Below are 72,089 nucleotides of genomic sequence, written 5' to 3'. Positions count from 1 at the left end.
AATATTCTAAGACATTTTTTTTTTACCTAAAAACAAGATTCTTTACTTGCGATAGATACAGAGAATTACATGTCAATATTTCAAGTACAAGATATCGTAAGTAATTATAAATTATTCTGATACATCTACCTGGGCCAGTTAGTCTCTTTCAGCAACAGGCAAGACAAAGAAATTGAGCGCCGTGTCGAAAATGCCTGGAAGAGCTACTGGTCCATGAAAGAACTAATGAAGGGTAACCTTCCATTGTCACTGAAGCGAAAACTCGTCGACACGTGTATCCTGCCCGTCCTGACTTACGGTGCTCAAACGTGGTCACTTACAGAGAGTCAGAAGTCCAAATTGAAGGTTTGCCAACGGGATATTGAGCGTAGTATTCTAGGTGTGAAGAGGACCGATCGTATCCGGAACACCACGCTGCGTTCAAAAACCCGCATTGCCGACGTCGGCGAGAGGACTGCCAGGCTCAAATGGGACTGAGCTGGTCACGTCTGCCGTATGCATCCTGACAAATGGGCTAGTGTAGCCACCAAGTGGATGCCACAAATAGAGCGCGGACGCGGCAGGCCCAGAAGAAGATGGAGGGATGACCTAGACACCTTCCTCACCAACTGGCCGGAAGAGGCACTAAACCGGGAGTCATGGAGGTTAAGGGGAGAGGCCTTTGCCCAGCAGTGGGACACCATTATAGGCTAGTTAAAAAAAAATAAAAAAAATTCTGATACGAATGCTTTTCTAGTTATGATAAGGTTCAATTTAGTACCTATGGCAAAAATGATAGGATAGGATAGGATATGATTACACAGATTTTGAAAATCGGGAAAGCTTAAGACTTTGGGAACCAATACCTTAATAAAATTTAATTGCTTGTCGCTGTCGCTGTCGTTGCACTCACTATCGACATCTACTATTTATCACTATAAAAATTCGCAGCTCCAGTTTATCGATAATCGGCCATCCCTATCTCCATGTCATCATCGTAAAAGCGAACTCATTATTCCCAGTTTAACGGTGATTGCCGCGATATTAGTTCATTTTATCCGAGCCTGTATGACTACGGTGAGTATTAAATACGCTACTCGCTAGCGAGAACGTCGTAGAAATGTACCTGTGTAATTTTTGGCTCTAGTATCTAACCTTAAGGGGATGTTGTGCACTCCTCAATACCTACCTATACTCCAAACGCTAGTTCAAGTCCAAAAAAACCGGCCAAGTGCGAGTCGGACTCGCCCACCGAGGGTTCCGTACAAACTTTCTTTCAAACTACCTAGTAAAAATAAGCGCGTTACAAAACACGGAGAAACTAAAAAGCAAAAAATAATAAACCTTTGAATTCAGATTTCTTATCGTATTGCAATAATCTAAACATCCAAATTATAAACAAATCAATTATTTTTGCAGTCGGTACCAGACCTGTTCGTCGCCTTGCTATTGCCTGTTTGCCCCACCCAACCATACGCAGGCTGGCACCGACTCCAAAAATAATTGATTTGTTTATAATTTGGATGTTTAGATTATTGCAATACGATAAGAAATCTGAATTCAAAGGTTTATTATTTTTTGCTTTTTAGTTTCTCCGTGTTTTGTAACGCGCTTATTTTTGAAGGCGGTTTTATTTTTTGTTAAAAAAGTTTATTTATTTGTTGATTTTTAGTGGTTCCTATTGATATTATATGTATCAGTCCGAATACATGTACACTAGTGAAAGAATTATCCTTTAACTCCTAACCATTGAGGAGTTGACCTTCCATCATCAGCTCAGCCACATAAAATTATTACCATCAGGCGTAAATACTGGTTTACCTTTGAAAAATACACTGAAAACATTACATGTGCCTATAACATTTGAAGAGTTCCCTCGATTTCTCCAGGATCCCATCATCAGACCCTGACTTGGTGCCAATGGGACCATCTCGGGGTTATACCAGTTCGATCAAAAAAAAAATTTTGAAAATCGGTCCACAATTATCGGAGATATCGAGGAACATACATACAAAAAAATAAAAAAAAAATAAAACATTCAGTCGAATTGAGAACCTCCTCCTTTTTTGAAGTCGGTTAAAAATAATCTCATATTTTCATATAACTCTAATGACTTGACTAGAAGACAAAAGTATAGGCACTAATGAGTATTATAGTGTATAGCGCCATCTCCCGGTCAATTTGCTAACTAATTTGCGCGACCTGTTTTTCAGGGATAATTCTTTATAATGTTAACCGATTTAAACAGTTTTTACTTTATTGGACAGAAGATGGTTTACGTAACACCTCGTATTAATTTGAAGTACGATATACATCCGCAAAGGTGGGTAAATTGAAAGTAAAAATCTGAAAAGTTTTTTGTGAATAAAAAAAAAATTATTCAAAATACAAACACGATTATATTTTCCTGTAATATATATAGCATAAAACCAATGTTTACTAAAGTTTTCATAATTTTTTGTTGGTAAACTTCGGAGATAAGGGGGGGGAACGGTATTTTTTTTTACATTTTCCTTCAAAATTCTTTTTTTTTCCACAACAAAAAAATTATAAAAAATAGCTTATTTACGTTCCATTTGAGCTCTTTCCAACGATACCCCACTTGACCTAGTAACTTGAAATTTACAGTTTGCCCCCCTTTCATTTTGGCCATTTTCTACAATTAAAATGAATATATTTAAAAAAATTATACTTTCTATTTGTAGAGGTTTACAATGTTCACAACTATTTCAAATTTCAAGTTGATAGCATTAGTAGTCCTCGAGATATTTAGGAATGTGACAGACGGACAGACAGACGGACAGAGTCGCACCATAAGGGTTCCTGTTGTACCTTTTTGGTACGGAACCCTAAAAACTACGACAGATACGTCAATGTCACTTAGCTGTCAAAGCTGTCAATGTCACTTATGTCACTGTCAAAATACTATTCAGAATTCGTCAACCTTTTAAATAAATACATTCTTTATAGCATATAAGAAACCCAAAATACAAAATTATTCGTATTGTCAGCAGTTCTCGAAAAGTTTGTACAAAAATTAAGGGAAAAGTTAAATTTGTTTTTATTAGTTCCTATTTCGTTACTAAGATTTTGTTGATGAATTGAGATTTTATTAAGTTTTATTTCGTCATTAAGGTTGTATCTATATTTTCTTAATTATAACAATTATCCTGTATATATCTTACGAAAGTCGAATTATATTACTAAATGTCGGTAACAAAATAGGATCAATTAAAATTTGCTGACGTGGCATTGTACAAAGTTGACGGGAATTGCTGTTATGATCAAATTCGCGACTGGTGATGCAGATGATGTTGGTGATGCGTGGTTGATATTTTTTTTCCCCGTGTTGTGTGTGTGTTTTTTTTGTTTGAAAACTTATCAGTATAATAAGTGGCAACGTCGGCCACAAATTATGAATCTTGGTCATTGGTATTTAGATTAGGGGTATTTGTGACAATGCCTAACTCCTTCATGCACGTTTCCAATAATTAACTTACTTACACCTAAGATAATGAACAAATAAATCACAAATTTATGCACTAAATGCAATTTCTGCACATGTGTATTAAATTAGTCACACGATATCTCAACAGGAAACAAAAATTTTACAAAAAAACAAATACTCAACAAGACAGAAATCACCACGGAGCACAATAAAATATTCAAGAATGAATGAAATTGATTAACCATGGCATGGTGTCATGGCCGCCTCCGAAAAAAATTGCGGCCATGACAACCATAAAACGCGATGTACACAATTTCGTTCATAAGTCAAGTACAGTATGAGTACCAGTATATTAAAAAAATATATCACAATGTCTGAGGTTTTATTTACCGTAAAATAATGTACCAAACGTTACTAATTTATTAAGTGATACAAGCGCAAACCAACTTTGCAACCAAAAATCATAGAAAATATTTTTTTATATTCGGACGTCTTAGTATTTATGTAAATAAGTAAATACTTTTAATTATTTAAATCAAAGGTTTTAAATTATCAATAAATAAATTGTCTTTGCGTGTGCTTTTATAAAAAAAGATTATACTATTCTACAAACATTTTCTTGCAGTGGCAACATCGTAGTAGATTTTTTGGACTTGAATTAGCATTTGGAGATAGGTACATTCGAGTAACGTGGTAATAAAATTCATAGTAGCTATACCTACATAGTAGCTATACATATGACGACCGGTCTGGCGCAGTCGGTAGTGACCCTGCCTGCTACGCCGCGGTCCCGGGTTCGAATCCCGGTAAGGGCATTTATTTGTATTATGAGCACAGATATTTGTTCCTGAGTCATGGATGTTTTCTATGTATATAAGTATTTATATATTATATATATCGTTGTCTGAGTACCCACAACACAAGCCTTCTTGAGCTTACCGTGGGCCTCAGTCAATCTGTGTAAGAATGTCCTATAATCGCGAAGCGTCTGGTTGAGGTAACTGGTGACCGAAGAGCTGGCGACTTCCTCGCACAACGTATCAGCATTGCGATACAGCGAGGAAATGTCGCCAGTATCCTTGGTACAATGCCTCAAGGGCCTATTTTAGACATTAGCTAGCTTTTAAGTTTAGTCTTAGTTTCTTATATAATTATGTAAATATGTTCATGTAAATAAAGAGAATTATTTTATTATTTATTTATATATACAAAATCATTGCTAAATGTACATGCCGTATTAAAATGACATACAAAATGTGTTGGTTCCACTAACTGAGTAAGCGCGCGTAATATATAATTATATCATAATATATATTAGTGCCGAATTTTTGATTCAAAATATATTATGGCTTGTACGCTGCTACCATGTGTGGCTACCATGAATTTTGATACGTTGCGAATGTTCTGGTTCAGTTCTACTCTTAAAAAAAAAATATTTCTTACTGAACTGAAATAGTAGAAGGATTACGAACGAAAGGCTGTTTGAAGCCCGACGCCGAAGGCCGCCCATAGTATACAGCATAAGTTTTTCATCACACTCGCGAAGTAATAACCAAATTTTAAACTAAATGTATTGAAACACCTACGCTGACATTTTGAACATTCGTCCGACATCTTGTAATTCCACCCAGGTATTCACTTTACCGCCCTAGGGTGGTAAAATAGCTCATTAAGTATCAGTATACAGGCATGTAATAACACCGTTTACGAGCGAGTGTGATGAACATACTTTTCCGTGACGCTATCGACCACCCTATTCTAAAACGTCGAAAAGTCGCGGTAAAGGCTCAGGCCCTAATAGCTGACTCTTGCCAAGAAATCATTCAGCCTTAAGCCATATTGCCTGAAGTGGCCAGATTTCTGCGGCTTAGCCAACTTTCAAATTTTGCCAATAATAATCTAAAGTTATATTAGATGGAATTTGGCGGTATTTTCCTCGAAGTGTGAAGATTGTATGCTTCCTTTTTGGCATGTTCTGCAGTTTTACGGGTTTTTAAAGTTTATTTGCTTTAGAAACGAACAGACGATACGAGTATTATCGGTTTTGATATTGACTGAAAGGGCTTTCATGAGGTTCAGAGTTATCCACTTAGGTCACAGATGTCATACACATATACCATAGATCAAGCAAACGTATCTACTTAGCGTGTCAAATGAACTCAGTAAAATCCACTGAGTTTTTGTAAGTTGAAGTCAACAAAAACATTATAAAAATGCTCTGTTACGTGATATTTAATTGCAACAACACAAAAATTATAAACACTCAAGGGCCTGAGACATATTAAAAATAACAGGCAAGTAATAACTTCAGTACAAAATCTGACACGCTCGGCTGCCATACACATAGATGAACTTGTTTCTTCTATCTACATCTAATTCTGTGGCTTAGGATCCGATCCAGACAGAGTACAACACAGCTACAACACGTATAAGAACTGCCGACCTGGGTTCGAATTTCGGTAAGGGGTTTCGGTAAGAGTTTATTTGTGTGATGAACACAGATATTTGTTACTGAGCCATGGATGTTTTCTATGTTTAATAAGTAGGTATATATATATATATGTATGTACTTATAATAATGTACATCGTCGCCTAGCACCCATGTAGGTACAAGCTTGTTTCAGTTTGGGAAGAGATTGATCTATGAAATGTATTCCCCGACATTTATTTATTTTCAAATTGCATTTGGGTTGCAATCCATCGATGTTAGACATTATTATAAAGACAGTAATATAATAATAAATCGCTTTCGACATTATTCTAATGTACTTTAGTACCTTTTTCAACACTTACGAATCAGATGAATGTACCTATATAACTTATAATCCTAGGCAAGACCAAACTTGAGGTTAAAGGTCATCAGACAGACGGAATGACATTTGGAAAAATGCCGATGAGATTTGTCTGAACAATAATAAAAGTAAAAGGCTTTTTGTCTCGTCTAAATATTATTAAGATGTTGTTTATTTTCACACGAAAATATAGAAATGTTGGTTGCATTACTTTTGTGTAATACTAGCCCCCGATTGCGAGTTTGCTGGCTTAGTAGGTCCTTAAGAAGTAAATCCCACCAAAAACATTCTGTAAAAAACTAGCCAAGTCTCGATGGGGCTCTAATGTTGGGCTCTTGTGTTTTCTAATCAGAGTAACCAGGTACACAGATCTTCGATTGTCCTAGTTTTTATAGTTTTCCTTTTATGTGGCAAATAAACTCTAACTCTGTACCAAATTTCAGCTCTCTTAATTTATGGGAAGTACTAGTTCTATTCTGATGATCATGAGTGAGTGAGTGAGTGTCACAAATGCGAAACTTTGCTTTCGCTTAACTTCGGACCTGAATGACCTACAGACTTGAAATTTTGGATTTTAAGTATGTGATTATAACTTACTGGATAACGAAAATTTCTGCAATCTGGTCTTATTCAGAGGTTCTCAAATAGGGGCCTGAAAATGCGGTGGAATGGTTCCAGTAAAGGATGGTACGGCAGTGTTTGCTTCGCGCTCGACTTGGCGGAGGCACTGCCGTGCCCCCCGATAGAAACTATAGACTATCAGACAAAAACATACCTACATATTATACATTGTAAAGCATGTCCAACAATCTTCAATTGTATATTTTCCTTATAATTAACATTAACGGACGGGCTATATCGTATTCGCTACATCGTATGGATCAATTATGGTTTTTATTTATTTTTATACTATTATTACATGTTAATTGCACAGGGGGGTATAAACTTAGATTAGTTCTAGTTGAATGGTTATTATCAATAGCTAATGAAACTTGGAGCCGAAATAGATTCCAGGTATCGTCACAGTATAAGGATATATCAGTAGTTAATCTCCGGCAGCGGCGGCGCGGTCGTTACTACTGCGCAAGGTCACGCAGGGTTGTACATGTACAACGTTACTATAATCGACTTCGTACAATGTAAGTTGTTGTAAATCTAATAGGTACTATTAACTGTAAGTAGGTTTTAGTATAACAATACCACGTCATGACACCACATTAGTCAGTATTGAAGACACAAAAAATCATTATAAATATATTACTCTCATACGCGCAATAGTAGATTGTGTAACAATAATTGCAAAAGCGTTAATTTAAGTGTTCATTTTATATGTTTTCTCTAGAATACACCCAATCCATCACAATAAAAAAAAGATTCGTTTGAACTAGAAACGTAGGTACCTACTGTCCTACTCGTATTAGTAACTGTGTATGGCGCTATGCTAGTACCAACGCTCTTTCTACCTTTTTTATCTAATAAAGATTCAAGTACGTATTTGTTTCTTAAATACTGACGAAATCATATTTACATAAAATGTTTGAATAGATGTTTGCACAATATTTAAGTAGGTACCAAACTTTCGAGCTAGATAGATCGCAGCATCTACCTAAATGTCGTTACAGATAAATCCTTATTGATTTTAATGTGTCATTCTAGCTTTAAATCTCACTTTTACGCCATTTACGTAAGCAATAATGTACCTAACACTGCAAATATATAACAACCACTTACTTTTCTGGGTGTCTAGGAATTCTAAAGAATGACATTTCCGCATTTTGAGAACTTTCCATACACCCATAAACACTACAGTAACGAAAATATGTCTTCGGTGCTGACGTCATTTTCTCCCGAACTCAACACGTCAACACAGCGCGCAAACGCGGCCCCGACTGTCCAGCCCAATAATCACCAGTTTCGCATGTTTTCGCCGCATGCGAGGGGAGGGAGGGGGACACACCGCGCGGCGTGAAGTTTGTAAGAAGAGTTATTACTGGTTTTATACTGTGGTATCGTCAACTAATCAGTACCTGATATGTATTTACCTAGGTATATTTCAACCATCAGTATGAGCCCTCACATTAAAACTTTCTGTCTTAAACAGATTGCTGTGAGTACTAAGTTTTATTAGCAATTTACGAATATAATTACCTAAAGAACTAGTTAGGAACAAACTGCAGAAGTTGAAATTGGCTGGCGCGCGCCACAGTTCGCGGTTTTATGTGGCATCAACGTGTAATGACTTTAAACGGTTTTGCTTGTAACGTATGAAGTTTTGTGGGGAGATAATTGTACTCATGTGACAGGTGATTATTAGCCTTTTACACGAAATGGCCGTTTCAAATGGTATTAAGACCCTAAGGCCCTTACCTTGACAGATACAGCTGATAGCCTCATTTCAATTCCCGTAAGAATGGAAAAGATAAGTACATAAATATCTGAATAAATTTAAAAGTGGAAAATGTCTGCCTTGGGTGAGACTAGAACTCATGGCCTCTGGATCGATACTCCAGCGCTCTGCCAACTGAGCCACCAAGACTTCAACCAAGCCAGCGAAATTTTCCACTACTAAGGTCATAAATATCTGGTTCTACATGTATCCACTGAACATGCCTACCATATATAACCGGTGGACACTCTACTTAATAATGCAAACATTGTAAAACGTGGCAAAAATGAACCTGGCAATGTAACTACATTGGCCCCCCAGTCAAGATTTGCCCCGCTGTACCTTATATCATTTTGACGTCATTATGAGCAATTTCTTAGCCCCGTTGTTCGCTTTATTTCAAATACGTAACTTAATTATGTATGTAAAACTGACATTGTAGTTTAACACTGACAGTTTGTCACATTCTGACCAAAATGGACCGCTACAAAACGTCAGATGGGGAACTTGCTTTTTCTTTCCTACCTACCTACCTACTTAATTCTCAGTCGAAATAATCCAAAAGTTTATTTTTTAACCAGTAGGTAGGTGTTATTTCTACCAAAAATGTTCTTTACATCTTGTAAGACATAAATCATATTCTGAGTCCGGTTCAGCCTACCCTAGGTTGACCCTGCCCGTGGCCCAGAACAACTTAGAGGTCTTCCATAACTCATAAATCAATCTGTGCCCACTGCCCACCTTACAAGAAATGTCATTTATCACGTTAAGTGGTCGTCGTTCGTCAAAACTGGTGACAAGTGATGTCTGATATGCTGTTTGTGACTGAAACCAATCATACATTATTGAATGAAAATGAAATGAAAGCATTTATTTCGGACACACATCCATATTATGTTAGTAGAAAGTATAGCTACAATTATTAAGGGCAAACTCTTTCCTTGCAAAATATCAAAAAATTTATCCAAGTATGTTTGTACCATACCATATTGTTCAACTAAATTACTAAACAGTAAAACTAGCGATAGTAACATAAGAGTTTACAATGTTTTTTTTGCCCCCATGATAGCATGCCATATACCTACCGGATTTGCGCATGTACATGATATGAATGTGTATACCTATAGTTGCTATGAAGCCCGCAATTCCCATATTAACTGTATGTTGACTCCAATCTACTCAAAATAAATGAAAGAGAAAATATAGTATTATATAACAGGTAACTTACATAATGTCGGGTGGAACAGAAGTCAAAAACTGTAAAAAAAATCGTCATGTAATAATTGAATGAAGCCGTTTGAAGCTGACTGAACATTTAGACACCTATTTCATTTGGTGACGGGATAAGGATTTTGCCACCCCCTTTTCTCCCGCGGGTGACGTATAAAAGTCGACTATGCACTATGGTGTATCTGTTCAATTAGTGTAGTGTGCGTTAAGCTAGTACGAGAAACTTGTTTAATATCTCGATTTCGCGATTTCTTTCAACCCCTTATTTGCTAAGAGTAATTACTAAAACTTTAACAGTGTCATGTGCTCTGCCTACCCAATTTGAGAAAACATTAATTTATGTATGTATTCATTGATTAACAGAAACTAAATGTAATTACCTAAAACCAACTAAAACGGATTTGCTATTCAGCCCCAAACACTATTAGGACAGTGGAATGGCCCATCCTTGGTTAATATGCATTGAGTGACACCTAGAATCTATCTAATAAGACCTAATAGTCTTTAGCACTGACTATCTTGGGGGTAATTGGCTAAATAGGGGTTCGGAGTGGCAGACCAAATCTGTTCAGTACCCTTACCATGGGTTTGACTACTACTAGATATATTCGATAGGAAATGCGTAATTGAGAGACCAGGGTATATAGCCGAATGGCACAAACGCTTACGAAACGAAACGCTCGTAGATATCTTGCATATTGTCGCGACAAAGCCAGACTACCTTTCGCGTCGTTTCGATTTCGGTACGCGTCGCAGAAATGCCATTCGGCTACGCACCCAGGGTGGCTAGCCGAATGGCACAATCGCTCACGAAACGCTCACGAAACGAAGCGCTAGTAGATATCTATCTCTATCGCGCTTGCGTATTGGCGCGACAGAGCCAGCGGCGTATCGCTTTCGTTTGGCGTCGGAGAAATGTCATTCGGCTACGGGGCCTGGATTGTCTAGAATAGTTTTTATAAAGTCTACCGATTTCGACAGTTTTTACTTTATTTGAAAGATAATGTTTTACTTAAAATCTCGTTTTAATTTGCGTCTGAAAAGTTTTTTGTCAATTAAAAAAAAGTTTACAAGATACAGAGACGATTTTATTTTATCTCCCTCCTGATTCCAGCTTTCAAATATGTCTGTCAATGTGGCACGTGATCAGGGTACAGTCACAGTATAATAAAGAGTACTATCGTACAGTATGGCCACTCCCGCTCCCCTCTGAAAGTGCCGCCCACCCCCTCTCGGTTACCTCACAGTTACCGCCTGTCAAAAACGCGAACAGTCGACCTGTCATATGTCACTCATACAAGCATAGTACGCGTTCACCTACACGAGCTTAGACTGTGTGCTAGGAACGGTCCTCTTTCATATATTTGATCGCCAGTGTCCGAGGTGTGGTACAGTCAAGTTCAGTCAAAATATAAGATGCGGAAATATTGCCAAAAATATGTATCAACAACCTTAACGTGCAAGCAATAAAGGCGTGTATACATACATACTTTTGGCCCTTTGTCGGCATCTATATTTATAATAACAGTACAAGCATCGCCAAGCCCCGTAGCCGAATGGCATTTCTCCGACGCGAAACGAAAACGAAACGCCGCGAATTAGTCTGGCTCTGTCGCGCCAATCCAGAGCAATAAAGATAGATAGACTCTATACATTTCCTTTCTTAAGTTAATTGTTTTCGATAATATTCTAGTATGTTGTAGAACATTCTAGGTACTTCTAATGTGAGGGTATATAAAGCCGCCCTCGTGATTGGTTTAGTTAGATTACGCAAGAGCGATAAAGATAGATATCTACCAGCGTTTCGTTTCGTGAGCGTTTCGTGAGCGTTTGTGCCATTCGGCTACGCACCCAGGGGAGAAACTTTGGTGCCGGTGACAGGCGTATGACGTAAAGTTTCGGGAAACTTTGTTTGACATATTTTAGTTGAGGTTTTGTTGATGACACCTGGGGGCCTAGGCAAGATGTCAATTTTGTGAAGAAGACGAAACGAAACGCTAGGATAAATCCATATTAATATAGGAATAGGAAAGTGTGTGTGTCTGTTTGTTTGTCCGTCTTTCACGACAAAACGGAGCAACGAATTGACGTGATTTTTTAAGTGGAGATAGTTAAAGGGATGGAGAGTGACATTGGCTACTTTTTGTCTCTTTCTAACGCGAGCGAAGACGCGGGCAAAAGCTAGTGTAGATATATGTAAATAATGAATGGAAATTACATGTAGACAATAGAAAAGATAATAATTGAATTATTAATTCAAAAATACTGAGAAATCGGTATTACGTGTATTTTATTTACCTATGAACTCATCATATTTTAAATTCAGAAACAGAAAAATTATTGAAATAGTTCAAAAAATTTTCACATCAACATATTTTTGAATGAACCGAAAAACCATCTTTTTTTCAAACTAAAATAAAGGTACTTAAACCAACCAAAAACAGACGATAAATAGGTTCAGAGAATATGCAAAAACTACAAATCGGCCATACAATAAATAACGAACATTCACTGCGACCCTGGGAATAGGGATGATCGCAGCACCGTAAAAAGTAGATATGTCCACCCCATACAAAAAAATGCGACCGCCTAAAAGCACGGCAAATGTAGATGGCGTTACTACAAATTTCTTGTTGCCTTGAGATCACTGTTAGATGGCGTTAAGTGTCACTTTTGAGACATAAATCTTTAAAAGAATATAATGAATTTTAGGACTCGTAACGCCATGCATGTACTAGATTGAAAGTTAGTTAATATTTCGCCACCCTTTCTATCGCTTAAATAGCTCAGTTATAGTAGCGTAAGACGATGGACGCGGCCCTGACGTCGTGGGTTCGATCCTCGGTAGTGAAAATCTTTTTTTTCTTTTTTTTTTAAATATTTTATACCCTTTTCAATCATCTCCTTTTAAATAGTGATTTTTTTAAATATTAGATTCACAACCCATTTCATTGAAATTTTGTTAGACACATGTAATGCAATAAGTTTAAAAATTGTCTTTCAGTATTAGTATTGATGGAAGGTAACCTAAGGTTCAACATCGTACCCATCGTACCTACTAACAGCAATACTCTGTCTTAACTAACCATAGACGTTATGCTCTTGTAATAAGGATTACAAATGTACAGTGACAGTTGTCCAGTTGCATGTACCACATTGAAAGTTAGTCTAGATATATTAATATCGACAATTACAAACCGTCAGCAGATGTTGCTTTATAATATAATTAATAAATAAAGATTTTTTTTTGAGTGTAGGTGGATATTGTCGATTTTGGTTTCGCTCAAGAACCTTTGCGAATACGTTACAGACTAAGGTGTAAATTATCTACGCATTTTGTTATGAAAAACGATACAATATACGGCTTAAACAAAACGCGGAATATAAATACATAACAAAAATTGCCTTGTGTTGCTTAATTCCGTGATTCAATATATGTATGTATTTACAAAAGCTTTGCCGCCATCCACGTCTTACTCAGCTTTAACATAAGACTGAAAATCACTTAAACATTAGTCTTTAGAGTCAAAATCTTTTTACTATTTTTACAATGAATGAATGACAAGTCTAGCTAGGAGGTTTTCCACGAACACCAGAGTTTGCGCTATGTGGCTATATATGTCACTCTATATGCCTGGATAGGAGTAAAGAGAAAGATGTCCGTAATGTGTTAACCCAGGTGACAGCAGTAAGCCCTCAGTACTAGTACTGTCACTGGCTGTCATGGCCAACCTACTGCGTTTCGATACTGGTAAAATATCGAAGTATCATTCATTATGTTCTTTTTGTATCTAGGTTATTAATTATATACGAATATCAAAATATCAAAATGATGATAATTGATAAATATCAAGATGATTTTTAGTTTAAAGCAAGAAGATAAAAATATTTTCAGAAATATGTACCTACTCTTTTTATATAACAAAACGCATCCATCAGTCAAGCGCCGTGTATAGCCATCATCTTCTATTTCTGAATTGATTTTTAATAATAATTTACTAAGGTCTAAATCAGTTTACGACCAAACTAGAGTTATGCGACGTTGCAGTCAGCAGTCTGGCAACGTTGCATTTTGAAGTAACAAAACATTTAATATTCATTCAATTTGTCGTGAAAAGTCTTCATGACTTACTACTCATATTATACCTATAAGTTACCTAATTTCGTCACTCTGATTAAGTAGAAGTTTGGTGTGGCGGTCAAAGATACTGCTTTTTAGCTGCGATAACTTGAGCAGCAGACGAGTTTCGAATCTCACCGGGGAGACGAGACCTTGCTTTTTTGTGAATCTTTTTTTATTTTTTTATTTAATACTTTGTGTTTGATTTATTTTTATTCATTATATTTGATGGGAAAATAAGTACTAATATTTCATATCTCAGGTTTGACATGTTTTTACACCCCGAACTACCAATATTCCATGTTTTATCAATCTGGACCAACACTTAGTATGGTAATGAAAAAACTTTTCAAAGAATTTGGTGAATAAAATTGGCCTATTAATATAATTATTGTTTTATTCCCCAATAATATACAATATCTATCATTTTGACAACTTTAGTCTCATTCTGATCATAGTGCCGTCTGACTCTGTCGTGCTGAAATTATGTAGTTGTTTGTGGTAAAACATTTTTATACTACTAAAAATGAAATAATCAGAAAGTAATACTTCCGTCTTAGTGCGTTATCACATTATCCGATCCGGTATCAGATGTAGGACCGATATCGATATCCAATATATTTAAGCCGCTATCTTTGATTTTTGCCTTTAAAATTCTTCCTTCATCCGATATCGCGGATAGGATAATGTGAAAACGCACTTAGAGTTGTAATATTTTACCTAGCATATTTTGGTTTTACTGGAATGTACGTTCAAGATAATTCAGAATTATCGTTAAAACTTATGCAAAAAAAATCAAAAACCATAAAATTAAAATAAAACAGAAAAAAAACTGTTATCTTCACTTTGTGTCTCTCCGCCGGGATTCGAACCCGTGATCTCTGGATTGAAAACCAAACCAACTTCAACCGTGACCATAACGTGTCTTGACAATTGGCACGAAATTCGCCATCATCTAGCTTTCACTAATGTGTCAGGCGTTTCGATGTTCCTGCTGAAAAGTAAATACTTAAGTTAGTAAGTTGCACCTGTCAAATGATTGAAGAGAAAAACGTGAGACGGATGTATGGGATGACAAGTCTGTACTGTATTGGCAAGGTGCAGGGTGCAAAGCGGGTGGAGGCCTGGAGGGGGTAACTAAAAGGATGACAGCGCTCACCAGCGCTCACTATGGCCAAAATTGACATTCCTGTCACTGACTTACGTTGTCAAATCCATATTGCAGTAAACATTTTCGAGATGAATTTAATATGGGCCTAGTAAAATTTGTTATGGTGAATTGTAATAACACCAAGAAAAATAGCGACTAAATTCTAGCTATTTCCAAGACTGTGGTGGAAACGAAACCACCGTTTAAGTGGATAATTGCCGTAAGAAGAAAAGTGTCATCTAACCTCTGATTATTTAAAGTGCATAATCATTTGATACAAGTATTGAATTTACGGTGAATTTATAATGCAAACTTTATTGGAGGTAGAAAAGCCGATGTGGAAGCCAATCCCAGTTACGAGTATGTTCCAAAATCATTTGAGTTGTTCCCTCATGTCTGCTCCTGTGTACACATCGAAACGGATTGACAAAAATGCGTAAACATCGAAGTTTCAATGGGATGAAGGAGCACGAAAACAAGAAAAGCAGAAGCAGGCCATCCACTAAAGGCTTATCACATTTTAAATAAATTTCCTGAGAACTTATTTCATCGCATTGATGACTATATATTTGTTGTGATATGGTAAACCTCTAATATTTTCAAGTAAATGAAACAAGTTTTTGTAATGTATATTATAATTAAAAGTTATTATAGCTAGTTTCTTTTTATTTTACTATAAACCCTGTACCCTGTCCCTGAATGATATATTGGGTTGGTAAGAAAGTAATGAGCGAATCATAACCAATATTGTAATTTTTATTTAATTTATTATTTTAATCATTTATCAAAAATATAACGGCCTTCGTTATCTACTATTTGTCTCCATCGTTCTGGTAAAGAATGAATAGCATAGGCGAAGAAGTTCTTAGGTTTAGATTGAAAAAACTCAGCTATGTACTGTCGTAGATGGGCTTGATCATCGAACTTTTTTTCATTCAAGGCATTGCTTAGCCATCTGAACAATGCGTAATCCGTAGGTGCCAAGTCTGGAGAGTACGGTGGATGAGGTATCACTTTCCAACCTAGCTCCAATAGCTTTAGCCGAGTCACTTTTGCAATGTGTGGGCGAGCATTGTGGTGTAAGAAAAAAACTTTAGCATGCTGTGGACGATTCTGACAGATTTTTTGGTTTAAATTTTCAAGCTGATTACAGTATACTGATGCGGTAACAGTCATTCCACTTGGTAGGAGTTCCCAGTGAATAATACCATGAATATCCCACCAAACGGACAGCATAACTTTTTTCGGGTGAGGCTCTGTTTTTGGTGCCTCTATTCCTTTTTCGTTTGGAGCTAGTCACTGACGTTTGCGTGTGTGATTTATATATAAGACCCATTTTTCATCTCCAGTGATAAGAGGTCCAACCAGTTGAATGTGCGGCGAAAAGACAGAAGTTGTATACAGATATCGGCACGGCGGTTTAGTTGATCTCTATCAAGTTCGTGCGGTATCCAAACACTGTATTTGTAGTTTTTTCCCAACTCGTGTAAATGTGTTTCTATGGTGACATGAGAGCAGCCTAACTCGGTAGCAAGAGTACGACTCGTTAGCCTCGGATCTCCTTCAATTAAGGTTTTTAATTTGGCTACATCAATCTTCACCGGTCGACCAGACTTAGGTTGATCTGATAATGAAAAGTCGCCACTACGAAACCGCTGGAACCATCGTTTCGCCGTGGCCTCAGACACAACTTCAAGAGCAACACGCTGACATATATTACGCACTGCTTCGGCGGCTGAATGGCCAGACTGAAATTCATATAGTAAACAATGCCTTACATGCACTTTTAATTCGTCCATTTTCTTCCTTATATTAGCTCGGCGACAGCTAGTGGATGACTGACGAGAAACTGTGCGACTAGCCCTTTATATACTTTCGACCATAGAAGATTCTAGAACTCGCTCAAAAATTTTATGTGGAATTCAATCGATCGCTCATTACTTTCTTACCAACCCAATAGTACCTACAGTTAGCCTATGAAAATATCAACAATTTCAAAAACCAATGATTTATTTATACTTTATTGCACATAAGTTCAAATGGTGGAATAATGTCTTCAATCTCTAGAAAATTCCCAGCTAGAACCAATTTCTTGCCTTTATTCATTGACCGATATCGCATATATTATGTTTAAGTCGCCATCTTTGATTTTCGCCTTTGAAATCCTTCCTACATCCGATATCGCGGATCGGGTATAATGTGAAAACGCACTTAAGGTTGTAATATTTTGCCTATTCTGGAATGTACGTTCAAAATAATTAAGAATTATCGTGAAAACTTACGCAAAAAAAATCTAAACAAATAAAAAACCATAAAATAATAATAAAACCCAAAAAACTGGATATCTTTACGTGTCTCCACCGAGGCTTGAACCAGTGACCTCTGGATTGAAAAGCGAACGAACTTCTGATGAGACCATAACGTGCCAATATGACAATTTGCCCGAAATTCGGTATCATCTAGCTTTCGCTACATGTCAGGCATTTCGATGTTCCTGCATAAAAATAAATAGTCAGTTCCACCTGTCAAATTATTGAAGAGAAAAACCTGAGACGGATGTATCGGATGACAAGGCTTGCAAATTTATTAAATATAGATATGTGCCAAATGGGACTGTGAGCGACATCTATCCATTTCCGCTGCAAACAATAGTTTCGTTTTGACAGTCGCATTTTGTGGTACGGGGTGGCATAGTCTGTATATATGTAGTTTGTGGTAAAAATGAGCGATTACGATACCACAGATTACATATCTTAGTAGGCGTTTAGACGGGATCAAATTGACAATTTGATCGGAAACTAAATTGACCGTATGGTGAGGGGTTAAGAATTTCAACACTTTTCCTACCGTGGGGTTCCATTGTGGTGTGGGCGATGGGCTGGTGACCTGTCAGTGTCACTTAAGACCCCTTAAGATTTCCCTATCAGGGATAAGTTCGCCTTTGTACTTCCTCCTTCTTCTTTCTTTTATATTTGATGTCTTGTATATTTTATGTTGATGGTACAATAAAGAGTTTACTTACTTAATTGCCAAGAGTGGCACTGAAACTGGATCAGTTTGACGTGCTCTACCTACCCCATTTATGAAAACAGGTGTGATGTTATGAGTGTAATTCACTTTAATGCATGCAGTGTACATTACCTACCAATTAAGTAACTACGCAGAGTATGTTTTTTGATATGATCAGAACACGAGCTTGGAGAATTAGTGTTATGAAAAAGATCTGAAAGTTTTTTGTAACATCATCCATCGTCCGTTTCTTTTGGTCTTTCCGTCAGTAAAATTACAGAATTCATATTTTACATTCTTAAAAATTATGTGCCAAATAAAGTACAAAAAAACCTAAACCACACACAGCAGCGGCTGATCCCTACCAGCCGATTCCCACAGGCTTGCCTAAAATTGATTACTAGCACCTTATGTAAAAGTAGGCTTCTTTTTGCTCAGTGTTGCCTAGCAGAAATTTTCACCAGCCGCCACTGATATTTACTGCCTTAAAGTCATAATAGGTATTGGGTTGGCACAAAAGTAATGACACACTCTACAAAACTCTATACATTTCCTTTCTTAAGTTAATTGTTTTCGATAATATTCTAGTATGTTGTAGAACATTCTAGGTACTTCTAATGTGAGGGTATATAAAGCCGCCCTCGTGATTGGTTTAGTTAGATGGAAATAAAATGGACGAGCGACAAGTTCGAACACTTTACTTATACGAGTACTTGTTAGGCCACAGTGCGCGGGCTGCGGCTGACAATATCAACACTGCATTGGGCGCTGGAAGTACAAGCCATGCCACGGTGTCCAGATGGTTTGACCGTTTTAAATCAGGAGACAGGAGCCTTGAAAGTCAGTCACGCTCAGGGCGACCACCTGCATTCAATGATGACGATTTACGCCGCGAACTACAGTCGAATCCTGATGCTACTACTCGTGAATTAGCGGAAGCACTTAACTGCAGTCACCACGCTGGGGAATACCATCTGCATGAGCTTGGGTATCGAAAAGTTTTGGCTCGATGGGTACCGCACATCCTTACCGACGCCAGTCGTGCAGTCCGTGTCAACACTTTTGCTGCGACCCCGACGTAAAGAGTTTTTGACTGATCTGGTTACGGGAGATGAATCATGGATTTATTATGATAACGATACACGTCGTGCTTTTTGGCTGCCTCGAGAAGAAACGCCACCAACTCAACCGAAGCTGAGTCAAAAGAACCGCTTAAAAGTTTTGCTTTGTTGTTTCTGGGACTCGCAAGGCATGCTGTTTCATGAACTAAATATTACACAATGAAACTGTAAACGCTAACAAATATTCAACACAGCTTACCGAACTATCTTCTGCTATCAAGAAAAAACGACGAAGACGAGCCACTGTAATTTTACTACATGATAACGCTCGACCTCATGTCGCATCTACCGTTCGCCAACAGCTGCAGAACTTGGGCTGGGAGACGATACCCCACCCACCTTATTCTCCAGACCTCTCACCATCAGACTTTCATTTGTTTAGAACCCTGAAACGACATTTGCGGGGTAAACAATTCAATGATTTCCATGATGTACAGGTGGAGTTGAACAACTTTTTCGAGACACAGCCAACAGAGTTCTGGGCGAAAGGCATCCAAACTTTGCCGGATCGTTGGCAAGAAGTCATAGATGCTAATGGTGATTACATCATCGACTAAGCTTTTTGTATTGTAATAATAATAAAAAATATGGTCGCCCTGGATCGGAGGGTCCGCTCACTGCTTACCACACACCGTATGTTACACCCGCGCTCGTCTGTTATGAGATTGTACATCCCACGGAAGTGCGGAGGTCGAGGCTTCCTAAACGCCAAAGATCTTCACAACCGTGAGGTGTACAATCTCAGGAATTACTTCCTTAACAACGAGTGTGGGATGCATCGTGATGTGGTGGCAGTGGACGGAAACCTCACGCCGCTCTCCTTGGCGAAACAGAACTGGCGCAAACCTGTGGTACTAAGTACTGCGGACCGCAAGGCGGTATGGGAGAGCAAGCAGCTACACGGGCGGTTCTACAAGGCCCTCACGGGACCCGATGTAGATCTGCTCGCATCGGTGAACTGGTTACGATTCGGGGACCTCTTCGGAGAAACCGAGGGTTTTGCCTGTGCAATTGCGGACGAAGTTATGATGACGAACAACTACCGGAAATATATCCTGAAGGACGGTACGGTCGACATTTGTCGGGCATGCCGCCGTCCCGGAGAGTCACTCAGGCATATCATTTCCGGTTGTTCTCATCTAGCTAACGGCGAGTACTTGCACAGACATAATCTCGTAGCCAGGATCATTCACCAGCAACTTGCTCTTCAATACGGCCTTGTGGACCGCGAAGTACCGTACTAGGGTCATTCTACGAGACAGCGATTTTTGTCTTATTCCTCTGTCCTTTTTTATTTTTGAAATTTGACCAATAAGGACATACTCTTGTGAAAATAGATTTATTTTTAGACATAACTATGGTTTTGGCCCATATTTTTGTGAACTCATTCATAAAATAAATTCATTTTAACTTTTTGGTCCAGAGGAATAAGAAATTTAGGCCCAGAGGAATAAGATAAGTCAGGATAGGTTAACAAAAATGTTAAAAAACCGTATATTTATAAATTATATATTGTACTTTTGTTCACAAAACTATCAAAAAAGTATTCTGGAATATTTTTATATTTATTTTTATTAATAACATTCAGACTGTAAATTCACTAGGTGCTAAAAAGATCTAAATTTAAAACTTATTGTTCTTAAATTTACTCACTGTACTTACAATGAGTGATTATTATTATTCAACGTTTGTCCATTTACTTTATAGTTTCAGAAATAATCGCTCCGAAAGTCAAAAAAATTGTGTCCCCTCCCCTCTAACTTTAGAACCAGCTATTCAAAAATTTTGAAAAAAATGTCAAAGATACATCTTTCATAATACATTGAACAAAAATTGTTTTGAACATTATCGATCCAAGCGTTTATGAGTTTTTGTCAGAAAACATGTTAAAAAATTACACCACGATAATACGGTATAATTTAACGGTTGATTTTTATTTTTATTTTATTTTATTTTTATTTTATTTTTTTATTTTATAATGGCACGGAACCCTCCATTATGCGTGGTCAGACACGCACTTGTTTTAATACCTTTTCTGTTTTTTTAGACTGTGTGCAAAACCTTTATTAATTTTCTATAATAGACCCTACATTAATAAATTTAAGCTATAGATTTGTCAACATTTAGTGTAACAGAAACACGAACAGACATACCTACGATTTAAAGTTCCGTTTTTTTTATTAAGGTACTTTAAAATATAGGAAATCACTTGATAACTACTCTTCTTTTTGAAAGTCAGTTAAGAAAAACAAGAAAATTTAGAAAATTCTTATTCCATTGTCCAAAATCCATAGGAATAAGGGACAGAGGAATAAGAAATTATCGAAAAAAAACCACTGATTTATAATGTGTATATACAACGCGGCTGTCGTTAAAGCAAAAAAGTACATTTTTAAAAGTTACACAAATCCCAAAAAATCGAACAGAGTAATAAGAATGCTACCTGAACCACGGACAGAGGAATAAGATATTTACCTTCGTAATTCCGGAGCCACGTGCAACAGCCGACACTTCCACCTCGTACCACGTTCCGAGCGCGACTGATTATTCCCCGCGGGGGGAAGTTTGTCTACAATCTTCAATACGTTTACGATACAGGCGAATAAAACCCGCACCAGAGAAATAAGAATTTTGTCGCGGACATCTCTTATTTCCTAAATTTTAAATACAAAATTATAGATAAAAAAATACTTGTTAAATTTTAGTAATGTAATAACTAATAATGTATCCATGTACTCAATCAAAATATTCGTTAAGTTGACTGAATTGAAGTTATCATCACATGTTTAGAGAAAAATGGAGAACGGACACGACAGAGTAGTAAGAATAACGGATATATTTTTTTAATATAAAAAATTACAATGACCTTATACTAAAGCTAATCGATGTCCCAGTTGACTAGAGATATAAAGTATCTCTGAAAAAAAAAACAGGATTTTAAACTAAAGTTTTCAGTGAAATAAGCCTCCGGACATTGAAAATTAGGGTCTCGGAGAATCACCCACTACAAGTACTTACCTGCGCCAGTTCTCAAAAATGGTCGTGCCACGCTCTATTGGGATCGATCTATTATCACTGACAGGACTATTGTAGCCAATAAGCCTGACATTGTGATAATAGATCGACTGCAACGCCGGGCCGTGCTCGTTGACATCACCATCCCCCATGATGAGAATCTCGTGAAAGCCGAGAAGGACAAGTCCAGTAAGTACCTAGACTTGGCTCACGAGATAACCGCCATGTGGGATGTTGATTCAACGATCATTGTTCCGATAGTCGTTTCAGCGAACGGTCTCATAGCGAAGAGTCTCGACCACCATCTTAAGAGACTCTCGCTAGGTGGATGGATCAAGGGCCAGATGCAGAAGGCGGTGATCTTGGACACGGCGCGGATAGTCCGACGGTTCCTCTCTCTGCAGCCCTAACCACCGGCACCTTGGGCCCTGCCCCGCTGCTGGCAGCACCCTAGGTTAGGTTTTTTATAATGTGTTTATATGTTTTATATTGTTTTGTAAGTGTTATTTTTATTTTACTTTTATACTCATATTGTACAAAACCTAACTTAAGAAGGAAGATAAATAAAGGAAATAAAAAATATAAAACGTAAACCAAGTGTCTCATTACTTTTGTGCCAACCCAATATAATTATGTCATTATTATGAATGTATGCTCGATCTAATCCGCAAGATCTGGGCGTCGAAAACCAAACGCACCTGAACCTTCATAACGAGTATGATGCTACCACCACCGCCCAAGGGACCAGGGTATGTAACCAATTGCACAAACACTTATGATATATATTACGTCACAGTGTAAGGGGGGGGGGGGGTCATACTAAATGTGACAATCCCTGTTAAAGGGATACAAAAAAGCGTGACATAGGGGGGGAGGGGTCCAAAAACCTGAAATTTGGTGTGACGTAATATGTGGATGATCCCTAATATCGTTATCGTAGCTAGCTATCTCTATCGCTCTTCCATATTGGCGCGACAGAGACAGACTGCCTTTCGATCGGAGCCTAGCGACAACGATTGTCATTTCGGCTGGGCCGGCAGTCAAGATTGAGGCCTTTTTATCACTGGTCCGCACAGATATCCTCACTCAAGCGATTTCTAAGCCAAATTTCGGCTATCTCTTTCATTCTCACTGACTACGGCATTGCTAAAGAGGGATATAAAAGGATTTTAGGGAAAATTCGCCTTTGAACCAGAAATCATATTTATGGCAGTCGTTAAAATGATATGTGATATTTGAATGTACTATAATAGCGGGGTTTAGGCGTGATATGACGCTTATGTACGGTCATTTAAATTCGCGTTTGGTCATATGCTGAGTTATCTGTGTTGCTCATGTATCGTTCAGCATGAAGCAAACCACGATTGTAGTCTTGGATAGAGGCAATATTGGGAGGCAATCTCAGGTTTGTTGTGTTTGTTTAACTAGGACATATTGGGAGTCGAACTTAGGGATAACTACAGAGCCTCTTATATGAATACGTACGTTTTAGAATACGTCACGGTATACCTATGTTGTTGGTTCCAGTATGTTACAGATTGGCGGCACTCTTCACTTTCTAAATACGTATTTTTTCGAGTCATTTACTCAATTAGCAACGTATTTTCAAACGTCAAAAACTCACGGTAGTGGCTCAGGATTTATAGAAAGAAATAACAGCTGACGACGTAAAATATTAAAATTTCTACGTCATTCCCTTCAACACTTTCTCTTTCAGCAAAATCCGGCATTTCCAAGTTCATTGTTAAGTATTTCGTAACTTATTAGAGCCAAGAAACTCACAACTTTCCACTTAGAGTTACTTAGGGCATTTAGCAAAGGTAACTCTTGTATAGCGTGAAGAATCACCATTATGTCACTGAAACTTGGCGATAAAACACCTCATATTTTATTTTAAAAGCTGACTGAAAAAAGAACCTTTTAAAAAATCATAAATAACTCTGTCTGTACAAAATATCTTCACCAAACCGACCGAAGGATTCAAGTTATAAAAGAGAAGATAAAACGTTTTTATTGTGCGAGTAAATCTGGCCAAAATGCGTGCTAAGATCGTAATTTCTTTTTTAATCTGTTTTGTGGCATTTTGCGACGCGCTTCCGGAGTCTGAAGGCGTCGAGGCGAGAGGGAAGAAAAAGAAAATCGCGCTTTTTAGTAAGTACTTGTTTATTATTATTTCTAGCGATTAGGTTTTTTCGGGTAAAGTATTATGTTAACTGACAGCAAACTGCTTTTCAAGAATGTGAACAAAAACTAATTTAGCTGTATAAAACTAGACACATAACACTATTTCCAGCAAGCGTACGAGTATAGTATAACAATACCCGTAACTGGTTTCATTCATTGACGGGTCCCATTTGCATCCGCGAAGCAATTTACATCCGAACTATAATAGCCACATGGAACGCTCATTTGGCTGTTCAATATTCAAACTCGTAAGAACTAACTCACGAGAATAAACATATTCATTCATTCATTCGCTGAGGAGTCCTATTTGCATCCGCGGAGCAATTTACAACGGAACTGTTAAGCCATATGGAACGCTCAACTAATGACTGTTCAATGTTTAGGTTCATGAGAACTAACTCATTCGTTCATCCATTCATTCGATGTCGGGTCCCATTTGCATCCGCGGAGCAATCAATAACAGTCAAATAGAACGTTCGCTAAACTCGCTTTTACGCGTAATTTGAAATTCATAATTGAGAACTAATTAATAAAAAATCGTTAATCTATTCATTCATTTGCTGACAAGTCCCGTTTTGCAGCTGGTCAATATTTATAAGAAGAATCTTTGACATTCATGCATAAGTATCTTATTTGCATCAGCAGAACAATTTACAACGAGGCCATATGGACTTATTACTAACAGCTGTTCAGTATTTGATTATCTGTATATTATTTGTTTTTCTTTACATCTACTGCAGCGTCAAAATACCCTGTTCTTTATTCGCTTGTAATATAATAAAATAAAAAAATCAAATTTTATTACGAATCAAAAATAAACGAAGAGTTTCATGAAATAAATGTAAAAATAGGTACTTTCTAATTATTTACAGTTTATTTACACCACATCATATTTCACAATATTTTACACATGGATTACAAATATCCCGAAAAGAAAGTGGGGAATGCATTTCAATGTCGTCCTCTCTCCTCTTAAGCGGTAAAAGCATACGGTACGCAAGCCGCATAAAAGGTTTTTAATATTAAAGTTCCTATCTCCATGCTTGTTCCTAATGACGTGCTTACTGGGAAAATGGGAAAGAGACAGACTTTAGGGTAGCAATACGCAAATTGTAAAACTTAAGAAAACATTTTACGTAAAACAAATTGAATTCCGTTAATTGAGTTATTAAAAAAATAAAGATAATTACTGAACACGTGTGTGACAACCTTTACCAATTGTGCCGTCAATCACTTGACACTAACTTGAATGTTATTCTTAAGGGTCTCTCACACTGATAAATTCATTTATTATGTATGAAAATGATGAATTTTTTTTGCGAATTTAACTAAAAGTGATATACAGGGTGGTTCCTGATAATGAATGAATTTAACGGAAAACAAAAAAAACACGGTGTATAACGGTATCGAGTGCACGGAGTGTAGCCGTCGCGAGCACTCAAATCATTCATGTCATGCCTGAAGAGTTACTAAACAGTGACCACACGTTGATAGCGTTAACATCATTCATTGTATGGAGATAGTGATGAAACGATTTAGATATAGTTTTTTTTTTGTTTGAAAGCTGAATTACTCGGGAGCTTTCTTAGCAATGTTTCATGAAAATCAGTCCCCTATGTCGGAAGTTTTTTCAAAATTTTTATTTTGAGACTAGGTCAGTTAATCGTCAAGCTAAGTTGTTCACTTTTCAAAATAGAAATACTTCAGCGGTAAAATTAAATCAAAATAATTTATTCAGCAAATAGGCCACAGGGGCAAAAGTGCCCCTAAAAAATTGCCAAAAGTGTAAAAGTACACGTCATATTGTACATATTTACAATAGATTTAAAATTGAATTGAAATTACTTAATACTAATTCTAAGTTCTAACTAAAGTATAACTTTACTTACGCCGTGGCTTGCGTGGGCGACGGTCGCGCGATGATCGCGCGACGGCGATGTGACGCATACGAAATCAAACCTTATTGATATGGAAGTATGAGACGCGACGGAGACGGTCGCGCGACCGTCGCCCACGCAAGACACGGCGTTACTAATCAAACTACATCACTATTACGCGCACATTTGCAAGGCTATTTTCAGCTTTCCTCCCTTAAAATAGTTCTAATGGCGTTTTTTCCAAGTACCTAACTTTATACCTTTGTATTGTCTTCGGTTACCGCGATAGATACTCATGTAATAAAACTATGGAAACGGATTATATCGCGGATTATTTATTATACGCGATATTATCCATTTCAATAGTTTTATTTCATTTATACCTTTGATTAAAATAGATAAATAATAAACTTCATTTATCATATTCACAGTATACTTCGCCGACCTGGTCCTAAAGAAGTTCTTCATTCTCAAGCTGATCTACGCCTTCGTGTTCTGGCTGGTCATCCACAAAGCCGGCTACTTCCTCACCTGGTTCATCAGCTACCTCAAGGAGGCGAAGAAGGACCACCACGACCATGTCCACTATGGGCCCCATCATTTTGACGATGGCCCCAGTTATGGGCCCAGCTACGGACCCAGTTATGGGCCTTATAAGAGGAAGAATTATTAGCTATAATGTTAGTTGGTTATAATTAACGTAAAAGCTACTGTAAAAGGCTGAATAACGTAAAAGCTACTGGAAAATCTAGGTTTTACCGGTAAAACCTTAGGCGACGACGAGCGAAGCGAGCAGGAGTGTGTCAGGTTGACTGTGAGCAAACCAGAAACGAGTTTTTTTATATTAACTATATATGTTACAGTAACATTGTTACTGTAAAAGCCCGAATCGCGCATCATATAAGTGGCACAACTTTTTCGTAGAACTTCCCCAAAACTTTTGGCTCATACAACATTTACCGACCGCCGTGGTAAGACTGAGGTTAGATTTTACCGATTTGGTCCTAAATAAGTTCTTCATCCTCAAGCTGATCTACGCCTTCGTGTTCTGGCTGGTCATCCACAAAGCCGGCTACTTCCTCACCTGGTTCGTCAGCTACCTCAAGGAAGCGAAGAAGGACCACCACGACCATGTCCACTATGGGCCTCATCATTTTGACGACGGCCCCAGTTATGGGCCCAGCTACGGACCCAGTTATGGGCCTTATAAGAGGAAGAATTATTAGCTATAATGTTAGTTAGTTATAATTAATGTAAGTCCATCGGAATAAGTGAAAGCGCATGTATGAATTTCATATTATTTTACCCTACAATTGAATAAGGCGTGGGCTAAACCGAACGAACTTTTCGAATTTTAAGGACTACGATATGTCCTTTATAAATGATTATAATTAATAAGTAAGAATTACTATTTATTTATTTATTGGGCCGATAGATTAAAGTTAAACAGTGTTTTGGTCATCATGTTTTATTTTCTGTTATACTACATGTTACCTACTTACCTTACCTATTTCATAAATTTTGACTTGGTACACTTATAAGAGAGAGGACAAGAAATTTTATTTATGAACGACAAAATGAATAAAGAAGTGAGCTTGTCTAAATCATTTTGCCTTACTCCAGATAGAACCGTTCCGATAGAAAGCTATGTGCCGGTTTTAGGATAATGCAGAGAGCACCACTAATGGACAGTCTGTGAGTCCTATTACCGGTTCTGTAGCTGGAAACAAGCTTTAAAACGGGATAATTTTGGAGGTTAAAAATTTCAGATTGTTCCGTTTTTTGCTCTTTACATATAAGTTCACTAAGTTCTAGGTGAGCTTATCGAGAATGAAAAATGTATTTATAAATGAATACGATACGAAATAAATGGATTAAAAAAGCATTTCTAATTAAGAAGCGGTTCCATATGGTTTGAGGCCTTTAGCTGAGCATTTCTTTTTTTTCGCCACTTTTATGAAATATGATATTTTTGAAAAAAAATGGTATTTCTACTCAGAAACACTAGCTTTTTCAATCCTAGTAGTTAAAAAAATTGTCCCATACGATTTTTTCTTATTTTGTTACCATTTTCCGTACATGTTGTGTGGGGTAACAAAAGAGGAAAGTAACAAAAATGTATGGAAATTCTGGGACACTTTTTGTCTCCCAGTGAGATTGAAAGTACTCGTGATTCTGAGTACGAATTAACCTAAAATTCCCTAAAAAAATGGCAAAAAAAAAGAAATGCTCAGCTATTAAAATCGCCACAACATTAAGTCCTTTTGTGTGCGCTACCACACTTTTAATGATTAAAATTTTACCGCATAATTATTTAATTTTCGACAACCCTAAATAATTATAGTCGAAAGGAATAGTGTCATACATTAGAAACGGACAACACGACCCTGAACCGCTGTCAAGCTCCGGTATTGCAGGAAGTGTCTATTCTGTACGTAAGTCCTAATTTTGTGGCTACACCAATAAGGAGCATTCAGGAAAGGTCACACCATAAATCGAATGTAACACAAATCGTCCTAAACCTACCTCGCTTTAACAAGAGCTATTGTTTTACGACACGAGTTATTCCATAATAATGGTTCGATAGATTTATTATCCGGTGATAAATTGTTATAACTTCGCCGAAATATAATCTATTATAAGGAAATAAAGGGAAATAAATGTTCCTTGACAAATGATTTCTCATAATTAATTGTAGCACTCTGATATTTTATTGTACTTCCGGTCCTTATCTGAAATTGAAGAGAGTAATGTAAAAGACAAGTAGCATCAGTGCTCATACTCATACTCATACTCATACTCTATTATTTATTAATATTGTTACATATTACACGTCACAATTGATTTAGGAACATAGTTATTATATGGTATGGCTCGATACGCTAATGCCCATTAGATGACACAATTCTGTAATATACATATATAATGACTTAAGACTGCAACTGTCACCTACTGGGTAACTGTCGAACACTGGTACTTGTACATTAATAAGATCGAACAGGTTCGTCGGGAAAAAACGTGCGAAAAACTAAAAGGCGGATTTCTCTGCTCCCTACAACATATTTTTCAGTACAGATGGTGTTTTTTTTACGCACTAGTGCGAGAAGTGGTTCATTATATGCCAGGTCGAAACTTTGAAGGCTCATCTGTACTGAAAAACGTCGTACGATACACGTGCAAAAAGGAAATTCGTAACTCGTGTCGATTTAAAACACTCCCTTCGGTCGTGTTTTAATTTATCGCCACTCGTTTCGAATTTCCTTTCTTACGCACTTGTATCGAAATGTACTATTTCACCACACCAACTGGTAAAATCCTCTTGATTTTTCAAAAACTGTGTGAAAGTTGCATTTTATCCTTAAGAGAGTAAAGAATTTTCCTACAAATTTTAAGTTCATGCCCAAAGAGGCTGGTAAAATTTACTTTTAAATGATGATTTCGAATCATAAATGTTAAATATATTGAAGGACGGTCGTGACCGCTTTCCATCAGGCGGACCGTATGCTTGTTTGTCACCGACGTAGTATAAAAAAAGGATTGTAATTACTTTGATGTTTTACTGTTAAAATTATAAGTTTTATAGGCAAAAGACAGCGGGAAGCGAAATATACTATGTAGTGATAACAACAACACAAAGTTTATAAATTGATACTGTCAGGAAATCGGCAAGGCTTTCACTGATTGGACAGACTGAGATTTCGGATTGGACGATCAAATATTTAATATTGCAAGCTAAGCCCGGCTTTCAGCCTAGCCAAAGTGACAATCGTTGACGCTACGTGCATGGTAATCGAATCGCAGTCTGGCTCTGTCGCGCCAACAGAAGTGCGATAGGGAGAGCTAGCTGCGAAGCGTAAGCAATTGTGACATTGTTCTGGTACCCAGTAGGCCTAGCACATGATGGCCGCGGGAGTATGTCGCCGCGAGATAGATGACACGTCTTTGTCTAACTGTATTAATTACATAAGGACAGGTAGTCTATCTCGCGGCGACATACTCCCGCGGCCGTCATGTGCTAGGCCTACAGGACAGTTTGGAATTAATAAAACCGCCTTCAAAAATAAGCGCGTTACAAAACACGGAGAAACTAAAAAGCAAAAAATAATAAACCTTTGAATTCAGATTTCTTATCGGATTGCAATAATCTAAACATACAAATTATAAACAAATCAATTATTTTTGTACCTGATCGATTGAAAAAAAAATTTTGAAAATCGGTCCACGATTCTCGGAGATATCGAATAACATACATACAAAAAAAAAGCATTCAGTCGAATTGAGAACCTCCTCCTTTTTTTGAAGTCGGTTAAAAAGACAATTTTTTGAACAATTTATTTTCATCATACAATGAAAATGTGTTGAGAAAAATGACGTTTCCACTGTGTAAATGATTCATATCCAATGGACACATCGCCTGTTCGGAAAGGGGACTTTTCTTGTCCGCTAAGAAGGAGTTGTATGTGTAATGTGACTCTTTTCACCCTGCGAGAAGGTATCAAAATGACATTTTTCTGTTCTAGGACACAATTTTTACTCTTATTTACATACATTCAACTTATTTATTTTTTAATTATATTTTGACCCTGGATCATTTTCCTATCCCTAACTACGCTCAGAATTATATTTTATAATCCCTCGCTGCGCTCCGGATTCAAGTAGAAACCTTTGCTTTGCTCAGGATTGAATACACACTCTCGCCGTAAATATATCATTTTGCTTCCTTGTTATACAATCTACTATTGTATCAATCAAACACAGTTGCAATGTACAAAGAGCAATTTACTAGTTAAAAATAAACCCTGATCCACCCGGACCGGTAATCCGGTTTAACGTACATCCGTAAATACGGACGCCCTCGATTATAAACCGTTTACGCGTCTCATAAAATGACAAAGATTTAGATGGAAACAGAAAGGACAGTTCACTGTAAGAAGCAATACAAGCCTATTCGAAAACAGAAGAGTCGTGGAATGTATTGGGCCCTATACATTGCCTGGTTGTTATTTTTCCGCACAAACTAACAATAGTTATTTGTTATACAAGGGCGCAAAGTTGTATTTTAACGCCGAGTGTGGAATTGAAAAACGAGCAAGTAAAAGAATATCTATATACGTAGTTGAACCACGAGCGAAGCGAGCGAACGAATAGTTGAAAATATAATCCTGAACTTGGTGAGTTTTTCAACACACGAGAAGTAATAGTACATTACGATACAAGTGCATAAAAAACGAGTGGCGGTAAATTGACACGAGTTACGAATTTCCTTTTCGCACGTGTATCGTACGACGTTTTTCAGTACAGATGAGCTTCCGAAGTTTCGACCTGGCATATAATGAACCACTTCTCGCACTAGTGCGTAAAAAAAATACCATCTGTACTGAAATAGTACATTACGATACAAGTGCGTAAAAAAGGAAGTTCGAAACGAGTGGCGATAAATTAAAACACGACCGAAGGGAGTGTTTTAAATCGACACGAGTTACGAATTTCCTTTTCGCACGTGTATCGTACGACGTTTTTCAGTACAGATGAGCCTCCGAAGTTTCGACCTGGCATATAATGAACCACTTCTCGCACTAGTGCGTAAAAAAAATACCATCTGTACTGAAATAGTACATTTCGATACAAGTGCGAAAAAGAGGAAGTTCGAAACGAGTGGCGATAAATTAAAACACGACCGAAGGGATTGTTTTAAATCGACACGAGTTACGAATTCCCTTTTCGCACGTGTATCGAACGACGTTTTTCAGTACAGATGGACCTCCGAAGTTTCGACCTGCCATATAATGAACCACTTCTCGCACTAGTGCGTAAAAAAAACACCATCTGTACTGAAAAATATATTATGTAGTGATGTGCCTACTGACTACCTAATTAAGCAACGTCACAGTCGCTTACGATAATATCGTTATCGTAGCTAGCTCTCTTTATCGCTCTTCCGTATCTTAGGCGCGACACAGCCAGTTGCCATTCAAGAGCCACTTAGCGTCGACGATAGTCACTTCGGCTGGGCCGGGTAATGTGGCACAACAAGCACAAATATTTCCACGTGCAAACAATGTTGCACGTGCAACGCCTAGGCGAAGTGACAATAGTTAAGACGATACGGTAGGGGTCAATTCTCCATACAAACGCTCTCGACTATTTCCTCCCTGGTTTTTAAAGATAGAGCAATTTTCAACACAGATTGTTATTATTTTTATCTGTGTCGGACCGTTTTGATTTTTTTGATATTCTGCTTTTTAAAGATTCTAGAGCCAATAAAAAAATTCCAAAAACGGCCTTTTTCATTGTGGCGCAAAAAAAAGTGTGATACTCAAGATTAGTAACAATTAACCAAAAAAGCTAAACGGTCCGACATAGATTATTTCATTGTTATTCAGATTCTCAAATTTCGTTCCGATTGACAAATTTTAATTGGCAATAAGGGTTAATTTCTCTTGAAAGTTCAGAAGCATTTTGCACTTGAAACGTGGGACCCTTCTGATATCGAAAGCCACGAATTAGTCTTGGTTCTGTTGGGTCCGACATAGATTATTTCATTGTTATTCAGATTCTCAAATTTCGTTCCGATTGATTAAGTTTTGAAGGAGGAAAGAGTCGAGAGCGGAACCTCGATTTGAAAGATTTTTTTGAAATATCTTTTGACTGAGTGGTTCTTAATGGACAATTTTTTTTTCGATAAATCTAGTTAATAACACTTGTATATTTAACTAAAATTCCCAAGTTGAAAGTATTCCGTTTCCATTTTAGCATTTTCGCTACCGTATCCTCTTAACGCTATGTGACGATCCAAATGCAGTCTGACTCTATTGCGTCACTACAGAAGAGCTAGGAAGAGCTAGCTACATACGCTTCCGAAGCACCCTGTGACGTACCCTGAGAAGTCACTGACTCACTGGTTGATATCGAGTGTCGGGTCTGACTTAGCAGAATCTCTTCTCACCCGGAGACCGGTTAACGATGATTGCGCGAGGTTTTGTAGCTGTAGCCGAATATCAGAGATGTTACAGCCCACATTGCAGTATTTCTAACTTACATTGTTCCTATGTTCTTAAAGCCTGACCTGAAATACAGCGCGTAAACGTAATAAGGGCGATAAATGAAACCAGGCGTATAGTTCAATATTGTTATCATTAATTAAGAGGTGTTTTTGATTTACTCTTAATTTTCACCCCATAATGAATTTTTGAAAAAAATCTCAGCAGCAATGTACCTACTGTAAACGTGGTTGCGATGACAATCAATGACAACTGTCAACGAGCGTTTAACGCGAGTGTGTTTGCATTACGTTGCGGGCCGAATTAATTTGTATGGATAAAAAAAATATTTCAATTTTAAGTAAAAGTTATCTAATTACATTTTATACGTCCTATACTCACCACCGTTAAGAGGTTCGCCCGTATTAGGTTTACACCCTGTATATGACTACGCGCCATGTTGCTGAATTTAATTGGAACTATTCTCTTCATACTGAACTGTCACCGCATACATCGGAATAACAGCGCCCTCCTGACAATAGTCATATATTTCTGGTTAAGCTTTACATCAAAATTCCTATTATTGTAATTTCAAATTCCAATATCTCTAAGCAGTATCAAAATTAGTAAAAAAATTACTCCGTGAACTTTGATTAAAGTAAAATTACTTTAATCAAAGTCCGTGAAAGAGAAAATGAATACAAAAGCCGAAATTAAAATTAGGTATGTTTTCCTGAAAAATCTGATCTGTAAGACGTTATACCATCTCGTGAAAAGAATCCCAGGCTAATGGATTAACTCAGAGTAAACGTGGAAAAAAACCCTTTTAAAATTCTTTACTTCTATTTTTCATTTGTATCGCAAAGGATCTACTCGGGAGATGCTATTGAGAGAATCAGTTAACGCGGGTAGTGATGTGCTAGTCTTGGTAAATCACAGGGATTCCTGATTTCATGCGTATCGCTATTAAGAGTAACTGAGGTACTGAGTAAGAAAGACCACGTATAGTAGCTGCCAAAATGTATCGTGTGTTTTCAGATAATTACATTTTTAATGTAATGTCTACCATACAAAACCTCCATAACTCAGGTACAAATATTTGTAATAAACACGTGAATAAGTAGCAGAATTAAAGCATTTTCCTTTCAGTTTTGCTGCAAGAATAACTTAGTCAGTAAGGCTAGCACATGATTGTCGCGAGAGTATATGTCGCCGCGAGATAGATGGCACGTCTTTGTCTAATTGTATCAATGACACAAGGACGGGTAATCTATCTCGCGGCGACATACTCTCGCGACAATCATGTGCTAGCCCTACTGAAGCTGAAACTTCTGACCAGCTGGTCTAGCCGAAGTAATAATCGTTGACGCTACGCACGTGCCAATTGAATTTAAGCAATTTGGCTTTGTCGCGCGACATAGTAGGCTTGTGTCGTTCACGAACTATGAACTGTTAGAAATAAAATCCCATCAATGACCGAAATGAACTGAATCTTTCCAGGCTCTGAGATTCGGTCTTTGCTCATTTAGTTCAGTATAGGATCGGCGAGCGCGAGCGGTTTGGACCGAGAACGAGTGTGTGACTGCGCTGACCGAGAGCGAGAGCTAATTAGCCGAGCAACAAAAAAACGTCAAGTTTTCATATTAAACTTCGGTTACTTACAACCTTTGGGCCCGGAATGTTACTATCTGTGGACTATTCGTATCATTTTGACACTATTCGGTCCCATTCGTTCTGATCTTTCCGACCGCAGTGGTCGCTGGTCTGGCTGAACTAAATGAGCAAAAGACCTAAAAGAGCGAACTAGTTCGTGTGAGCGATTGAACGAGATCGGAGCGCTCCGATCAACGAACGAAACGGCACAAGCCTACGACATAGCGATTGTGACTGTTGTGTGACTGTAGGTAAGAATAAAAATAGGCTCCTAAATAAACAATCAATAAATAAAGTACACATCAGAATATGACAGGGTTCTGCGAACTATTCGTAAATAGGCTACGTCTGTATCACTACAGTTTAGCTTGTTATACAATCCAGTCTATTAATATTACAAGATACCCAGATCGTACTACTAATATCTTCAGCACATCCCTAACGACTGGTGCTATTCAGATGTGCTTGAAACGCTGCATTGGATTAGCTGGGTGTGATTGGAAAACGGGGTCAATGTTTACATAATACAATCATGTAAGACGATGGTAAAATCAAAGCCTTCGTTGCGTATGTATATATTTATTTATGTTTATGCACGTAAACTCGTCACGCCTGTATTCCCAAAATGGGAAGGCGGAGCACAGGAAACTGCTCAATGTGATCTGGCAGGCAATTATGGTCGCGCGATAAATGATAAAACATACTTGCCTACCATGATTACACCCTTAAAATTATTCGGTTTCCTCATGTCAAACGGTTTTATAAAAATCCGATTTATGTTGACAACACAAACACACAAAGTATGTTTCACCGATCTTTTGGTTAGGCTTCAAAATAATGGATGAAGTATTTAGACGAAATATCTAGAAGTTACTTAGTCTAATGTGTTGCGTCGGAGCTGAAATGATTTTGTTATTATTCAAGGCTCAAGAAGGTTTTGACTTCTATTTTTTTCCTCGAAGATATGCAAAAATTTTAACCAAAAAAGCGGAAAGCCTTTACGCGCCCGTAAGAATATGCCTCCGATTAAAATCAGCCCAAACAAATGAATTTTTGCTGTGGAAATTTTGCCACGGCCAAAAAATTTTCTCTCCATTTTCCTAATCAAAACACGATACCAATATGCGCAAATCCTCGCTGTTTTTGTTGCACCCGTGTTTTTACCATTACAACAATTAATTGACGTTGATACAATTATTATGATTGACCAATGACCATTCTCTATCTCCTAACACAAAATCACTTAGCAAGGAGAGAAAAGAAATGCAAACGCACGCAGTACGAGAAATAAGCAAAACGAGCAAAATGAGCAAAATTGCCGCGATGAGACTGCGGAATGAGCAGAGTGAAGCAAATCGGCGGAGATTGAGCAAGAATCGCCTGCATTTGCATGCATCGGTGCATTCAGATGTAAACGGGGAGACGAGTGCAAGACACTTTACCTCGTCGACTAGTGGATTTCAATAGTCCTAAAATGTTCTGTTTATTTATTTATTGTAACTTTATTGCACAAATTATCAATAAAAAGTACAAATTACTTAACGCCTTAAGGCATTCTCTACCAGTCAACCATTGGGCAAAACAGAGATAATTAGTTTGGTGCACAAGATTATAAAGCCAGTATGAGATTGTAATGATTAAATACAACTAGGTAATACAAATATTGTCTTCGGTTACCGCGATAGTTACTCATGAAAAACTAATATCCAAACTTTAATAGAGAGGATGGCTTTACTTTACCACCGGCTTGGGATCCAGTAGTACATCTGATAATGGAACAAGCACGACGAAGGCTGTGAGGCATTTGTGTTGTATGGTGTTGGACATTTGCAGTTTGTTTCTTTGTCAATTTTGTGTAGATTAATTGGTTAATTATTTTTTAACAGAGTAATGGTAAAATTTTTTGAATATTGTATAACTAGCTTTATTAATAGTGTGTGAACCTGCCTTAGAAATCTATATTATTTGTGGTCATGGTTCGTTAATATTTCTTGTAAGTGGGTAGCTTTTGCACTTTTTAATTTTTCCTCAGTCACCCGTTGACCACGAACGCTGTAAAGAGTTCGAAACGTCGGGATGTATTTTAAATTCATTATACGCGATTTAATCCGTTTCCATAGTTTTATTTCATAGGTAATACAAGTCGATACCTACTATTATAAAGTAAACATACACAAATACAATAAATAAACCTACATTCATATTAATTAGTATCAATCAATACTAATACTGGTACTCTTTATAGATGATAAGAGGCACACCCAGCAAGTAAGGTAGGTCAACAGCGGGCCAAATCTAGACTGAGAGGCAATTGTAACTGATCCATTTTTTTTCATTATTTTACTATGATCTTGAGTTCTACATGTATCCGCTGAATACGCCTACCATATATAACCGGTGTACACTCAATTTAATAATGCAAACATTGTAAAACATGGAAAAATGGACCCCCAATCGAGATTTGCCCAGCTGTACCTTAACTGAATCTTAGTAATAAACGTGTGTTCGTAATAAAACAATATTACAAGTAGTAATAGCCTTATTGGATATCATTTATTAAAAAAAACTTATTTTAAGTAAATTCTAATTGATTAACTTACTGTAAAGTTATGAATAATATGAAGTCCTACACTGTTAATATCCATAGTGCAAGTAATGTTAAGTAGGTAAAAACTTAATTAATGTTAAAAAAAACATTTACGGTTTGCATTCCTAACAGGGTAAGATTTACCTTTTGTATAACAAGATGTTCTTTTTTGAAATCGTCTCCCTGTCTATATACGATTTTCTAAGCGAACATCTTGGCACATCAAGGGACTCAGCAAATCGCATTCCTAATGATATTCAACGGTAGACGTATACTTTTTATACTTGTAGGTTTTCACTGCAATTTCATCCTGCTTTGAATTATTTCGAAGCAAAATTACATTGCGAATGGCAGAGAATTTTATTTCCGTCTTGTCGATGTAATATTAAAGCCTCGTGCCGTTATACGGATAGAAGCCACGGTATTTTTCATGACAGTCCGACACTGCGTCTTCTATGAAAGATCGATGATCTGATCACGCACCCACCTAATGTTTCTATAGAAAACGAGCTCACGGACAAATAAATGACATGGGTGAGACCGGGATTAGACTGGGATCAAGCTCAAGAACGCTTGATTGTAAATAAGTTTTTTTGCAAAAAATCATTTTTGGCACAAGCTTTTACCGCCGACTGTACCTTTCTTTCAACAGTCATCTACTGCTCTCCGAGACGTTTCTAAAATTCTTCGTTCCCCTTACTCGATGGGGATACGAGAGTTCATAACAGAGTTCATATGACCACCTTTCTGGTCCATCATCAGATCTGGTCCATGATACCATAACATTGCATTGTCACGTAGTTTACATATGTGTGCAAAATTTCAGCTCAATCGGAAACCGGAAAGTGGGTGAAATTTAGATTCTACGTTTTGACCCAAACTAACATACTAACAAGGCAAGTTAAACAATAAAAGCTTGTAAAAACTCTCCCGGCAACCTTCAAATCTAGGGTGTCAGGCATCTTCTTGGCGAGCTCACTCCATCGTAGGCCACGTCTTTGCTTTGGCTAGTCTGTGGCCAAGAGTAAGCCCATTTATAATATTAAAAAAAAAAACTTCTATGTAAAAAACGAAGTGTCATAATGTCTCGACCCCCACCCGACCCGGTCTAAAGTCAGTCATCATTTAACTGTCAAGATAAGTGGCATTACTACTCCCTTTACCATAGGTGCCTATAACTAACAATTTAAGTAAGTAAGTAATCATTTATTGTCAGATTGTGCATATCAGTTTACAGATGTTACAGTATTAATAAACAATTATAGCTTGTGTCACAATCAACCGTTTTATGGTATACAATATACATAATTATTCCTATAACTAAATAAAATTTATCTTAAATAATAAAAATAGTCAGGTACATTATTATCTAGGAACTACATTATTTTATTATTCAATATCTCATATCATTATAAATCTATATTACATCAGCTCATTTACATAATAAATAATGTCGAAAATAGTCAGAGTAAGTATACATACGTGTTAATCAATAAATTGTGTTTGATGAAAAAAGTCCTCGAGGTTATAAAAACATTCGGTTACTAGATAGCTTTTTAGCTTAGAAAAAAATTTATGGTTCGGCAACTCAGTCCACGACATAGGAAGTGCATTGAAAATACGAACAGCCATGTGGTAGCAATTTTTCTTATTCATCTCTAGTCTACTATTTGGGACTACTAAAGCTTTATGTTATGTGTGATTGTTCGCTTCCTAATGTTACATTTCTTATCGAATAATTCTAAATTACATTTGACGAATTTACACATTTCAAAACAAATATCCATATTACATACAGGACACGTAACATTTACAAACTTGGTGTTGAAATTAAGTTGTAACTCAATTTCCCGTAAGTTCCAAACTTTCCAGTCATAAACTAAAGTGAAAATACCAAAGTAAAGCGCCAGTTAACTGAACTTTAACTCCCAAGTTTACTGCTCTCGGATTAAAGTTATCCTCGGAAATGAGTTAATAATTTTCGGAGCGTGGAGGACAGAATTTCGTTGTGAATGTGCGCAGACAATGTTGTATTTTACTATTGGAATGAGAAGGAAGATAAAACATGTGGTGTACTGACACCACATGTTTTATACTGATAAGCAGTCAATTTTGGCTTTAATGAGCAACTTTTATTAAGGGATCGAATTCGCAAAAGAAAACAAAATTGACTGTTCCATCTTAGAAATGAACGGTATGGCGTCAGACGGGGTGTATAAAATAGCCGATCTTTTATCGCGATTTCAGCATTGGTCCCTTAATAAAAGCCGTTCATTATGAGCTCAAAAGCCACTAGGCAAAGTAAAGTATGGCTAGTCCTTATATGCACTCTGTATTTACTATAGTAGATAAAAGTTACTATGCCTCAATCATATTCTGGGCAATTTAAAAAGGCTCGTAAACCTTGAAAAGTATAACAAAAATATGGCCGCAGTAAATTGCAACGAAAGATATATTGTGTGCCACAAATATCATACTACAATATCTTCAAAAGTACTTCTGATTGCTTCATAGCATATTATTAAATTAAAACGGGACTTAATCGCGTAAAACTTACGTTTTATATTTAAGCCGACGTTTCGGACATGACATTACGTCCGTGGTCACGGGTAGACTGGCTGGGAGTTGTATCAACATCTTCTAGCTGTACGAGTTTTTCGAACTACCCGCACTTGATTGTCATCAGTCACTTTTACGCTAGGGTTGCTACTCTGCCTACATACAACACTGACGACATCCGATGGTATGGGACGGGAAGTTTTCTCACGTTTACACTTGCTAATCACTGGATTCCACGAAGATGAAATCCCTTGCCCTTCATTTTGATTGAAATTACGATGTTTCCTGATTTCAATCGCTTCACGTACTCACGAAACGTTCGTACGTAATTTCAATCAAAATGAAGGGCAAGGGATTTCATCTTCGTGGAATCCAGTGATTAGCAAGTGTAAACGTGAGAAAACTTCCCGTCCCATACCATCGGATGTCGTCAGTGTTGTATGTAGGCAGAGTGGCAACCCTAGCGTATTATTATTTGCCATTTGCCCTTATTTGCCAAGAGTGGCACTGAAGCTTCAGTAGTTTCATGTGTTACACCCCTTTATGGGATACAGGCGTGATTGTATGTATGTGTATGTATGTATGTATAATACGTTATAGTGGATACTGATGCAACTAAATATTTAAAGAAAAGTTCATTTTTTTTCACGTATTAACGGATTAACGATTAACTTTAACTTACGTTAAATTTGTCGAAATGTATCGCTTTAACGATTAACGAAGTTAACTTTTTTAGTAACGGATTAGCGATTAACGAAGTTAACTATTTGATTAACGGTGCCCAGCTATGCGGGTTAAATATAAAACGTAAGTTTTACGCGATTAAGTCCCGTTTTAATTTAATAATATGAGTGAAGATCGTGCTTCATAGCAATCAAAACTTTCTTCAAACATTAATGAAACAACCATATATACTCCATGTAGTGGTTATTTTTTTTATGAAAAGGCAAACTACGTTCATTAAACTTAAATTTAATAAATGGAGCATAATAATATGTATTAGCAAAAACACTACAAAACTAAATCGATACGTTTGATATCAAGATGTCTCGAGAGTATCGAGAAACTAATGATACTTCACATCATAGTTGACGAAATTCATTTTAAATAAATAGTCATAATACCGATTTATTAAATGGAAGTCACATTAACTGCTTTGTTATAATGATGGTAAATATAGGTCGAAACGGAATCGGATACGAAAAATTAGGTGCCTTATTACTTTTAGAACCTTCTTCGTCTCAATTTATATTTAATGAATGACAAGTTTATTTCATGTGACTGTTATATAAAGAACATAATGTTTCTACAGTCCAATTATCCACGTTAGACACGCTCACAAAGGCACACCTCGTAACACCTACGTTATCACAAACGTCCTATTAGCGTACACACTTTCCTCCATTCCAAAAGCGAGGAAAATTCTTCTGCATGTTAATATAACGCTTCAAAAGGAGAAATTTTTCAAAAGCGTTCGATTTTAACAAATGCGGAACGCGACCGGAACACAATAGAGCTAATAATCGTTTCCTAACACGTATATTAGTCACGGATATTCGTTTAACTACTGAAAACAATGTAAAACTTTCATCTTTGGGTTTCTATGACCGACTGTGTGTATTACACCTTATTTATTTACGGGACGTCAAACTGGCCAGTTCAGTTCGATTTTCAAATTTTAAAAACTAAGCCGTGCGCTGGCTGAAAAGAAAAGTTCCTACGCGATATAAAAAGTAAAAGCGCGGGTTGATTTTAAAGTTACAATTTACAATATTTTGAGGTTAGAAAGAACAATGTTGAAAACAATAATAATTCTTTCTGCGTTACTGGTGTGCTGCTACTGTGAAGATAATTCGTTGATAGACGAGGCGAGGGCGAAAAAGAAGAAAAGTATGGCACGACTTTGGGGTGAGTGATAAGAAAGTTTTATTAAATTTACTCTAAAAGCTTAAGGTGCCTATGGGAAACGGATCCAACATTATGTTGGCACTTAAGGACTAAGAGTTTTTATTTCGAATAACGTACACGATATTTTTGTTGGTTTTAAGGTGACTTATATAACTGGTGACTATTAGGAGTCGCTATTTGATTATTACAAGAATTATTTAAGTCATGTCTGTTAAACGCGGTCTTCTGTCGCAGCTTTGTAGATATTCATGATTCGGTCGGGCATTTTTTTTATGATATAGTGTTAGCTTTCGACATTGAGTTCATAATTTTCATTGATTTTATATGTATACTGGCCTTTATCAAATTATCGGTAGATATAAACGTGCCTGAATAAGATTGGCCCTTTAAAAAAAATAAAACATTAGGCGGGAACCGCATAAATCTTGACAGATGTCACCGTGAAAAAAAGATTTAATCGGCATTATGGAAAAACTAGAAAAAGCAACCGTATAACCAAGCTGTGATAATTTTAGGAATTTGTGTATTGTATTGTTAATATCGACTGTGATTGTAACCCAAACTGTTCAGTATGAGATTGGCATTGTAATAAAACAACGAGCAAGGAGAAGTTCTTTCATTTAAGACCAGAACATAGCCTTCAGTTCAGCAAGAGGGATCAAAGGCTTACTGTCGCCTAAACCACGTCCACAACTTTATGAACGGCAGGTAAACAAGTTAATCTGTATTTTTGAGTATTGGAGACCGAGTTATATGATAAAATGATATTAGTGGTCATATAACTGGTAATATCAACAAGTATGGGAAGTGATCGGGTCATACCGATTGTTTGGAATGGACTTGCTAAGTTATGGATTGAGATACAGACACTTATGAGTGGAAAATGTTGTTTTCGTGTTTATGCAGAATACTTATTCTAATTACTTGTGATAGCAAAGGATTGCATCAAATAGTATTACTCTCTGAATGACCTGTTTTAATTCAGGAATGAATGAGCATCAGTAATCAGTATATTTTATTGCTTTCATAGACTTCAGGTCAAAGAAACAAACATCCATACTTAATATTATAAATGGGAAAGTGTGTGTGTCTGTTTGTTTGTCTGTCTTTCATGGCAAAACGGAGCGACAAATTGACATGTTTTTTTTAAGTGAAGATGGTTGGAGGGATGGAGGGTGACATAGGCTACTTTTTGTCTCTTTCTAACGCGAGCGAAGCCACAGGAAATAGCTAGTGAAATATAAACTGAACAATGTTTTATAAACACATGGGATAATTTCTTTTTGGAATAAATACTAATGATGTCTAACTTATTCAGTAATGATAATTATTTCAGAACTAGTTTCACTGTCATATTTCAGTTTAGTGTAAATATTTCATTTTGTGCTTTGAAGTCAAGTGACATCATAATCATTTTATTGGCTTTCAATTCTTTTACCGTTTACTTTTGTCTAGTGTGCTCAAATGCCAGTTGCTTGAAAGTCACATGCCTTTTTGGAGCTCATCTATTCAGGATGAAGTTGATGGGGATGAACTTTAATTAACATTAAGTTCAACATTGTTGTTTTTGTGTATCAGACTAGGAATGTATTAATCTTTTGACATTGACAGTTTATTTAGTCATTGGTGTTGGATTTCTGTCTAAGCTACTACATTTAAAGTATGACTACAAGGTATAGCAAGAAATCAATGATGGTAAATTATGAGGATGTTAAGCTAAGGATCAGGGTGTTGTATATAAGAAAAACAAACCATAATAAAGAAAAACAAACCATAATAGTGACAGCTCTGGACTAAGGAGGTGGCCGGTGACATGTGTTGTTTGTCTCAACACTAGTGATCCATTTTTTTTTGTTACATGTACAAAAACATATTGAAAAAGTTTTCCTGTATATTACACATCTAATATACTTGTAATTCTACATAAAATTGTTTTACATAGGTAATGTGGTTAAAGGAGGAAGTGAATATTTAGGTACTATAAATAAGAAGGAGGAAGAGGTAATAAAAGGGGAATTTAAAATAAAGCTTATCTAACATATAATTATAATTTGCAGATTGGATGGTGGTACTGATTGAGGAGGAGGATCAGTACAGCTAGCAATTAATGCTGATGAACTTAGCTGCTGCACTAGGATAAAACAGCAGAGAGGTCCAGGATATGGCCATGAATCAAGGATGAAGAACCCGGCACAAATTAATGCTGATGATGGTCTTAGCTGAGGCTTTAGGCTAAGACATCAGGGAGGTCAAGGATACGGTCATGATTTAAGGAGTGCATTGGGTTCAAGGATGGAGAACCCGGCACAAATTAATGCTGATTGTCTTAGCTGTGGTGTTAGGCTATGGCATCAGGGAGGTCAAGGATACAGTCATGATTTAAGGAGTGTGTTGGGTTCAGGGATGGAGAACCCGGCACAGATTAATGCTGTAGGTCTTAGCTGTGGTGTTAGGCTGAGACATCAGGCAGGTTGAGGACACGGCCATGATTTAAGGACTGCTTTGGGTTCAAGGACGGAGAACACAAATGGTTTCAAGATTTTAGGACGAGTGGTTTCTTGGTTTTGTTTGGAGCAACTCTTATAAGGAAGGTTGGAGAAGTGAGCACTGGAGGTTGAGGGACTATTTTTCAACATCATCTGGGTCTGGTGGCAGTTCATCACCTCAACTTAGGAAATGATGTCGCGGATCAAGTATAGTGTTATATTAAATCAATTCCTTAGTATTCTTGACAAGGTCAAGAGTTCAGACAAACATAAGTTATCCTATAGGGTAGCTAAGACTTGTTATCAAGGATTATCCACCTTTTTATTTACATGGGATGGAGAGAGAAATTTATAGAATCCTTTCCTTGTCGAGAAGACTATGATAAACTTCTTTCATATATGTAATTTTAGTAAGGAAAGTAAAACATCATGTGAAAAGATAGGATATCTTGAAATTTATTGCCATAGAAATAAAAACACTGATTAAAGGAATGAAACTCAAACAACTACTAGTGATAGGACGTATTTGTGAAATTTGTAAGGTGTCAGAATCGGTGCTCGCGGTGATTTCAGTCAAAGGAAATAGTAAGTCCAATGTACTTAGGATATGTTTAGGAAAGTGAACGATAGAGGGCGTGAAGGGCAATTGAACGCAAAACTGACGCGTACAAATATATACCGTGGTGCAAGTTGTTACTAGACGTCACTATTACCATTTACCACTGCAAACTGGTTGGCTGGGTGTAAGTATTTCGCTAGATGTCGCTGTACCATCTGCAAACTAGCGAAAGGCGTTCTACGTATGGTTAGTTGTATTTAATTGGCTGTGATTTCTTGGAGAGATGGGTGTTGATAAATAATAAAAAATAAATAAATAAATATTATAGGACATTCTTACACAGATCACACAGTGGTTGAAAAATTGCATTTGATCTTTTAATGTGCTAATGTTCTGGATAGTGTTCGCGCCTGGAGGCTTTTACACATGATGATTGTAATTTGGTTGTATTAGGCTCGGATTCTGTGTGAAAAATAAACCTAATTAAAAGTCCCGTCATAAATATGTGACATTCCATGTCAAAAGGGTGCACATGCTTTGTGTGTTATAAGGAACCTTAATAATAGATGGCGATGCATTCGAATATCTTGATAAGTTGATAACTCTATCATACTATTCAATTTTCATATTTAGATTGTCGCGCTGACAATGTTGTGTTACATTTCAAACAATTCATTAATATCATGGCATGATCAATTAGTCATTTGTAGGGTTCCGTATTTCAATTTATTGTGTGATGCATTTTCATTGGATAAAGCAGTTATTTGTTCGGGGATCCAATTCTAAATTTTTGGGCCAACGGTATAATATGTCCTTTTGGTAGATTTGGTCAGTCTGAAGTTGGATGTTTTTGCCACGCCCCTATTCCTGTTCCTTAAGAGTCTCAAGTTGACGACTCTGTGTGGAAATATGTCAATGTGGGTTCTTACGAGCTTTAAAATGTTAAAATATATTGCGATGGTAATGTCATGGTTCATAATGATATATAAATAGTTGTCGAGCTGGCAAACCGGAGGGCGAGTTGGCTATTATTCTTATAGCTCGCTTCTGCAACACGAGGACACCATGCCGGTCAGCGACGACGCTTCTGAAATTCTAGACTAGTTTGGCACAGAATGGAAAAGGACAAAATAACTACTTCGTACTGCTGCTGCAGAATTATGCTGGACTCCTAGACACCCCTAGAGTATGTAGAGGACCATAGAGGACTACATCTACCTGAGGACACTTTAATTTCATTTAAACAAGACTTAGAAAAAGAAATTGAAAGAAGAGTAAATCGAACATGGAACAAGTATTGGTCATTAAAGGAAATTTCAAAGGTAAAAATGTCTACAAAACAAAAATGAAGACTAAAGCAATGGAAATTTGCCTATTTATTACCCTGCCTTATATATGCATGCCAAACCTGGCCCACTAGGAGAGAAACATTTAGGAGAATAAAAGCATGTCAGGGAGGAGTTCAAGGAGGCTACCTAGGACTGAGACTGGAAGATGGAGTAAAAAAATAAACGTTCGAAAGAGGACCGGGGCAAATGAGCAGTTAAGCAGGTATTACGCTTTAAATGGAGATAGGCCGGACACGCAAGGAACCGAGGACGGACACTGGCCAAATGTGGTAAGCGAGTGGCTAACCCAGGGAAAGAGAAGAAGTGGAAAACCACTCATAAGATGGAGCGACGGCATAAAAAAAAAATAGTAGGCTACAGCTGGCCAGAAGTAGCAAAAGGAAGAGAATGCTGGAAAGCATTGGAGGAGGCTTTACCGTTCAGGGTGGTCCTTATGAAGATGATGAAGAAGATAAAAAAAACATAACTGTAAATATTTATCAAGAAAATAAAAGCTTATATTATATTATTATATGTTTGTGCTTGAGGAAGAACAAGGACAGTATTTTGGGTGCGAAACAGATTCCTGCTAACTTAGTGCGTGCATACTAATTCAATTTGGGTGTCCCATTTTAGCAATTGGTCGAGGGTAACGCTCAAAATTTGGCAGAGGTGACGTGCGGAAGGATTGTGTTGTTCATGGTAACTACTGGCGGTCTCCTTCCTAGGTTAAAGTGGAGAACCTGAGTTATTGATACATTTAAGGACGAGCCCATTAAGAGGATACGGTAGCGAAAATGCTAAAATGGAAAGGAGCCCCCCTTTCAACTAGGGAATTTTAGTTAAATATACAAGTGTTATTAACTAGATTTATCGAAAAAAAATTGTCCTTTAAGAACAACTCAGTCAAAAGCTATTTCAAAAAAATCTTTAAAATCGAGGTTCCACTCTCGACTCTTTCCTCCTTCAAAACTTAATCAATCGGAACGAAATTTGAGAATCTGAATAACAATGAAATAATCTATGTCGGACCGTTTAGCTTTTTTGGTTAATTGTTACCAATCTTGAGTATCACACCTTTTTTTGCGCCACAATGAAAAAGGCCGTTTTTGGAAATTTTTGATTGGCTCTAGAGTCTTCAAAAAGCAGAATATCAAAAAAATTAGAACGGTCCGACACAGATAAAAATAATAACAATCTGTGTTGAAAAAATCATTGTTCTATCTTCAAAAACCAGGGAGGAAATAGTCGAGAGCGTTTGTATGGAGAATTGACCCCTACCGTATCGTCTTAACGAAACCAATGTACTAGGAGTTTATGTACGTCACGGGTGATTGACGTCTTGAAGCTATCGTTGTTCGGAGCAGTTAGTATGTCGTCAGCAAAAACATACATTTGTATTAGAAAGCATAGATTGGGCCATGGACGAGCCCTAGGGGATCCCAATATCTACAGAACCACAGTCAGATTTTACCGCACCACTATTTATTACAACGGATTGCTGTCTTTCCTATAAGAAATCGGCCATGAACTTTAAAACAGAGGCACCTGGACCGTGGTGCTCAAACTTTTTGATTAGGACGTTGTGATCGCAAAGGTCAAAAGCATTCGTCATGTCGCAAACGACAATGGTTACATGTAAATGGTTCTCTTTAATAATTGAGACACATGAGCGATTTCGTCGATAGGCAAATTGTTTTGTGTGTATTAATTGAAACTTTTCTAAAAAGTTATGCGGCCGATTACTCACTCCCGCTTTTAAAACTTTGGACATAGTGGGAATTATACTTATTGGCCTAGGTATAGTTCCTCAACTCATCTTTCTGACTTTTGCCTTTATAAACGGGAACGACTGTTACATTTTTAAGTATGGTGGGTAAATACCTACTTTAATAATAAAAAAAATGTTAGTTAACTGAACTATGCCTAGGTAGTCCAACTTTGAGCATTAGCAACATAGTTGAGGTATCATATACATATATACCACAGGTGTTTTTCTTGTAACAATATTTGTCGCTATATGATTTTATACAACTCATCAAAGGTAAACCGAGACCGATAACTTAACGGAAACGGGACTTGAGGTGCACGAATGTGTAAGAGGTACTTCATTAGTCAGTTCCGGGCGAGCGATAGGTGCATTTGCAGCAGATAAAAAAAAATTGATATCTTAGCTAACCGGTTCCGCGATGTGTATTGTTCGTCCCGGCTATCTTTTAACGAGTCCAGATTGCATTGTCGCTTGCTGGAGACGCGTGTCGTGACGGTGTTTACGATTTGCCAGAGAGTGTTTAGTTGATAACCACTACTTTGTAACGTTTTAGCGTAGTATTCGCGTTGTGCGATGTGCGTGTGATAGAGATTGTTTAAATTATTAATATTTTGATTGTGATATAATTAGTTTCAATATCTCATTACTATGCGGGTGTTTTTGAGCGATTTCAATTAACTGGACGAGAAGTTTTTTTTTATTTTATTATTAAGTCGTTTGTGACCCACGGATAGTTATATTTCTTGTGTGTTTGTACAAGACTGTATGGAAAACAGATACTGGCAACGTTATTTGAAATATAATGGATGTTAAATGTGTGATTTGAGCATTTTGTTAGATTTTTGGCCAATCAACTGAATAAAGATGTTTTTTTTATATACTCTATGACAGTAGTTACGCTATACATGTTAAGTTTATTGGATTAAATTTCTTGTTGTGTTTCGGATTAAATTATTATTCCATACGACTATCGGTTTTGTTATATCTTATGATCTATTTTTGTTTGTTAATGTAAAATTGAATGACAATGTTGGTATGCCTATAGGTGCAAAATTTAATAAGTAGGTACAAATTCATTGTTTTTTTTTTATCGCTGATCTCTAAGCATATTATCTAATTGATAGTTGATACTCGTAGTTCCAGTCGTGACACTGAGAAATGCTCAAGGCGAAGGGACTCGCTTAACAACGAGGATGGCCGATGTACTTATTGCACTCTTCCTGTTACTGTTGTATAGTCGTATTATTATTGTCTGAAAAATGGAGCCTTTGATTTTTTTTTATTGTTATTATTGATGTTATTGATAAGTTTGCTATTGTCAAAACTCGTAAATTTTATTGTATAGTTGTGTTATCATTAACAAGCATGTCAACACCTGGAGGATTAGGTATGTTACCATTACCGTTGTATCAGACGAATGATTATTGTCTGAAACATGCAGCTTTTGATTTATTTGTTGTTAATTTATGTTTTTGAATAGTTTTCTATTGTTGAAACTCGTAACTTTTATTGAAGTTATGTTATCATTACAAGCAATGTTCAATGATATGTTATCATTACCACTGTTGATCTCTAAACTAGTAGGCATAGGAAGTAGGTTTGTGTTATGTCAACAACCTAGGGATCGGTTGCACCAATCCGTCTGTTAACGAATTAAACGTTTGTAATATTTTTGTATGGTAATGTCCGTAGACTTCTGCTGCGAGACGTTGATGTGCCTGCTAGCTGTTGTCTGCGGGTGATGCAACTGGTCCTAAGCGAAGGGCCTCGCTTACACAGGAAGGCCGAGCTGTTAGCTTTCGACATTGAGTTCATAATTTTCATTGATTTTATATGTATACTGGCCTTTATCAAATTATCGGTAGATATAAACGTGCCTGAATAAGATTGGCCCTTTAAAAAAAATAAAACATTAGGCGGGAACCGCATAAATCTTGACAGATGTCACCGTGAAAAAAAGATTTAATCGGCATTATGGAAAAACTAGAAAAAGCAACCGTATAACCAAGCTGTGATAATTTTAGGAATTTGTGTATTGTATTGTTAATATCGACTGTGATTGTAACCCAAACTGTTCAGTATGAGATTGGCATTGTAATAAAACAACGAGCAAGGAGAAGTTCTTTCATTTAAGACCAGAACATAGCCTTCAGTAGTAAGCGATCACTGCCGTCCATGGACACCCGAAACACCGATGATTTGATATGTTTTGAAATAACTCGTATATAATGTAGATATTTAGGACACTGTATTGTGAAAAAGTTTCATACATTCTAAAACATATATTTCAGTAGTGATATAATGTTCCGAAAGAGAAAATACCTACGCTGACATTTCGAACATTCGTCCGCTATCTTGTAATTTTTGACAGGTCATGGAAGGCCCCACTCTGGTATTTACTTTACCGCCCTGTGGCGGTAAAAATCCTCATTACGTATCAGTTTGCAGGCATGTAATAACACCGTTTACGAGCGAGTGTGATGAAATAAATATTTACACCATTTTCGCAATGTTCGTTGTTTAAAATGTAAGGTTTGGTTTGTAAATTAGGTAAGATTTTTTTTTTCGTTGTGTTACTTTTATTTTGATCCTAAAATACCGTCTCTCAGTTTATTACTTTTTTTAAATAATGTATTAAGAACTGAGACGCTACTTATCATGTATTCCAACATTAATATTATCTCACATTTGAAATTCAGCACCCACAAAATTGCGAGATTCATTGCTTTCAGATTTGAAGCGAAACATTTTTACTTAAAACAATAAACGTAAAAAGATGCCAAGTCTCACAATAAAATCTACGTATGTTGATAAATATATGTAGAAATATACAAGGTGCTCGCGGGGAACCCATATAACTTTAACGGCATATTCTTGGTCACATTTTAAGACTAAAATGTCATATAAACTTTTCTAGATTTCGTCTAGTTTCAGAGTTATTGCCAATTAAAAAAAAACATTTCCGTATTGTTACTCAGTAGAAAAGGTTTCTTAACGGCGCTGATGCGCAATTGTGGAGCATAGTCTCACAGTAGTCATTGATAGATGTCAAAATGTGACAAGAAAAACTTCCAAATAATTTGGTTTTTAGAAAAATAAATGAAGGAACTCATTTTAATTGCCAACTTTATGGATAAAAATTTTTTTTTATGTGAAAATACGTCCAAAAAAGTAAAAAAAAAAAACAAAAAAAAAATATTTGGCGAAAAATTTAAAATTCATATAACATTTTTTCTTTCTTTTTGCCTCAGAAACGCGTCGTTCAAGTTATGCGGGTTCCTCGCGAGCACCTTGTATATATATTGATTTTTTTCTAACAAACATATGTACAACTTTGCTTAAAAGATTAACAATTTGTCTATTTGTATTCACTATTACATTAAACATATTTGACTAAAAAAAACTGTATAGGTATTATTATTTTTTATAAAAAAATGTTAAAGATGCGTAAGAACTTTTTTAAATATTTGGATCAATTGATTTTTAGGTCTCTAAGACTAAGAATATATTATTTTTCTACACTCGCTGCATTGCGGACTTGGCCTAGCAAATATACCAAGCACACAAATATTTAGAAATGTAAACACAGATTATGATAAATACAAATACATTGGCTACAATCCCTGAGGGACCGATTTGTATGCATAGAAGCCGTCACTTACATTACCAAATAATTTACAAAAAGATGTATCTTTTTCATTGTTTATTATGAAAAATTTACTTTAGGTTGTTGAGAATAATGCCGATTTTGAAAATGAACGCGGATTTTGATGCGAGTGTGAGATAATAGGCGGTCGATTAGCGAATGCCCGACTCTCGTGACAGTCGTGACTCCAAACTGAGCCGTGGTCGACCCGAATACGAGACGTATATGTAAAACTGAACATGAAACAAATATTAAAAAATGAATTCTACCTATCTACATTTATCACTAAAGTAAATAGGCAAATTATTTCGAACGACATGTGGGATCATATCATATCCGAGGCCGATTTTAGAGCAACCGTTTAATAATGAATATTGAAAGCGACGCTCATGTCATAACTCTGAGCTTTCAGGAGAATGACATTCACTGCATGTGATTGTCAGCGCCCCGCTGACAAAATCGTAGACACCCGTGCGCCCAATCACGCAAAATTGGTCACTGAAACAAAATTATGAGTTCCCAAAACCTTCAATTATTACAATTTTTAAGTTGTCACATTGATAAACTAAACGTAGTTTCGTACTAGTACAACCTCACCGTGTTTCAGAAAAAAAAAAACAAATAGATCCACCGGACACCTGTCCGGACACGCGTCGGTGTAACACACGCCCCTTTTATCGCTACACGTCGACGTTGTGACACTACCCTAATTTCCATACTAAATACCGCCCGGACGATTTCCATGAATAATTTTAGTGTGAATTTTGTTACTAAATTGTTGTTTGATCATTATGTTCTCTAATCAGCCATATTACGAAATCCAATTACTGTAGATATTTACTTGAAAATACCGACATACATGTAAAATATGTACCTCATTACAAGTCAGTTACAGCCTACAAAAGTGACTTTCCCAAGCTTAACGCTCTAACATCTAGCAGAGTACAGTTACCTTTCAAATCTGAGGCTCAAAAGTTTAAATCCTGTGTCAAAAGTTGTCAGTCTAACAGCCTATGCACTGTGACTACTGTATTGTCCCAGATTTGTAAGAACCTCTTTTTGACACATGACAGCGTCCACAAAACGTAAACTCGCGCAACCTAATGAAATTTTTTAAAATTTCATTAGGTTGAGATTTTATTTAAAAATAAAATCCTGTAATAATATTTAAAAAAATCAAGTACTTAAAAACAATATTTCGCTTACTTTAAACATAGTCTAACACATGTTACATTTTTGCGGATCTTCGTTAGTGAGTATTTTACGATATGAATTTATCACGTCGGATTTACTTATCATGTCATTTATCATTCATTTTTATTTTTAAACTAGTGCTGTGACAGAGTCTGTCATTTCGATTCAAATGACATTTCAGTAAGTTGATAGAAATCGTATATTTGTTTAAGCACCTCCTTGTACATTAGGGCCTAATCGATTCAACCAATTCGAAATTAATCGTTAGATTTGGCAAACGATACGTCTTAGCCACATGGCAACATACTTCAAAACAAATGTGTCAAAAATGTGAACATACAAATCTGGGACTTAATAGGTACACTTTACTTTGACAGTAATTCTCTCTAAACTTAGTCCTCTTTGCAATCAGGTATTTCGTATAAATTGGTATTGTAATGGTTGGCATGGTAAGCGAGTTCGTGGTACTTTTTACTCAAGAACGTCACAAATACTCCTTGAAGACTGTAATCCCTTCTAAGTTTTAAGTATCTGAAGATTAAATTTTCTTATAATACGCGCTGGAGTTTTGCAATTCTAATTACCCGCTTGTGCTCCAAAACGTTTCTAAACATGAAATATGTAAACAAACCATTTTCGGCCTGTAATATTTTGATTTAAGCAAATTTAACCAAATCTTTTTATTACAAAAATTGTCGATTTAAAATATGCAAGATCGATTGAGGAGTAGTTGACCCCGAGTTTGACACGAACATCTTTGGTAAAGTATGTAGAAAAATTCTGAACGTGTTGGTAAATTCGTTGCATGTATGACATGACAGACCACAAGTACCAGTAGCACGAGTTAGTATATTACTTTTATTAAACATTTGTTTTCTCCTCTTTCCAGTCATGATCATCCTCTTCATCTTCTCCAAAGTGGCCGTTCTCAAGGTCGTCTCCGCGTTTCTCTTCATGGCCTTCTTCCAAAAGTTCTGCTACATCATAGGCCTCGTCATCAGCTCCTTCATGAAGAACCGCGAAGCTATGAAACCAGCCCCGTCTACCCTTTACGGACCCCCGGCTGACTACAACACTATAGGGTACAGTTATGGACCCCCTGAGAGCGAACCGTTTACGAACCCTGAACATTCTGGAACAGGGTTCCCGGATTTGGGAAATTTTAATTGGCCTTTTAAGAGGAATTAGAAAGAATCATGTAGCCATAGATAATTAAATAAGTATTTATTGTAATAAATGTAAGTTTTTATAATGTTGTTTTATTTGCTGCTAATAACCATCTGTTAGTCTACGGTACCTAATGAGTATCTAGTTAATTATGACTAAGGCGATTTGGGGTAAGATTGCAGCAGGGTTTTTCATAAGCCGTCGTCATCGTACTTTCTTCCCCGACTACCCTTTACGGACCCCCGGCTGACTACAACACTATGGGGTACAGTTACGGACCCCCTGAGAGCGAACCGTTTACGAACCCTGAACATTCTGGAACAGGGTTCCCGGATTTGGGTAGTTTTAATTGGCCTTTTAAGATTAGATAAATAGCTAGTTAAGTATTTATTTTATTTTATTAAATGTTAGTTTTTATACCTAATTTTGTTTTATTTTGCTAATAAATGAGTCTGCTGGTACTTAAAGAGTGTTTGGTTTCGGAGTTAGATAGCAGGATTTTTCATGAGGGGTAAAATTAAAAAGCGTTGCTTCGTTATACAGACGATCTTATCCCTCATGAAAAACCCTTCAATCTTACCCTAAGCCACCTTCGATGTCTTCTTAATGCCTACTGATGTTCACGCAGATAAATACACCATTGCGTCATGTTTTTTACGAAGTAACAAAACAGTCAATATTTATCTTCAGAAGTAACTATAAAATCTTACTTAGATATGCACATGAGCCGGCGTACAGTTCCCATAAAAGATGCAGTTTGTTACAGTCTGTCTGTCCTAAAACTTTGAATGTACAAACTGAATTTTGAAATACCCAGACTTTTACTTACAGTAATTATTCTAGTCCAAACTTCCAAATTACTTAATTAAATTTACCTTCATTCTAAAAATAGCATGTTATGTTTCAAAACCTCTTAATTAGCAGGAGTACAAAGAAACACGATTACAACCCTTCTGATTAAATTACATTACAGCTCCACCCACCCTTGTAATGTGCAAAAGTAATTAAAATAATGTTTATTTACATTATGAACAATTTTAACGTACCTACACTGAGTAATTTACCTTTTCTACGCCACGTATATTTTAACAATTAACATTTGTAACAAAGGCATTTTTTTTTTAATTAAAAATTATAAAATTTGGTTATAAACTAAAACTCTGAATCAGAAATATACATCAGATGTATAGCATAAATATACATCAGATGTATATTTCAACAGAGCAAAGACTAATTCGTGGCTTTTGACATCAGAAGGGTCCCAAGTTTCAAGTTCAAAATGCTTCTGAACTTTCAAGAGAAATTAACCCTTTTTGCCAATTAAAATGTTTTATTTTATGGACATTTTCTGGAGTGAAATGAAATGAAATATTAGTTATTTGTTTTACAGGGGGGCAAATTTGTTGTTTAAACCGCACGTGCCAATATTGATACCAATATTGGCATAGCTGGGCATTAACTCGTTAATCCGTTAATCGTTAATTAACGAAGTTAACATTTTGGTTAACGGATTAACTTTTAAGTTAACTTTAAAAAATGTTAACGGATTCGTTAACTTCCGTTAAATTTCTTCGAGTCCGTTAATCGTTAATCCAGTTCCGCACGCGCCGAGTAAAACTTGCTCTGACCGCTACTGTAAAAGCCTGGAGTACGGCGAAACCTAGGATTTTCCCGAAAATTCAGTCTACATATCAATTGGTGCCTTTGGATCACTTGTTCGAGACCTGCTAAAGTTTATTAGTCCTACTGCACCCATCACTAACTGCGAAACAGAATGTAAATCATCAGGCACGACGCATGGCACATAAATCACGCAACCGACGCATCAAGCCAGAGTTCGGCGGGCGACGCTATCTACCAAGTTACCGTGGATCACAACTTCGATTAGAGGTGTCTCAATCCGAGGAACCTACGCACCATGACTACGACCGCTTGAATGACCCAATACCTACGGGTCCAAGGTAAAACCTAGGACTTACCGAAACAACGTATATATAAGTCCAAAGAGAACAATACCTATTTATTAACATTTCGCTTTTACCAATTGGCAGCTGGGATTTTTCAAGAGATTTTGGCAATCTTCGGTCTTTTACAGTAACATAATAAACTTACCCAAAAACTTAATAGTTGATAACTGATGCAACTAGCTACAGTAAAATATTTTTTTATCACGATTAACGGATTATCGATTAACTTTAACTTCCGTTAAATTTGTTGAAATGTATCGCTTTAACGATTAACGAAGTTAACTTTTATAGTAACGGATTAACGATTATCGAAGTTAACTATTTGATTAACGGTGCCCAGCTATGAATATTGGTTTCAAGGCACGAAGGTTAAACAAACTTTGCCACCGAGTGAAACACAAAATTTTTCACCACACCAACACGAACAAAATACTGACTCTAAAACATCAAATTAAATCAAATCCATCAATTTATTAGATTTTTATGATTCAAAATCATCATTTATAGGTAAATTCTGCAAGCAAGCTTAAGATATCAAGTTAAAATTTGTATGAAATTACTTTGCACTCTTGTGAATAAAATGCAATTTTGCTATCTGTTTTCGAATAACAAAGTAAGCCTTTATTAGTTGGTGTGGTGAAAATATATATTTTTTTATATTTCCTTAACATTATGAAAATTCTGTAGCAACAAGGCTAGTAGTCTAAAGTTCTAAACCCGAATAGTGAGTACCTCTTGCGATAACCGATAATCTCCGAATATGCTCCCGTACCCGCTATGCATACAAATGCATAGAGTTTTATCCAATTCCAACTCAGGATATCTAATTATCTGACTTGTATTTGGTTAGGCTGTTTGTGTAGAAATCGTGCTTTAACGTATAGATAACACAAGAAGTAGATTGAGTACGTGACCTGGTACCGTGTTATCTATAGATTTTCTGAAGCGTAGATCTATTATGTACAAGACTGATTGAGACTTATTGAAAACGCTACGGAAAAAGGCCTATTTTCTTGGAAAATGGAAGAAATGATACATCTGGAGGTGGAGTATTTCCTTTTTAACCCCCGACGCAAAAACGGGGTATTATAGGTAAGTTTGACGTGTCTGTCTGTCTGTTTGTTTGTCTGTCTGTCTGTCTGTCTGTCTGTGGTACCGTAGCTCCCAAACGGATGATCCGATCTAAATTTAGTTTTTTTTTGTTTGAAAGCGGAGTTAGTCGGGAGTGTTCTTAGCCATGTTTCATAAAAATCGGTCCACTATGTTATTTTTCAAAATTTTAATTTTGTGGTTAGGTTATTTACATTACGGCACGTATTTAACCGGGCGACTAAATAACCATAGAAATGGGTATCAAAAATAATAGTTTGGCGACTAAAATGGGGCCTTAAAATATTTCAATATGAGGTAGCATTTTAATGTCATTACGGATACGGTTTATTCAGACGCGAGTACCAACTATTTATTTGGCAACTAAATTATTACATTGGAATCAATTTAAGAGATACAGTTTAATAGGATAACGGCTGTCTATTAATATAAAATATTCAGTTCTTTTAAAATATTTATGTAGCATATATACATAAAAAGTACATTTAAAATTTATACATCGGCACACATCACCTGAGCTGTCATTTTAATAAAATAATTTTTAAGAAAAAAAAAACTGCCTTCCTTTTGGGTTCTGATGATAAATACTTTCAAATGTTGGATTATGTTATCAATTCATCTATATATGTTTGTTATTCGATATCTCCGTCATTTCTGAAGTACTTACAGATGAGAATGATTATCAGAACGGAACTCTAACCAGGGGCGGCTCACTCTTCATCAGCAGTTCCACTGCACCAAATGTCACTGTTCTGGACGTAAGTGCATGCTGTTCTTATAAAAATACCACAGTCACTATAAGTATGCCGTTCAGATTTGAGGAGTTCCGTTCTGACCATCATCAGCGATTCCACTGCACCAAATATCACTGTTCTGGACGTAAGTGCATGCTGTTCTTATAAAAATACCAAAGTCACTATAAGTGTGCCGTTCAGATTTGAGGAGTTCCATTCTGACCATCATCAGGAGTTCCACTGCACCAAATGTCACTGTTCCGTACGTAAATTCATGCTTTTCCTTTAAAAACACAAAAATCACCATATCAGCCTTTCAGATTTGAGGAGTTCCCTCGATTTCTCCAGGATCCCATCATCAGAACTGGGTTCTGAGAAAAATGGGACCAATCTGTATGCATATACATTCAATCAAAAAAAATATTTTCAAAATCGGTCTAGTAACGACGGAGATATCAAGGAACAAACATAAAAAAAAACATACAGATGACTTGATAACCCCTTCCTTTGAGATTTGGAAGGCGGTTAAAAAAAGGATTCTTATTGACCGCAGCGAAGCAAGGGCTACGTTTTAACTCAAGCAGTTTGCTTTTGTATGTCCGGATGTCTCGCTCTACAGCTCGCATTTCCCAACCGATTCGCGTGAAATTTTGTGACCAGATTCTATGACTCAATAAAATTTTTTTGTCGTCCCAGATTTTGGAAATTGTAAAAAATTACAAAGTCATGGGGCCTCACGCCTTAACTTTTAGCCGTATCGATATCTTAAAAGTCTTGTCTTTTAGATGCATGTATATAGAGTGCTTGGCAAAAAAATCAGACGTTTTAGAACACAGGTTTAGACGGTAGATGTAAAAATATGTAATTTTGCATGAGAATAAGCATTTTAATTTCGCCAATCTACGTATGTGTTAGGGTGGCTCAGTGGTAAGTCACCGTGCTTTTTTTCAAATTTCTAATCACCAAGTTCTGCGTTCGAATCCTCCAGGTGCCATAATTTTTGTATTTTTTTTTGCATTTGATTTTTTTATTATAATAATTATATTTTAACCAACTAAGCGATATATACATTTTATATACATATAATATTTTTTTTTTCAGTAGAAAGTAAAATCCTGTTTGCTTGATGATCGAAATTTGCATTTTTATGTCCGTATATTTTCCTCTATTCAACCGATTCTCGTAAAATTTAATTATGTAACAAGACTATTTATATTTATTTTTTATGATCCAGTGTTTAATCATTTTGAAGTACAAAAAAAACTTATTATTTATAAATAAATGTAGTGCCGAAGATGGTAAAAATAAGTACTAACCAATTTGATATAGAAAGGATGAGCTGAAATAATTACGATGCCTCTCCTACAACGTCACGCCACAATATTCTCACAGATGGCGTTAAACAGAAGATAAAAACTTACCTCGGAAAAATCAACAAAATTGTGTCTGACCAAAGACCTATATAACTTCGTCTGACTAAGACTCTATACTCTCTGGTTTGACTAAAGAAAACGGACGCAAACATTAAAAATTTGTGCGTGGAGTCCCTCCGCGCGGCATAAGTGAAACTTCGTAACATAATTATGATAGCTGTTGGCAACAAGAAGAAAAATAATAAAAATAAAAATACAAAAAGTTTTGCATTTGCCGGGAATCGAACCTAGAAATATGACTAGCGTGAGGGCAAAAATGTACCATGAATGACACTGCACCACCGTGGTTTGTACTAATCGGTGCGAATTTAAGTGTTATGTGCAGCCACTTTCAAATAGATTGAATTAGTGAGTTGGCGGTGCATCGTATGACCGTAGTATTTAAAATAGTTGGGTTAGGGTTTTCTTGCGGCCCTTAAAAGCGAAAATAGGAAACCCACTTCGCGGGCTACCGTCGACACGTTTACAAAACAAAAACTGATAACAAAACCAAAATGGACGACGAGGGGGAAGCACCCACAAGGGGGGCTAAAATAGAAATACCGATTAAGTATCCAAACTAAGTAAGGTTAGGGTTTTCTTGTGACCCTGAAAAGCGAAAATAGGCAACCCACTTCGCGGGCTAGCGTCGACACGCTTACAAATCCAAAATTGATATGAAAAACAAAATGGACCACGAGGGGCGAAGCATCCACAAGGGGGGCTCGGGGGGCGAAGCCCCCCGCCAAAAATAAATACCAACGTAGTACGTATTGAAAATAAGTTAGGTTAGGGTCTTTTTTACGACGCTTAAGAGCGAAGATAAGGGGGGCTCGGGGGCGCAGCCCCCGCAAAAAAAAAAGATCAAATAAGTATCCAAACTAAGTACGGTTAAAGTTTTCTTGCGACCCTTAAGAGGGAAAATAAGGGGGGGCTCGGGGGCGCAGCCCCCCGCAAAATAGAAATACCGATTAAGTATCCAAACTAAGTAAGGTTAGGGTTATCTTGTGACCCTGAAAAGCTAAAATAGGCAACCCACTTCGCGGGCTAGCGTCGACACGCTTACAAATCCAAAATTGATAAGAAAAACAAAATGGACCACGAGGGGCGAAGCATCCACAAGGGGGCTCGGGGGCGAAGCCCCCGCCAAAAAGAAATACCAACGTCGTACGTATTGAATATAAGTTAGGTCAGGGTCTTTTTTACGACGCTTAAGAGCGAAGATAAGGGGGGGCAAAAAAGAAAGATCAATTAAGTATCCAAACTAAGTAAGGTTAAAGTTTTGTTGCGACCCTTAAGAGGGAAAATAAGGGGGGCTCGGGGGGCGCAGCCCCCGCAAAATAGAAATACCGATTAAGTATCCAAACTAAGTAAGGTTAAGGTTTTCTTGTGACCCTGAAAAGCGAAAATAGGCAGCCCACTTCGCGGGCTAGCGTCGACACCCTTAGAAATCGAAAATTGATAACAAAACCAAAATGGACGACGAGGGGCGAAGCACCCACAAGGGGGCTCGGGGGGCGAAGCCCCCCGCCAAAAATAAATACCACGTAGTACGTATTGAAAATAAGTTAGGTTAGGGTTTTCTTGCGAAGTTTAAGATCGAAAATAAGGGGGGGGGAGGGTTTTCTTGTGAACCTGAAAAGCGAAAATAGGCAGCCCACTTCGCGGGCTAGCGTCGACACCCTTACAAATCGAAAATTGATAACAAAACCAAAATGGACGACGAGGGGAGAAGCACCCACAAGAGGGGCTCCAAAAAGAAATACCACGTAGTACGTATTGAAAATAAGTTAGGTTAGGGTTTACTTGCGAAGTTTAAGATCGAAAATAAGGGGGGGCTCGGAGGCGCAGCCCCCGCAAAATAGAAACACCAATTGAGTATCCAAACTAAGTAAGGTTAGGTGTTCTTGTGACCCTGAAAAGCGAAAATAAGCAACCCACTTCGCGGGCTAGCGTCGACACGCTTATAAATTGTGGACGACGAGGGGCGAAGAAAGAAATACTACCGTTGTACTTATTGAAAAGAAGTTAGGGTTTTCTTGCGGCGAAACACCCACCCCGGGGCTCGGGGGTAGCCCCCACGAAGTACCAACGTAATACCTATTGAAAATAAGTTAGGTTAAGGTTTTCTTGCGACGAACAAGAGTGATTATAAGGGGGGGGTCTTGGGGGCCCAGAGCCCCGAAAAAGAAAGACCTATTAAATATCCAAACTAAGTTAGGTTAGGATTTTCGTGTGACGCTTAGAAGCGAAAAGCCCACTTTGCGGGCTAGCGTCGACACGATTACAAAACAAAAGATGATAACAAAACCAAGGGCAGCCGGCGTATCATGCTGCCAATTTTATCACTTATCCACGTGGATAAGACATCTGTCACTCTCACACTGACATACTTGCTAAAGCGTGACGGATGCTTTATCCACGTGGATAAGTGATAAAATTGGAAGCATGATACGCCGGCTGGACTTGCCATTTTATCATTTATCTACGCGGATAAAGCATCCGTCACGTTGTGGCAAGTTAGTCAGTGTGAGATTGACATATGTCTTATCCACATTGATAAGTGATAAAAGCGCAAGCATGATAGCCCCACAGTTTTTATATGTTAAATGCAGAAATTGCCGTTAAGGGCTTGAGTTGAGTGCCTATAGCGTACGAGTATATGTCGCTTGAAACTGTTGCTGTCATGAGGTCATGACTTGACTGCGATAATCACTTAATTAGCTTTCAGTTTTGCGTTCTCTAAGCATTTCGCGAAGGTCTACAGCTCCCAGAGCCACTAGTAAAATATATTGTCGACAAAATATTATACTTATGGGTAAGAAAATTAGGTATTTGGGGGTGCTGGCAACTTCGTCTATACAATAAATTTAACTTTTCATGACGATTACTCTATCGAATCTAAGGCCGGCCTTACGCAGTCAGTTAACATCACTCTAAAATTATTTTTTTTTAACAGGAAAACCTTACTCCATAAGTCGTTCCGCAGATTTTATAATATCGAATCTTATGCTGGCATAATGTTAATGAGCAAAATAATCTTCTAAATTAAGAGTACTTCCGTAGATGTTTGTTTGCATAATATTTAGGCGGTAAAAAGTTGTCCATATTCTTCCTATTTCTGTTTTGATAGCGAGTCATGTGTGTTGGGGATACATGCTTTTGAGACTGTATTTCATTTCCTTTTTGCTATCGTTGTTTTCTTCATACAAAGTACCTAAGAATTATGCCATACTTAGCAAATTTGGTAGGACGTATATCCTTGTAATATTATACTATACTATACTAGCAATTTTTTTGAATACCACGTCGGTGGCAAACAAGCATACGATCGGCCTGATGGAAAACGGTCACCGTAACCCATGGACGCCTGCAACTCAAGGGGTATCATATGCGCGTTACCGACCCATTAGAAGCTTATACACTCCTTTTTGCTGTTTACTTATTATAAAATGATTTGGTACACGTTCCCTCGCTTGCAACTCGCTCGAAGATAGATGTGAGATATTTAAATACTACCCGTGGTTTACGGGTCGCAAATACGATGTTTGAATAGAATACACATTTATTCGTGAACACAGGCAAGACAAAATACACATAATAACAACAAGACACAAAGGAATGAAGTGCCACGAAATGGCCTCACCTCAGCGTGTTGCTAGTGACTTCCAGCGCTGATCTTCCGATGAGACCATCGTTTCCATAAAGAAACGATTTTTAGTTTTAAAAAAACCTACTTTTCAATATTTTTTTTAGTTGCCTCCGCAATTTAAATACTACTTTAAACGATGAGCTAAGTATAATTATTTAGGTGCTAACATCTATATGTCTACAAATATTAAAAATCTTACACTTTACAATACTAGGTGCCAATTATTATTTTAGTCGCCAAAGTATTGTTTAATGTTCCTCGGCAATATTTTTGTCGCTTGAAATTTGCTGCCATTTTTTCAATAATAATGATGCTTAATATTTGACGCTCATATATTTTTTTTGTCGCCACAATATTAAAACACAGCCAAATTATATTATTGTATGCCCGACATAACTTTCCGTTTAATATTTTAGTTGCCCGGTTAATTATATGCCTTTACATTTTATTCTAATACCCGTGAAATCGATGTTCAAAGACCCAAACTAAAACCACAATATATACAAACGGTTTTTTTTTTAATTATAAATGGGCTTACTCTTGGCTACAGACTAGCCAAAGGCAAAGACGTGGCCTACGATGGAGTGAGCTTGCCCAGAAGATGCCTGTTCACTCTTGATTTGAAGGTTGCCGGTGAAACGGTTTACACATATTGCGACTCCTCTGCTCATACTCGTACATATACTTCCCATATCATGACTATAACTATCACTATCCCTTATAATACCCCTCAATATATACTTATAAAGTCGCCTGCCGCGTCTGTCTGTGACGTCTGTGTGTCTGTGTTCACGATAAACTCAGAAACTACGGTGCGTAGCCGAACGGTACAAACGCTCACGAAACACTCACGAAACGAAACGCTCGTAGATATTTATCTCTATCGCTCTTGCTTATTGCGCGCTTGGGGCGACCGAGCCAAACTACCTTTCGCGGCGTTTCATTTTCGTTTCGCATCGCAGAAATGCCATTCGTCTACGGCACCAGAACGGATTTTCACGCAGCTTTTATAAGTACATCTAAATATATAAAAGAAGAAGCTGACTGACTGACTGAACTGACTGACTGACTGACTGACTGACTGACTGACATATCAACGCACAGCCGAAACCGCTGGTCCTAGAGATTTCAAATTTGGCACGTAGGTTTCTTATATAGTGTAGAGGAGCACTAAGAAAGGATTTCCCAAAATTCACCTCCTAAGGGGGTCAAATGGGGGTTCAAAGTTTGTATGGGGAAACAAGATTAGTTTGACTATTTTATTCGAAACTTCACAGGAAGATTCCTTCCGACATATGACTGAATACGTGTTTCAGGTTTTTTGAAAATTTAACCCCTAAAAGGGTGAAAAGGGGGTGATAAAGTAAAAAAATCAATATGGGTATCGTTTTTATAGTCTATCGGGTCGCTGATCACGATAAATACAACGTTTTTAAAATCTAACGAGGCGGAAGTGAAATACCTTCTCCCCTGTTGTGGTGCAATGGGGTTTAAATATCAAAAAAATATATAAATAAAAGAAGATATTGACTGACTGACTGACATATCAACGCACAGCCGAAACCGCTGGTCCTAGAGATGTCGAATTTGGCACGTAGGTTCCTTATATAGTGTAGAGGAGCACTAAGAAAGGATTTTTCAAAATTCGTCTCCTAAGGGGGTTAAATGGGGGTTCAAAGTTTGTATGGGGAAACAATGTTAGTTTCACTGTTTTATTCGAAACTTCACAAGAGGGATCCTAAAAACATATGACTAAAGACGTGTTTCAGGTTTTTTGAAATCTAACCCCTGAAAGGGTGAAAAGGGGGTGATAAAGTCCAAAAACTAATATGGGTATCGTTTTTACGGTTTATTGGGTCGCTGATCACGATAAATACAACGTTTTTAAAATCTAACGAAGCGGAAGTGAAATACCTTCTCCCCTGTTGTAGTGCAATGGGGTTTAAATATCAAAAAATATATAAAAGAAGAAACTGACTGCCTAACTAACTGACATAATATATCAACACACAGCCGAAACATAGGTTCCTTATATGGCGTAGAGAAGCACTAAGAAAGGATTTTTCAAAATTCTCCTCTTAAAAGGGTGAAATGGGGGTTCAAAGTTTGTATGGGGAAACAAGATTAGTTTGACTATTTTATTCGAAACTTCATAGGAGGATTCCTAAAGACATATGACTAAATACATTTTTCAGGTTTTTTGAAAATTTTACCCCTAAAGGGGTGAAAAGGGGGTAAAGTCAAAAACACAATATGGGTATCGTTTTTATGGTTTATCGGGTCGCTGAACACGATAAATAGGTACAACGATTTTAAAATCTAATGAGGTGGAAAAGAAATTTTCTCCCCTGTTGTTGTGCAATGGGGTTAAAATATCCAAAATAGCCATTAGTTGCATATATGTATATTATGTATATATCTTTATAATTATTAAGTTGACTTAGTTTAATTTAGATTAGTTTTTAATTTAATTGTATTTTATTTGTCTTAAGTTAACTACTAATATGTACTTTTTATGTTACTTTTGTTAATAAGTTATAGAATAAAATAAAATATGGTACTTACTTAAATAAAATATAACATAATCCAAAATAGCCATAAGTATAGGTTTAGTTTTTATCTTTACTTCTGGTTCAAGAGATTTCAAATTGACACGGAAGTTCCTTAGAGGACCACTAAGAAAGGATTTTTCAAAGTTCACCTCCTAGCATGATAATTTGACAGGGACAGGGACAGGGACAGGGACAGGTACAGGGACAGGTACAGGGACAGGAACGGGATAGGGTTAGGGTTAGGGTTAGGGTTAGGGATAGGGATAGGGATAGGGATAGGGATAGGGATAGGGATAGGGATAGGGATAGGGATAGGGATAGGGATAGGGATAGGGATAGGGATAGGGATAGGGATAGGGATAGGGATAGGGATAGGGATAGGGATAGGGATAGGGATAGGGATAGGGATAGGGATAGGGATAGGATAGGGATAGGATAGGGATAGGGATAGGGATAGGGATAGGGATAGGGATAGGGATAGGGATAGGGATAGGGATAGGGATAGGGATAGGGATAGGGATAGGGATTGGGATTGGGATTGGGATTGGGATTGGGATTGGGATTGGGATTGGGATTGGGATTGGGATTGGGATTGGGATTGGGATTGGGATTGGGATTGGGATTGGGATTGGGATTGGGATTGGGATTGGGATTGGGATTGGGATTGGGATTGGGATTGGGATTGGGATTGGGATAGGGATAGGGATAGGGATAGGGGGGGATAGGGATAGGATAGGGATAGGGATAGGATAGGGATAGGGATAGGGATAGGGATAGGGATAGGGATAGGGATAGGGATAGGGATAGGGATAGGGATAGGGATAGGGATAGGGATAGGATAGATAGGGATAGGGATAGGGATAGGGATAGGGATAGGGATAGGGATAGGGATAGGGATAGGGATAGGGATAGGGATAGGGATAGGGATAGGGATAGGGATAGGGATAGGGATAGGGATAGGGATAGGGATAGGGATAGGGATAGGGATAGGGATAGGGATAGGGATAGGGATAGGGATAGGGATAGGGATAGGGATAGGGATAGGGATAGGGATAGGGATAGGGATAGGGATAGGGATAGGGGACGGGGATGGGGATAGGGATAGGGATAGGGATAGGAATAGGAATAGGAATAGGGGACGGGGACGGGGATAGGGCTATCCCTATGGGAGGGACAGGGACGGGACGGGGACGGAGACAAGGATAGAGATAGGGACGAGAATAAGAATAGGGATTGGGGTCGGACTAATCGGTGGGTAATCGATATCTAGGCAGTGTAAAATGCAGGTGGCTCAGTGCGAAGGGATTAGTAAGTAGGCATCGGCGAGTATCCTGCATCCGTAATAACTATTACATTCAATGTGCTGTAAGAAGATCGTTGTTTGCTTGCCTTTTTAACCGACTTCAAAAAAGGAGGAGGTTCTCAATTCGATTGAATGTTTTTTTTTTGTATGTATGTTACTCGATATCTCCGAGGATTGTGGAGCGATTTTCAAATATTTTTTTTTGATCGAACGGGTATAACTCAGAGATGGTCCCATTGGCACCAAGTCGGGGTCTGATGATGGGATCTTGGAGAAATCGAGGGAACTCTTCAAATGTTATAGGCACATGTAATGTTCTTAGTATATTTTTTAAAGGTACACCAGTATTTACGCCTCATCATCATCATTCCCTTGCCCTTTTCCCATTATTTGGGGTCGGCGCAGCAGATCATCTTCCTCCATTTAAGTCCGATAGTCATACTGCAAAAGGTTTTGGCATTTAGTTTTTACAACCGGCCGCCCGCCTGACGTCAACCCTCCAGTAACCAGTATTTACGCCTGATGGTAATAATTTTATGTGGCTGAGCTGATGATGGAAGGTCAACTCCTCAACGGTTAGGAGTTAAAGGATAATTCTTTCACTACTGTACATATATATTCGGACTGATACATATAATATCACTAGGAACCACTAAAAATCAACAAATAAATTAACTTTTTAACAAAAAATAAAACCGCCTTCAAAAAAAGCGTGTTACAAAACACGGAGAAACTAAAAAGCCAAAAATAATAAACCTTCGAATTCAGATTTCTTATCGGATTGCAATAATCTAAACATCCAAATTATAAACAAATCAATTATTTTTGGAGTCGGGGCCAGCCTGCGTATGGTTGGGTGGGGCAAACAGGAAATAGCAAGGCGACGAACAGGTCTGGTACCGACTACAAAAATAATTGATTTTTTTATAATTTGGATGTTTAGATTATTGCAATCCGATAAGAAATCTGAATTCGAAGGTTTATTATTTTTGGCTTTTTAGTTTCTCCGTGTTTTGTAACACGCTTTTTTTGAAGGCGGTTTTATTTTTTATATGTTTACGTTTGCAATAAGTACCTATAAGCAAAATGGAAAAAATTGTAAGCGATAATGCAAGGAAGTACTTTTTACCCTACCGACCATAGCGTCGAGATACTGGTTATGTGGGTTGTATGAAGTTTCCCCAGTATAAATATTTATATAGGTAAAATACAAACATATTCGTACCTACTACCTACGCTGTGGTCGCTGTGTAACAATTCTACAATAATTGCAAGAATTTCTTTTAAAACAATAGTAATATGTGTAAGGTACAGTCAGCCAAAAAAGTGGTTTACCACTTTTCGATCAATAGAGTCGAAAAGTGGTAAACCACTTTCTTGGCTGACCGTACAGCAAATAGATCAGTTACAATGGCCCCCCAGTCGAGAATTGCCCCGCTTACCTACAAAGAAACCTACGGATCCAAATGAAAATCTTATTTTTTGTAAACGTTTCAATAATACTTTTATTACGCGGGCGAAGCCGCGGGTAAAAGCTAGTATAGATATGTAATAATTCTTGAGGGAGCTACGTAATTTATTGAAGTTTTGTTTTAAATTAGTTGAAATAACGGTTTAACCAACTCGGTAAAAATGGTTCGAATACCATACCGATTGAAATATAATAAGACAATGAATAAAATTGTTCTTCTTGTATGGGTCTCCAAAAAAGTGTGCGTTGGCATATTTATGGATAATACAAATTTATAACGTTTTCTAACGCGCATAGTGGCGTCGTGCTTACGCGAACGAAAGAATAACTAAATAACGATGTCCCGATATGCAGAGTTGCGTTTTACGGAAAACGAACCCAATTACTGCAGATACGTATAATGTGCGGCGGGTAAGTGCAATTTTCTCACTGTGTTGGGTTCTGTATAATATTTTTACAGAGTACAGTCAACAACACATCAGATAAATTGACAAAAATATGTATACACACCTTAATGTACAGGCAATAAAGGTATGTACCTCTGTTCCTGTAAACTGTATATGAATCTGTTGTACACAATAAAGTGTTTACTACTACTACTACTTCTACTACTGTATATATATTTTTGGCACTTTGTCTGTATTCACAGCTGTGTTGTTGACTGTACGTAGCCAAATGCACGAGCGCTTACGATAATATCGTTATCGTAGCTAGCTATCTCTATCACTCTTCCGTATTGACGCGACGGGTCCAGACTGCGTTTCGATCGGCGTCTAGCGTCAACAATATTACGGCTAGGCCGGCAGCGTTTTCACATTCGATATCTTTGATGAATACTTTTGCATGTTAAATTGTATCTTGTTATTTAATGCATGTTAATTATAAGATGATTACATCTTATAATGTTATTTAATGCATGTTAATTATAAGATGATTACATCTTATAATTAACATCTGGACCCGTCGCGTCAATACGGAAGAGTGATAGAGATAGCTAGCTACGATAACGATATTATCGTAAGCGCTCGTTTGAAAAGAAGCTCGTTTTGAAAAGAAATTGCCCGCCGAGTTTCTTGCCGGTCCCATAGTGGATACCCCCCTCCCAACTGAGGGGGGACTGAAATCTTCTCGAGGCTGAGGCGTAGGGTTAGAGCCGGCGTAGCTTTATTTGACGTTCATATGCGCATTGTAATATGCCTACTTGAAAAATAAATTTTTCATTTTCATTATCGAATGTAGGCGCCATCATTTATATCTTTCCTAGTATTAAAACTACGTCGGTGGCAAACAAACGCCTGATGTAAGCGGTGTTCTTAGCCTACGAACGGATCTACAGAGGTCGGCACCATCGATGAGTCCTGGCAACCTTGCACACCGACAGGAACTGGCTGCGGCTTGGTAGTGGTCAGTGGTAATAAATATGTATAAGGGTTTATTAAAATACTAGCAAAATATGGAAACTAGTTTTTGCTAAGCAGAAAAGTCTACGAGAGATACATATTAGGTACAATATTTATTTTGAAGGATAAAATTTAAATCTCAGGTAAAATTTTATTATCAGATAGCCATAATACAAAAAAATAAGTTTTCCAAAAGAGGGACTTTAAGTACTGACCTAATGTTATGTTTCTCAAAGAAACTATCTCCTTTTTTTCACGCACAGCGACATCTAACGAGTTATTCGATAAATGAAATTAACCTAAGTGACGAAACTTTCTGGAGTTAATAAATAAAGGAGTTAATATAAATATGGAGACGTTAAAATAAATAATGTGAAGCCGAAACCAGGAACCCTAATAAAAATACGTTTTTTAGCTGCCCGAAATGAATACAAGCAATTTGGCTCGTTACCTAAAAAAGGCTTATTTTAATCCATTCTTCTTGGAAAAGGTTTATAGGTTTATTTTAATTCGTCTTATTTTTTATTATAATTTATTTTGCTTGCGTGACATATCTTTGTTCATGTTTGTGAAAATGTGGTTGAATATTCGAATTCATTTAACTAATTACGTAGGTATATACTTACTTAAATGAATTATTAATGGAGCAGAAAAAATATGATTTACCTTCGATATACATATAGGAATACGAATATATTTGCTTGTTATTTATTGGGTTGGCACAAAAATAATGACACACTCTACAAAACTCTATACATTTCCTTTCTTAAGTTAATTGTTTTATATAATATTCTAGTATGTTGTAGAACATTCTAGGTACTTCTAATGTGAGGGTATATAAAGCCGCCCTCGTGATTGGTTTAGTTAGATTGAAATAAAATGGACGAGCGACAAGTTCGAACACTTTACTTATACGAGTACTTGTTAGGCCACAGTGCGCGGGCTGCGGCTGACAATATCAACACTGCATTGGGCGCTGGAAGTACAAGCCATGCCACGGTGTCCAGATGGTTTGACCGTTTTAAATCAGGAGACAGGAGCCTTGAAAGTCACGCCAGTCAGTCACGCTCAGGGCGACCACCTGCATTCAATGATGACGATTTACGCCGCGAACTACAGTCGAATCCTGATGCTACTACTCGTGAATTAGCGGAAGCACTTAACTGCAGTCACCACGCTGTGGAATACCATCTGCATGAGCTTGGGTATCGAAAAGTTTTGGCTCGATGGGTACCGGACATCCTTACCGACGCCAGTCGTGCAGTCCGTGTCGCCATCTGTCAATCACTTTTGCTGCGACCCCGACGTAAAGAGTTTTTGACTGATCTGGTTACGGGAGATGAATCATCATGGATTTATTATGAGAACGATACATGTCATGTTTTTTGGCTGCCTCGAGAAGAAACGCCACCAACTCAACCGAAGCTGAGTCAAAAGAACAGCTTAAAAGTTTTGCTTTGTTGTTTCTGGGACTCGCAAGGCATGCTGTTTCATGAACTATTACACAATGAAACTGTAAACGCTAACAAATATTCAACACAGCTCACCGAACTAGCTTCTGCTATCAAGAAAAAACGACGAAGACGAGCCACTGTAATTTTACTACATGATAACGCTCGACCTCATGTCGCATCTACCGTTCGCCAACAGCTGCAGAACTTGGTGTAGTGTGTGGCTACGCCCCACCTCTCTAGACTATAATATAAAGCATGTCACTTATGTTATTATAGACAATATAACTCTATACTCCGAGATAGTTGTTTCATTCAACGTTCCACATCACATGGCGACCCTGCCAGTGCGGCCTTGTGCTGCACTGGCGGCGCGCCGCGCCGCGCCATTGCAACCAAGGCCAAGGATATAATTAAAAAAAAATTGAAGGACACTTTATGGATTATAATACTTCAGTGTGGACTATTGAAATTTATATTTTCGGTGAATTTAGTTGGTGAAACTTTTTCATTTAAAAAAAAAAAGTTATAAAAATCGGTGACTTCGGACGCATTACCTACAGTGTAAATTCAGTGTTCAATTCCGGACGAGAAATAAAGTTCGTAGACTTTGTTAAGAGGTGATGTTAACATACTTTTTTCATGATAAGTACGAATTTATCATACGAATGTGAACATAAGTGACATGCTTTATATTATAGTCTAGAGAGGTGGGGCGTAGCCACACACTACAGCTGGGAGACGATACCCCACATACCTTATTCTCCAGACCTCGCACCATCAGACATTCATTTGTTTAGAGCCCTGAAACGACATTTGCGGGGTAAACAATTCAATGATTTCCATGATGTACAGGTGGAGTTGAACAACTTTTTCGAGGCACAACCA

The 72,089-nt window shown here is 37.2% G+C and overlaps 2 protein-coding genes across 2 annotated transcripts; both read left to right on the top strand.

Annotated features, from left to right (window-relative positions):
- Positions 1-24,139: 24,139 nt before the first annotated feature.
- LOC125225830 lies at positions 24,140-27,756 on the top strand. The gene is made up of 2 exons (XM_048129690.1): positions 24,140-24,401; positions 26,743-27,756. Exons 1-2 carry the CDS (start codon positions 24,287-24,289, stop codon positions 26,982-26,984), a joined length of 357 nt encoding a protein of 118 aa, XP_047985647.1. The 5' UTR covers positions 24,140-24,286; the 3' UTR covers positions 26,985-27,756.
- Positions 27,757-41,722: 13,966 nt separating this feature from the next.
- LOC125225504 lies at positions 41,723-54,231 on the top strand. Its single transcript, XM_048129253.1, has 2 exons — positions 41,723-41,998; positions 53,872-54,231. The coding sequence occupies exons 1-2, from the start codon at positions 41,884-41,886 to the stop codon at positions 54,168-54,170; spliced, it is 414 nt and encodes a 137-aa protein (XP_047985210.1). The 5' UTR covers positions 41,723-41,883; the 3' UTR covers positions 54,171-54,231.
- Positions 54,232-72,089: the final 17,858 nt, after the last annotated feature.

This window comes from Leguminivora glycinivorella, chromosome 4 (genome assembly GCF_023078275.1).
Source record: "Leguminivora glycinivorella isolate SPB_JAAS2020 chromosome 4, LegGlyc_1.1, whole genome shotgun sequence".
NCBI lineage: Eukaryota > Metazoa > Arthropoda > Insecta > Lepidoptera > Tortricidae > Leguminivora > Leguminivora glycinivorella.
The sequence above is the reverse complement of the archived record's forward strand: the minus strand, read 5'-3'. Positions and strand labels throughout refer to the sequence as shown.

Coding starts and splice junctions, on each gene's coding strand:
- LOC125225830 (XM_048129690.1), top strand. CDS start 24,287: ATGCGTGCTAAGATCGTAATTTCTTTTTTAATCTGTTTTGTGGCATTT. Junction 24,402..26,742: donor AAAGAAAATCGCGCTTTTTA/GTAAGTACTTGT, acceptor TCATATTCACAG/TATACTTCGCCGACCTGGTC.
- LOC125225504 (XM_048129253.1), top strand. CDS start 41,884: ATGTTGAAAACAATAATAATTCTTTCTGCGTTACTGGTGTGCTGCTAC. Junction 41,999..53,871: donor AAGTATGGCACGACTTTGGG/GTGAGTGATAAG, acceptor TCCTCTTTCCAG/TCATGATCATCCTCTTCATC.